At 43.5% G+C, this 71611-nt stretch overlaps 2 protein-coding genes across 7 annotated transcripts; both read right to left on the minus strand.

Annotated features, from left to right (window-relative positions):
• Positions 1 to 20018: 20018 nt before the first annotated feature.
• LOC129513991 (uncharacterized) lies at positions 20019 to 26345 on the minus strand. 4 transcript variants are annotated; one of them, XR_008665338.1, is made up of 2 exons: positions 21924 to 24191; positions 20019 to 21611 (listed from the first exon to the last, which is right to left on the minus strand). XR_008665338.1 is itself a non-coding variant. In XM_055332490.1 (2 exons), exon 2 carries the CDS (start codon positions 23050 to 23052, stop codon positions 22273 to 22275), a length of 780 nt encoding a protein of 259 aa, XP_055188465.1. In that variant the 5' UTR covers positions 23053 to 23798; positions 26290 to 26345; the 3' UTR covers positions 20019 to 22272. The 4 variants fall into 4 exon arrangements, 2 of the variants coding, with proteins under 2 accessions (XP_055188465.1, XP_055188466.1); XR_008665337.1 differs by having other exon boundaries at positions 20019 to 21107; positions 21254 to 24191; XM_055332490.1 differs by adding an exon at positions 26290 to 26345 and having other exon boundaries at positions 20019 to 23798.
• An 8025-nt stretch (positions 26346 to 34370) lies between these two features.
• Positions 34371 to 52604, minus strand: MSRB2 (methionine sulfoxide reductase B2). Of its 3 annotated transcripts, XM_055332634.1 has the most exons (5): positions 52421 to 52603; positions 45910 to 46010; positions 41961 to 42037; positions 36458 to 36605; positions 34371 to 35141 (listed from the first exon to the last, which is right to left on the minus strand). In XM_055332634.1, exons 1-5 carry the CDS (start codon positions 52530 to 52532, stop codon positions 35037 to 35039), a joined length of 543 nt encoding a protein of 180 aa, XP_055188609.1. In that variant the 5' UTR covers positions 52533 to 52603; the 3' UTR covers positions 34371 to 35036. The 3 variants fall into 3 exon arrangements, with proteins under 3 accessions (XP_055188609.1, XP_055188611.1, XP_055188610.1); XM_055332636.1 differs by lacking the exon at positions 41961 to 42037 and having other exon boundaries at positions 36458 to 36631; positions 52421 to 52604; XM_055332635.1 differs by lacking the exon at positions 41961 to 42037 and having other exon boundaries at positions 36458 to 36634; positions 52421 to 52604.
• Between the last annotated feature and the right edge of the window lie 19007 nt (positions 52605 to 71611).

Raw genomic sequence — 71611 nt, forward strand, 5'->3', positions numbered from 1 at the left:
TTTTCAATTGTGAGTTAATCAGGACCCTTAATGTGTGGGCAAGAAGCAGGTAAGGGTCTGCAGAGCCACACTCTCTCTAACTCCTGGCTGCAGGTCTTTAGGGCACTGGGGTTGAGCGTACTGGCACTGACATTGGCCTTCTGGGTTGAAACCACAGTTTATGCCACCTATGACTATGGGAAAACTACTTAATCCTCATCAATCACCTCAGTTTTTTCAATTTTAAAATGCAGGTAATAGTAGTGCCCATGACCTATTTCATAAGGCAGTTCTAGAGGTGAGATGAATTAACACATATCTAATGCCCAGAGAGCAAGGCTGGTGCATAGTAAATACATCCTGCTTAGTTATTGTTTTATACTCTGTTCATAAAGATATTATATATTTATATTCCACAAACACTGATTAACTCTTAGGATGTACCTTGCACTCTGCTGGGTTCTGGGGATACAGAGAAAATCAAGATCAAATTCTTACCTCAAAAAAAAAAAAAAAATTCGGGAAGCCTGAGTGGCTCAGCGGTTGGGCATCTGCCTCCAGCTCAGGTCGTGATCCTGGAGACCCAGGATCAAGTCCCACATCAGGCTCCCAGCATGGAGCCTGCTTCTCCCTCTGCCTGTGTCTCTGCCTTTCTTTCTCTGTGTCTTTCATGAATAAATAAGTAAAATTTAAAAAAAAAATTCTTTCCTCAAGGAACAGAGTCTGTGGGTTCTCAGAAGAAGAACCCAATGGCCCCAGGCTGTGGATAGAAAGGTGAGGGTGGGTATCAATAAGGAGAGAGGATATTTTAAAAGAATTTGGCTGAAATTCAGATACACCATTTCCCCAGCAGTTCCTGGCATACTGAGCACCCGGTCACAGGCGATGCCAATGGGAGAAGGCTGTTGAGCTCAATGGACAGTCTCCTAAGTCTAGACAGATGCATTTGTCTAGGTGGTTCCTAATGCAAAGCTAACCTTATCAGAGTAGAAGAAGAAAAATTCAGGGATGCCTGGGTGGCTCAGTGGTTGAGCATCTGCCTTTGGCTCAGGTCATGGTCCTGGGATAGAGTCTTGGATCCGGCTCCTAACATAACAGGGAGCTTGTTTCTCCCTCTGCCTATGTCTCTACCGCCTTCTCTGTGTCTCTTGTGAATAAATAAATAAAATCTTTTTTTAAAAAAGGGAAAATTCATTGTCAAATCCTTTTTAAAACAGATGCTTAGTCAATAATATTGTAATAACGTTGTATGGTGACGATGGTGACTCACTTACTGTGATGAGCATTAGTGTAATTAATATACAGAATCATCAGATGTCTATGGCGTACACCTGAAACCAATGCAACACTGTATTCCAACTCTACTTCAATAACAATAATTTAATAACAATAAAACAGATGCGTAAAATGCTGTTGAGAATATATGAAAAGTGATCAACTCACTTAGGTAGTTTATAATCATAAATCATTCTCCCATTCGCTCCCAGCCCCTAGTCCAGCAATATACTTGCCTGGATTTATTCCTCACTGTGCATCCACAATTTAATTTTCTTCCTAAGGCAAGATTTCTTGAATGATTCAACACCCTATCAGGAGGGAAGAGAACCTTCACACTGTTAAATGCCTTACCACAGCGGAATTATTTTTGTGTTTAAAGTGTGTGAGTTGTTAAGTAACAAAAAACAGAACATACATTTCTAGTGCTAGAATTACTTCTGATTTTCTAAATCTCTGGGAAGCAAAGGGGAGGAAGGAGGCTTGGTGGATGGATGTTACCAAAAAGCCCTTTCGCAAGAAGGAAGCCGGCGGGAAATGGTTCTAAAGCAGTCATCTGGCTCCCTCTAGTGGGCTTTTGCCGAATTACCGATTTCCTCGCGTGCAGCTGGTCACCGGGACTCGCACGCTCGTGTGCAAAATGGAAAGATCCAACGACCCCAGTCGGTTAACCTGAACTGTTGGCTCTGTGCCGGGGGCGGGGGGGAGGGTACTGGCTAAGGACTTTCGGTCAATCTAGGCACCCGAGGGATTAAGCGGAGAGAGAAAGTTGTTTAAACTCTGTTCCATGCAAAAGGGATTTGGCATTTTGGCAATATTCATTTGTTAATTCTTTTTAGCCGCCAGTTGCCACTCCCCCCACACACACCCAGTGCCTTAGTCCACAGCCAAACAAAACAAACATTAGATATAGCTCAGGATCTTGCCTACGCCCTCCAAAACAAAAACCAAAAACCAAAAATCCCAAACTGCTAGACGCTTGCAAAGGTAACGGACGCCCTCTATTGACACGGAGAAGTCCCACACGTGCGATTGTTCCCCCCTTTCCTTTGGAATTCTCAGTGTCTGCGCCTGCACCAGCCGATGTTTCTGAGCCTTTAAGAGTTGCAAGACTCAAAAAAAAAAAAAAAAAACCAAACAAACAAACAAAAAAAAAAGAGTTGCAAGACTCCCCTCCCCACGCACACACACACGATATTAGTTGCACATTTCTAATTGCACTTGCACGTTTTATAATTACTAATCTCTCATTTAATAAAAGATCCTACATTTGATCATTAAGATCAATAGCGCCAAGACACGATTTGCGTCCTATTAACCGTGTGCCTGCGTGTGTGTATATGTGTGTATGTGCATACGTGTGTATGTGTACACAGGCACTCTCTAAACCGCGCACAGTTTGGAAATTCCAGCTGTGATGTGGCTCACCGAGGGTTAATGCCCTTGCTGTAGAGGCCGACAGGTGAAGGGCTTCCCTGCTCAGCTCTGCCCAGACTCTCGGGCTCTCTGGGGTCCAGAACACCTGCCTCCGGAGCACAAAAGCAGGTCAAGTAAGATGTCATGCACCTACTGGGTATTTCCTTCTACCCGTGGGGTCAGCTGAACTCCCTCCTCAGCCTCCAGGACCCCGCTTTGCCCCGTAGGTCCCCTTGGCCCTTTATGATGCTGTGTTATTCTGTAGGCCCCTGGGCCTGGAGCTCAGCATGGCGGCAGAGTCCTGGGACCCTGGGGAAGGGGCCGCAGCCTTTGAATGCTGTCCACAGGCCTTGGCTTCTGTCCACCCGAGACCAGACTGGTGACTAGTTTCTTGCAAGCTCCCTGAGGGCACACGGAGGAGGGCTCACAGTGGCTCAGGGGGACCTCACGGGGGACCTCATACCCCCACCTAGCTCTGGTTTGCTTCCACTCTTCGGTTTAAAAAAAAAAAATGACTTGAAGCACCTGTTATGCAGCAGGCCCTGTGCTGGACACTGTGGGAAGTGAAAAGTCAGTAACATCCAGCCCTGGCCTCACGGAGTCCCCTCTCCAGCAGGGGTGTGGGCGATGGGTGGGGTTATCAGGTGAACTGTCGTGACCAGCGTGGAAGCGGTGTGCAACCCAGAATGCGGCGCCCACCAGCTGGGTGTGTTGTACCTATTTGTTTACATGCCTGTTTCTTAAATGAGAGAGACCTCTCTCCATCCTCCCCTTCCTTGTCCTACACACCCCCACCCCACTTCCTCTCTCTGTCCTTGTTTTCTTCTTTCCTATCGTTAGGCACAAGACCTGGCACCCTGCAAGTGTGCAATGATTGGAACACATACACAGAAGGAAAATGGGCTTGTTTCTGAGAAGGGCTGGCCGACACATGGTGATGTGGGGGGGTGTTCGGCTGGGACAGTGGGTGTCATACACAGCACTCCATGACCCCCTAACTGGGGATCCCTGGCCACCTCAGTTGGTAGGGTGTGCACCTCTTGATCTCCAGGTCATGAATTCAAGCCCCACTTTGGGTGTAGAGCTTACCTAAAAAAATAAAAATAAAATATGTATGATTAGGAGTTTTTACAGTTTTAAATATGTATGATTAGGAGTTTTTACAGTTATATCCCAACTGGGTGGTGGGCATTAAGGAGGGGACATGAAGGGATGAGCACTGGGTGTTGGATGCCACTGATGAATTCCTGAACTCTACATCTGAAGCTAATGATGTACTAGACATTGGCTAGGTGAATTTATTTATTTATTCATTTATTTTTAATAAATTAATTTTTATTGGTGTTCAACTTACCAACATACAGAATAACACCCAGTGCTCATCCCGTCAAGTGTGGCTAGGTGAATTTAAATAAATAAATATATAAAGCCCTCCAGTTGAGAGTTGGATCTCAAGCCACAGACTTGGGAAGATTGAGAACAGAGGCAGGAGGCTGTGGCGCTGGGCTAAGGCCCCGAGAGGCCAGAGCGGTGGTGGTCACATTACTCAGGTCACAGGCAGCCAATCCAGCAGGTGCATAATTCTCATCTTCCCTTTCTTGGGTTCTTTCTGGTTTGGGACTGTGTTGGGACTACTCTGTACTTCTCATATATGTGTTATTGGTGCAAATAAAGGTGAATTTGGTTGGATATGTATGTCGGAGAGGAGCTGGTAGGTCATAGGACGTGGTTTGTCCAGCTCCAGTGGGGATTACCTGTTCCGGTGGTCAGTGGCTGCTTGACAACGTTAGGCCAACTCCAGGGGCTTGCAAGCCCCGTATGTTATTGTTTCTATTTTGTGGGCCAGGCGTTTAGGCAGGCAGTTCTCTCCACGTGATGTTGACTGAAGTCATGTAGGTGCTCCCACCACCTGGTCTGGAGGGTCCCAGATGCCTTCACCCATGTATCTGGTGCCTTGATGGGGACGGCTGCCAGGCTGGGCTCGGTGGGGACTGTGAGGACCCTCAGTGGGGTCTCACCAGCATGGCAGGCCCAGGGGGTGGCAGGTCTTCTGTGGCAGCTGGCTCCCTGCCGAGCAAGTTTTCAAGACGACCGAGGCACACATCTTCTTTTTATTTACTTAATTTATTTATTTATTTTTATTTATTTTTATTTTTTTATTGGAGTTCAATTTGCCAACATATAGCATAACACCCAGTGCTCATCTCATCAAGTGCCCCCCTCAGGGCCTGTCACCCTGTCACACCCCCCCCCCGCCCTCCTCCCCTTCCACCACCCTTAGTTCGTTTCCCAGAGTTAGGAGTCTCTCGTGTTCTGTCTCCCTTTCTGATATTTTCACTCATTTTCTCTCCTTTCCCTTTATTCCCTTTCACTAATTTTTATATTCCCCAAATGAATGAGACCATATAATGTTTGTCCTTCTCCGATTGACTTACTTCACTCAGCATAATACCCTCCAGTTCCATCCATGTTGAAGCAAATTGTGGGTATTTGTCGTTTCTAATGGCTGAGTAATATTCCGTTGTACACATAGACCACAGCTTCTTTATCCATTCATCTTTCGATGGGCACCGAGGCTCCTTCCACAGTTTGGCTATTGTGGCCATTGCTGCTAGAAACATCGGGTGCAGGTGTCCCGGCGTTCCATTGCATCTGAATCTTTGGGGTAAATCCCCAGCAGGGCACAAATCTTTAACTGAGCCTCAGACGTATGTAGCATCGCCTCCGTCGCATTCACAGGTCACTGAGGCCAGCTCAGATTCACAGGAGGGAGAACTGCCATCTGTCTGCATCGGGAGAAGGAACAGAAGATTTTCCCCCACGCTGCCCAGTACTTCCTTCAAGCCTGTCACATGTGTCTGGAAGCTTCCTTCTTCTCCCCTCACCAGCAACAGGGCAGACTTGCTTTTACTGCATCCCCAGAACCTGGCTCAGGCTCCACAGGAAAAAATTTTGAGCTCGTTGACTTAGCTGCCTTAGCCTCCCACTCTGTGGAGACAACCTTCTCATCGGAGGGTCACCTGGCTCCCCGCTCCTCCTCACCGCAGCCAGCCTCTCCCCGCACCTGTGTCACCATCACGTCGCCGCCCTGGCTTCACCAAAGCGCCATGGCCTCCTGCTTCTGTTCTCGATCTTCCCAAGTCTGTGGCTTGAGATCCAACTCTCAACTGGACTATCTTTCTTTTTTAAATTAAATTCAACTAGCCAACGTCTAGTTCATCATTAGTTTCACACGGAGAGTTTGGTAATTCATCAGTTATGTCTAACACTCAGTGCTCATCATGTCTCATGTCCTCCTTAATGCCTGTCACCCAGTTACCCCCTCCTCCCACCCTCCTCCCCTCCAGCGACCCTCAGTTTGTTTCCCAGAGTTAAGAGTCTTTCATGGTTTCTCTTCCTCTGTGATGACTACTTTAGAAAGTATTGGACTATCTTAGAAAGTATTGCAAACTTAGAGTGAGCACGTTAAGCATTTTGGCTTTTTTAAAAGCTTTTATTTATTTTTTCATGAGAGACACAGAGAGCGAGAGAGAGGCAGAGACATAGGCAGAGGGAGAAGCAGGCTCCATGCAGGGAGCCCGATGCGGGACTCGATCCCGGGGCTCCAGGATCACAGCCTGGGCCAAAGATGGTGTTAAACTGCTGAGTCACCTGGGCTGCCCGCATTTTGGCTTTTTAACATATTTTTTAGTGGTCAACTATGAATTGTAAAGTTGATTTCAAATCCAGAGAGGGGGATCCCTGGGTGGCTCTGCAGTTGAGCATCTGCCTTCAGCCCAGGGCATGATCCCCGGATCCCCAGATGGAGTCCCACATCGGGCTCCCTGCAGGGAGCCTGCTTCTCCCTCTGCCTGTGTCTCTGCCTCTCTCTGTGTGTCTCTCATGAATAAATAAATAAAATCTTTAAAAAAAATCCAGAGAGGTTTTGAATTAAACAATTAAATAATCACATACATAAATATACACATATATACGTACATGTATAATAGAATCTATAAACAAAATAGATTTTATATATATATATATATAAATATATATATATTCTTTTTTTCTTCCAGAAGGGTCTTGAAAAGGAGAGACTTTTTCAACTGAATCAAAATAAGAGTTCCAGCACTTGTCGTTATTGTGACCACAGAGCAAGTACAGACAGTGATTAAAATGTCTAGTGGTTTAGATAGTTTTCCAACACTTTCCTAGATGTCCTAGCAAGGGGAACATAGGATTGAAAAGAATCTCCAGAAATCTTCTTGATACCCAAGTGATTTACCCTGAAAGGAAAACTATATCTACTGCCTTTTGGAAATGTCCCCATTGTGTTCTTCAGTGAAAAAAAGCCCAAGAATTATTCTGGGAGGGAGCAGAGAAAGGACAGGGGTGGGAGGGTAAAGATCTCCAGCAGCGGATCTTGGCGTCCAGGCTGTGTGGTGGTGTCCCCTCCGGTCCCCTGGCTGTCGCCCTTGCTGTAGGGCCTGGCCCAGGTGGGCCCCAGCCTCCAGGGGAGACAACAAATCACAGGAACAGTGGCAGGTGTTGGGGTCTCGAGGGGTTAGCGGCCCGGCCCCTTGCATTCTTAGGCCTGCCCACCCCCCCAGGGCTTCTCTGGTGGCCTCAGTCCCCCGTTTCCTGGCAGTGAGCAGAAGGCAGAGCTTTGTACCTACCAGGCTCCGCTCCGGGGAGGTGCTGGGAACTTCAGGCCCTCACCCGGCTGTGCCCCAGAGCAAACTGCAGCCCCAGGGTGCCCGAGAGCCGGCACAGGCTGCAGGGCCATCCCTTGGGGGAACCGTCTGGGAGGAGGAAGGAACGAGAATTTAGAGATTCTTGGCATTCCAGCTTTCCTCTCTGACTCAGTTGGAGGCCCCAGAGAAAGCACCCCGGGGCTGCACTACCCTTTGGTTCCCACAGATTGACCTGTGCAACCTCTCGGGCCAAGCTCTAATTCCTCCGAGCCTGGCTTCCTTGTCTGGGCAAATCAGACGTGACCCGGATGCCCCCCCCCCCCTTTTAAAATATTTTATTCATTTATTCATGAGAGACACGCAGAGAGGCAGAGATACAGGCAGAGGTAGAAGCAGGCTTCCTGCGGGGACCCCCGTGGGGGACTCAATCCCAAGACCCCAGGATCACGCCCTGAGCCGAAGGCAGATGCTCAACCACTGAACCCCCCAGGTGCCCCTAGGAGGTTCCTTTTCTGGCGCCCATTCTGTGTTATTCCAACTTGATTGAAGAGTGGGCACATAAATAGTGCTAGATATTCCTATGTGCCGGCCTGGGCTTAAGCCATCCATTCTGTTCTATCCTCATTCTCACGGCCCTCTGCGCTAGGTCCAATTATTATCGTGTCCAGTTTTACACATGGGAAACTGAGGCACAGAAGAGTCAGGGAACTTCCCTGGGGCCACACAGCTCGTAAGTGGTAGACTCAGGATTGCAACAGCAGCTGGCTTCAGGGGCCCTGTGCACCGTGAGCCTGCAGAGGGGGGTGCCAGTCTGGTTTGCTCCCAGGGGGGCCGCTCAGGGCTGCAGGACTGGCCAGTGGTGGGTCCTGGAGAGCAACGCCAGGTTGTGTCTGAATCTGAAGTCCGTGCTCTTGGCTACAGGGCTGTCAAAGCTCCCGGCTGCCGTTTCTCATGGCAGACTCCTGGGAGGGCGAGTGGAAACGTCCACGGTGGGCCACTTGCTACATAAACAGTGGCGCTGGCATGCAAAATAATCATGCTTTGAAATTAGGTGTGACGGTATTTATTTATGCGAGGAGGTGTTCAAGGTACGTTAAGTGCAGAAAGCAGTTACAAAACAGTGTGTGGCTTAGATTCACAGGCGATCCCGGGAAGAAGGGTAATGCAAAAAGAGTGAAAACCAGTCTCTAGGCCATTAGATTGGCAACCGTGTAAGCAACCTGACAACCCCAGGCACTGATGAAGAAATGTGGCAGCGGGAACGTTTATCTGCTGCTGGAGGGAGTATAGTCGCCACGACAGCCTTGGAAGTCACCTTGAGGGCAGCCCTGGTGGCCCAGCGGTTTAGCGCCGCCTTCAGCCCAGGGTGTGATCCTGGGGACCCGGAATCAAGTCCCACGTCAGGCTCCCCTCATGGAGCCTGCTTCTCCCTCTGCCTGTGTCTCTGCCTCTCTCTCTGTGTGTGTGTCTCTCATGAATAAATAAATAAAATCTTTAAAAAAAAAAAAAAGGAAGTCACCTTGAAATATTGATACCCTTCCCCCAGCAATTCTAGCTCTGCATACACGTCTTAAGAAGCCCTTGAAGGAGAGCACCCAGTAACTTGCAGGGGGATTTCCTTGCAGCCATGGTCATGATAGCAAAATAGTGGCTACCCCCTAAAATTTAACAACAGAGGCATAAGTGAAATGTGATGTATACGCACAACAGAATGTTCTACAGCTGCGTAAGCAAGCCAGCTAGGGCTGCGTGTATCAACATGGAGTCTAAACACTGTGGACTGGAAGTAGTGGGTTTCAGATCAATCTGCACACTTATTACCTTTTATTTAAATAATGTAAACACATACACTACATGCACGCATGCACACACACACACACATACAAAACAACTTACATTATTACCAGATGTTCGCAAACATCCAGGCTGCTGGTGAACAGCGCAGATATGTTTGATTGCACTATACTTCCTGTGTTAAATTGTTATCCAACGCTCCCTAGGCGTGCTTTTGTTTTCTAAAATTAAAAAGTATATATTTTCATGGGAGAAAAAGGATCTCAACATGTTCAGAGTGGGCTACCTCTGGGCATGGGGTCACGGTGATTTCGATTTTCTTTATTTCTAAATTTTCCAGATGGAACATTTGTTACTCTCGTAGAAGGGGGAAAAAGTGATTTGCATGTGAATTCTTTTTTTAAAAAAAAAGATTATTTATTTATTATTAGAGAGACAGACAGAGAGAGAGAGGCAGAGACACAGGCAGAGAGGAAAAGCAGGCTCCATGCAGGGAGCTTGATGTGGGACTTGATCCCAGGTCCCCAGGATCACACCCTGGGCTGAAGGTGGCGCTAAACCGCTGAGCCACCGGGGCTGCCCTGCATGTGAATTCTTGAATCTAGAATTGATGTGAGAAAGGAGTTTACAGTCCTGAGTGAGCTGTTTTCACCCCTGCCTGCATGATGGCTGATGTTTCCACCCAGGACGTGAGTGTTAGCTGCTTGAAAAAAATGGAATTATGATTGACTCTCCCGTTCCTCTTCAGAAAGAAGAATCTGGGTTGGTATTGGGTTCTTTATAGAACACATCAGGGGGGCACCTGGGTGGCTCAGTGGTTGAGCGTCTGCTTGGGTCAGGGCATGATCCCAGGGTCCTGGGATCAAGTCCTGCATCAGGCTCCCTGCATGGAACCTACTTCTCCCTCCACCTGTGTCTGCCTCTCTCTCTGTGTCTCTTATGAATAAAATTTAAAAAAAAACACATGGGGCAGGAGTGGGCTAGTAGCTGACCACTTTCTGCAGAGAAGAGAAAAACAAAGTCTGTCATTGTCTCTAGGTCAGAATATGTTGAAAAGAGCTTTGGTTAAACCCTGTAAAAGTTGGTTCAAAAACAGGTATACCGGGGATCTCTGGGTGGCGCAGTGGTTTGGCGCCTGCCTTTGGCCCAGGGCGCGATCCTGGAGACCCGGGATCGGATCCCACGTCGGGCTCCCGGTGCATGGAGCCTGCTTCTCCCTCTGCCTGTGTCTCTGCCTCTCTCTCTCATTCTGTGTGACTATCATAAATAAATAAAAATTTAAACAAACAAACAACAACAACAACAACAAAAAACAGGAATACCTTGACATGATTTCGTTTTACTGAGATGTATTTATTTAATGGAAAGAATTTGGACTAGCTCTTTCACTAGGGCTTCCAAATACGTGGTGCTCCAAACTAGGACATTCTGGGGAAGGAAAGGACACAGACAGGACAATGTGGGCGCAGGGCACCCTAACAGAGGGCCAGCCTAACCACGCACATCAGAAACTCTTGGCACGGCCTGTGACCCGGCTACCAGGCATCCGACACCGGTCAGCGATCCAGTGGAGTATTTGGCGAGCACCTACTGTGACCCAGGTACCCTGCAGGTCCTGCAAAAATAGCAGTGACCATGAGAGACTTGGGGAGTCCCCCGCCGAGCCCGTCACCTCCACCAAGAGGACTGCTTGCCTTTGGAGAGGTCTCCGGGCCCGTTGCTCCACGGCAAGGCGCCGTCAGGCCCTGGCTTCTGAAGCCACACGGAGACTCGCCATCTCAACCCGCAGCCAGTTCTTCCCGGCAGCGGTGGGGGCTGTGGGGGGGCCGAAGCTGGGAAACCACTCCAGTCACTTGCAGCTCATCACCAAGACAGGAAGAAAGTAAATAATTACATAGTTCAAGAATTGCAGGTGCAATGGGTAATCTGTGAACGTCGGGGATGTGCGACGGCAGGATGGGACCTGGGAACCCACTGGCTTTTCCCAAGGAACTGACAGTGAGCTGAGCCCAAGGCATTAGGTGGCCAAGAGGGGAAGGAAGGGGGTCCATGCGGAGCCCCGCCCTCTCAAAGGGAGAAGGAGCACAGCCAGGAATGGGTCAGAACAAGGCCAACGTCTGGAGCCGAAGAAGAGAAGTTCCATGCTTGCTTTATCTCTTTATTTTACAGCATTTGACACAGTGATAAAAGGCTTTGTGGAGGTTTGGAGTAAAGCTGTCTACACACGCAGCGTTTCCTGGGAAGGGCACCGAAGTGCCAGGGAAGCAAGGGAGCAGGAGGGCCAGCCCTTCCGCTGCCTGTAGGGGGGGCGTGGGGAGAACCGACTTGTGCCCCGTGCTCGTGTGGCTGCCGGTTCCACGTGGGCTGGGACAGCAGCTGTGTTCTCTCAGGGCCCCCTCCTGCACATTTTTACGAGCTGGCTGGTTTTCATGTCCCAAACTCCTCTTGCTGCTTCCTGTGGTTGGGTTTTATCTTTCAAGTGGCCTAGAAATGCGGTGTCCAGGCGCATCCGGTGATGGGGCCCGGCCCAGCAGATGACCCGGCCATGGGCAAACCTGGCACTGACTAAAAGTGGCTTCTTGCCTCTGCAGGGTGGTTTGGCCATTTCTCCTGGGGCAGCAGTTTTGCTGCTAGGATCTGCAGTGGAAGATGGGCCTGGGATGTTAGATCCATGACACATAACTTGATGAAGGCAGAGGGTCCACGTTCTATATAAAGTTGTGCCAAAAACACAGATTTGGGAACCAGAAAGACCAATCTGGTCTTTGAATCTCAACTTGGCTATTTTTACTCGACTGTGAAATGGGAATATCAATACCTATCCCTATGGGTTGTTGTAGACATTAAATGAGATGATATAGATCAAATATTCAGCGCTTTGCCCAACAGATGGTGAATTCTCAGTAACCATCTGAAAGAGAGAGGAATAATTTTTTTTCCTCCTCCCTTCTCATCCTCAGGAAAGCTACACTGGAGCTCATCTTCTCTGGAGACGGGCCCAGGGACACTAGGGGGTATAAAGAGTCAGCTGTCAGAGTGTCATCAGATTCAGTGTGGAATTCTGGGGTAAGATTACTTCAAATAACTGCTTCTCTTTTTTTTGATGATGATGATTACCTGGATCCATCCTTTCATTAGGGACTGCAAAACAGTGGTGCAGAATGATATATCTATTTATCATCTGGATTACTTCTCTCAAGAGAAACCTCTCCAAAATCAAAGATTTGACGACCCCCGAATACAGTCCCTATAGGAAAGGCAGGATCAGTGCTTGAGTCCTTCCTTTTATTTGCCACTCTCTTAATCCATGTGGACTGCTACAACAGAATACAGTAGACTGGGTGGTTTATAAACAACAGAAATTTATTTCTCACAGCACTGGAGACCAGGAAGTCCAAGAAGGGGATGCTGGCAGATTCCATGTCTGGAAGGCCCATCCCTGGATGGCAGACCGCCATCTTGCAGAAACAGGAAGGGAGCTCCCCGGAATCTCTTAGAAGGCCACCAGTCTCAGTCAGGACACAATTACCCCACCCTCATGACATAAGTATTGCCCAGGCCCCACCTCCAAATACCATCACATCGAGCACCAGGTTTCAACACATGAATTTTGGGGTGACAAAGGTACTTTTCAAAATAAGTACTTGGTTACCTAATACCCTCAGAAGTGGATCAATGGATGCTTTATTTTTATCATTAGGAACTCAAGATTTACACACACTTGAACTGTTTTACTCTCGTGTAGACACTAATCATATAATCCTCAGATTGTCCCATCATGAAAACATGTGGGCCCTCTCAAGTTGGACCTCAAGTATTTTTGTCACGATCCTGGTTAAGTGTTTGATAGCCTCTTGCCATCTGGTTGTGATGGAATGCTCCAGGTTCCTCTTATACTTTCCTGTCCTACCCCTGGATTCATCTGTTTCTTCAAGGAGCCAGCTGGTTCTTTCAGTGGGAAATATTTAGAGACCACGAACTGCTTACCGACATGGGAATGCTGCTCGTCTTTAGGCCTCTTCATGGATAGAGTTAGGAAATTATCTTTTTAAGATAAAAACATAATGAGTTTAATATGATTATATACTGGTATTTCCAACTCAAATTGAAAACCACAGGGTCTTTACCTAACCTTATCGATCTTATATGGGTTTCTCTTTTCTTCCATACTGAAGATCCCAATTCCCAATGACACCAACAGAATTACTCATATGCCCAAAACATAATACTGAAAGTAGTTTAATTTTTTCTTTTGCAGAGTTCTTAGTCCTAGGGAGTAATAGCCTGTTATGGATATACGAATTATGTTTTAGAATCACTTAAAATTGTGCCTCTCTGTGTAGCTATGCCACTAACATGATGCACAGTTAGATGCATGGTTTCACTTTGGTCTTATTTGGGGATTGCTTTTTTATTTTATTTTTTTTTGAAAGAGAGAGAGAGAATGCATGCTTGCACTCAAGTGGGGATGTAGGGGGTGGTGGGGAAGGGGGCAGGAGAGAATCTTTTTAAAGATTGTATATATTTATTTGAGAGAGAAATAGCAAGAGAGAGCACAAGCAGGGAAGGGGCAGAGGGAGAGGAAGAAGCAGACTCCCCACTGAGCAGGGAGCCCCTGTAGGGCTCGATCCCAGGACCCTGAAATCACGATCTGAGCCAAAGGAAGCTGCTTAACCGACTGAGCACCCCAGGTGCCTGGGAGAGAGAGAATCTTAGGCAGGCTCCATATCCAGTACAAAGCCCCACATGGAGCTCGATCCCACAATCCTGAGATCTTGACCTGAGCCAAAATCAAGAGTCAGATCCTTCACTGACTGAACCACCTAGGAGTCCCTGGGGATTACTTTTTTAAATTTAAATTTTTTTTAGAATTATGTGAAATAGTTTATCATAGTTTCCAATGCAAATCTACAAAGGAAGGCTTCTTTGAATAAATCTCCCTCTTAATTAGATGAATAGTAGGATACTACCCAGATTTTTCTCTACTACGCTTTTTTTTAAAATTTTTATTTATGATAGTCACAGAGAGAGAAAGAGAGAGAGGCAGAGACATAGGCAGAGGGAGAAGCAGGCTCCATGCACCGGGAGCCCAACGTGGGATTCGATCCCGGGTCTCCAGGATCGTGCCCTGGGCCAAAAGCAGGCGCCAAACCGCTGCGCCACCCAGGGGTCCCTACTATGCTTTTTTTCACTTAGCAATATATCCTAAAGATCTCTCCAGAATAGCATATAGAGATAGTCTTCATTTCTTTTATAACTGGACAATACTCCACTTTGGGCACTATGTGCCCAAGTATAGTTTATTCAACCATCACCCTACGGAAGAATATTTGGATCATTTCCAGTCTTGCTTCCATTGACGGTACTGCAGTGATTACCCTTGGGCAGCCTTGCCAATGTATCTTTGGGATCAATTCCTAGGAGTGACATTGCTGGGTTAAAGGGTAGGTGAAGGTTTTCTGGTAGATACTGTCAAGCTGCCCTTAAACTGGTTGTGCCATTTTGTATTGTGAGACCTGTTTCTCCACAGTCTCGCCAACAGAGTATGTTAGCAAATTTTTGGGCTTTTGCTGATTTCATAGGTAGGAAATAGCTCAGTGAGGTTTTAATTGAATTAATTTTTAATGTCAGTTTTTTACTATAAAAATTAGAATAAAGAGAGAAGAAAAGTTTTGTCTGGATAATCTCTTTAATTTAGCATTACAATCATTATAGGTACATTGGGTATATCCAGGTTTCACTAGCCTGTGGTGACAACATGAAGTCCTATTCATTTTTTTAAGGGGGGGGCACAGAGGGTGAGGGGCCTCTATCTCATGACCCTAAGATCATGACCTTAGTTGAAACCAAGAGTAGGACCCTTAATCACCCGGGTGCCCCCCATTCATTTTTAATGCCCAGATTACAATAACTTAAGGTTCCCTAAACATAGCAATCCTTATGTCTCCCGTTATTTGGAGGAGTCTCCAAAGGGGCCCTTGAAGGCAACACTAACCAGTCTGTTAGCTTCAGTCACCAGAGCTGGTTGCTGGCCCCTCTCTGCCCAGCTGTGCAACTCCTGCTGGTGTGAGGGTCCCTGGTGACAACCTTGATGCATCCCTGCTGGGTAGACGCTGGCTGCTCCGAGAACATCAGTACTGACCACACCAGGCCACTGTCCCTGGAGGTAGCAGGACAGGGCTAGGACATCCGTAGAGGCTGGGAACACGGCTGCGCCAGCACCATGCTATCCCATCTCCCTCCCTCTGCCCCTGTCCTCGTGCCACTCTCCCTAAGTATCTCCTGAAGAGCTCAGTTGGCTTCTGGCTTTAGATCCTTGTTTGGAGTGTATAGAGATGTTCACGAAAAGGGCTCCTTCCTTGGATGGTTGACACCCCATCCAGGGGCCAGAAGGAGAGCTGAGGCAGCCTGAGGGTCCTCTGCTTATAAAGCAAATACTCTGGTGTGCATCAAAGAACAATGAAGGCAGGTACAAGAACAGGAGTTACACCACCAGCGTTGGCTGAGCCCAAGACATCTCCTCCCGTGGGCTTGACCTCTCTTCTCGCTGGCAGGCACAGCACACAATTAGCTGTCTCTTCTTTATAACAGTAAAGCAGGAATTCCTCACTGAAAATTAACATGTATCAATCTAAAAAAGCAAAGTAACGGAGACAGTGGACAATATTACTTGAAGAAGATACATTTCAACACAAACAGTCCTGGAGTGTACACACAATGATAAAAATACTAGTGATATGAAAGATTAATTTTTGATCAACATTCTTTCAGAGATTTACTTAGCACCAAAGAGGAAATTTTAAATTCACAGAAAGCATTGTTAAGCAAGCAGAGGAAGCATACTGATTGCAATGAAAAAATGCCCCACTTTGGAAACAATTTTCTAAAAAATTACATGAATTCATGAAATAGTCCTAGGACTCATAAATATTACAATTCTCATGCAAGCACTCCTACATTTTAAAAACATCATAGAAGTGAAAAGGGCTTATAAAAGGTGGATTTTTTTTTACTGTTTAGTGCTTTTTTTACTATCATTTTCATCAATTTGGTTATTCTGCCTCATAAACTATCAGCCTGTTTGTTTTATTTAGAATGAGCCTGAGCCACTTTTGTTAAGTGCATACTGATCGGTGATGGCTGGGGGGGGGGGGCGTCCCTGAGCTCTGGGGGCTTGCTGTTCATGGCAAAGCACTGCGATGCTTAGCTCAGACATTCTGGAAGTGTCGCTGAACTTCGTTTAGTCTAGGCTTCACCCACCCACTGAAGACATTTTGTAGAGGGTTATGGTATAACCATATCCCGACATGTCCTGGCACTTGGGGACTCTCAGGCTGTCCAGTCCTGCCTGCTTCTAGATGGCTCAAGGGTCCTTGACCCCAGGGAAGAGGCTCCAGGGAGTGGTTCTGCCCTTGCAGTCATTGTTCTGACCCTGAAAAGACAGCTTGGCCTAGGCTCTAGGGATGGTGAACGTCTTAGGCACGGTGGAAATGGTCACCCAAGTGGCTCTACAAGGGGACCCTCCCTTTCATTCCTGACTCAGACTCGGGCCCAGGTGCAATGGCTGGGTTCCTGTTGGGGATGTTCCTTCTCTGCTGCACCTTGTCTTGCGGACTCTTCTCAATATCAATCTCTGCCTCTTGCCATTTTCGTCCCCTGTTCCTACCCCTGTTGGAGTACTTGCGGGGACAAGGGCGAGGCAACAGAGGCACTTGGGCTGCAGAATCTCAGCCTCAGCTGCTGGTAGAGGTGTCAGCATGGGTGCCTCCTGAGCAGTGAGGTGGTGCCTTTCCCACCTCATACAAGTTCTGGCCCAGCTCCTGTAAGCTTCCGTGTCCGGTCTCCGGGCAGGTTGTGGAGGGCGGGGAATGAGGCAGTGCGGGATGGCCACCCACTTGTATGGACCCTGCCCCATTTTCTGGAGTTCTCAGACTCTTGGGCCAGACTGTGGCCTTGAGGAGTCCTCAAGTCTATTCCTCCGCCTGAAATCAGGATCACGCCCGAACTGCTGTGCAAAGTTAACACCTTGCTTTTCCAAGACAGAAACCGCCTAACCCAATTCCCACCCATAAAGACCACCCAGGGGAGGAGAGAGAAACTGGTATGAGGTTCGGGAACCTTGCATGCCAGGGCGGTCACCAACTAGTTCAGTCTTTCTGGGATTCAGTTTAGTCTCTCTGCTGTTGGACCCAGTAACTTTTCATTCTCTTTTATCTGTAGAAAAGCACTTTTCATGGTGCTGGGCATCTCTTGCTCTGGAAATAATCCCAGCAGAGTAGCATCTTTAGGCAAAGCGCAGGCCGTGCCTGGGGGGGAAGGGGGGTAGGGGAGGGCACAGGTGCAGCAGGTCTTCTGGTGGCTTCTGCCCTGGCCAGGTGTCTTCTTTAGTCCCTCGCAGTGGAGATTTGAGGGGAGTACTGGTGACCCCTGGAAGCATATTCTCTGGAAAAGGCATCAAGTTCGATTCCAAAATTAATGACTCATTTATAAATTTGGGAACACTTAAGGCACTTCCAGTGATTCCAGCAGCTCGGAATTGGGGAGGATGAGGCTCCAGAGCAAAGCTGTACCTGAGACGCTGACTTCAATCAAGCGGCCTGTTGATACAGAAGTGTAGAAAATAGATTATTTTAATTGCTAATTGTTCCTGAGACCCCTACCAAGGTATTTTTTTTAAATGTGGTCTAAATGTTCTCCTCAACAGACATGAAGGAATTATAGTTTATTCAGAGGCTGACATGCTGCTGATTGAAATACAATGAAGAGTAATCAAGGTTGTTTTTTTTTTTCCATATGGCTTTTAACATTTACAAAGAAAATGATTTCAAGGGGTATGCACTAGAAAGAAACAAGCTGTAAACAGTTACCAATCAGCCAAATACTCAGATTACCAAGAATGTTCCCTCCACCCTCATCTCTTACTGCCCCCTCCCTGACCTGAATCAGGGCATCTGAATGAAACAGGAATTATTCTTTTGTTCAGAACTCTCTGGGAGGAGGATCAAGAGTCAGACTTCAGCATATCCTGTTCCAACACCCCAGGACCTTGTCTTGAATAACTTCACAGTTACAAACTTTCCTCCCTCACACAGGCCGGGACGCAGCCCCGAGGGATGCCCCCCCCCCCCACTTTTCAGAGCAAGTGAGCAGAAGCTGGCCACTCCCCCCCCTTGCTCCCTAGAGCTAGATTCGGGGGAACTCTTCATTTAGCGGGTTCTAAGATGGGAGGAAGTTTGGAAAGTATGAGGAGAGGAGGTTGGACATATGTAGAAAGCAAGCCTGTGGACGACTGAGTCTTTGAAGAATTCCTCACCTGACGGTGTCTTGAGAAAATGGCCTTTTTGTGGAGTCGTCAAGCTCAGTGGCATCTCGCAGGCCACCTTACAATGCCAGGGGGTCGGTAGACTGGGACTCAGAAGGTCACTGGTAATGTGATGTGTTCAAATCACTCATGCATCAGGGAGGATGGATAATGCTGTTTACAGCTTATGTCAGGGCAGGATCAAGCCATGACTAATAACTTTTGAGAAACGTCCTTGTGCTTTTTTTCTTTTTTTAATCTCAGTATGGTTAATATATAGTGTTAGATGAATTTCAGATGTCCAATATAGTTCAACAAATCTATAAGGAACAGGTCTCTAAAACCCCTGAGACTAATGGTGTCTCCAACATACCTGTAAGTACACCAAGAATATCTTTGGAGTCATCAACCAGCCTTCAGACGGAGGTTTCCACCTTTGTACGTGTGTGAGTGCCTACCTGGGCATGTTTTTCAACTCGGTTTTTAAGCTTCATGATTCAGGACAGGATGTATGTGCTGGTGGTGATGTGACATTTGCTCCATTCCTTCCCTTTTTTTCCAATTCTATCTTTACTTGAGAGAGAATGAGAGAGAGAGCACAAACGGGAAGGGGAAGAGGTCGAAGCAGGCTCCCTACTGAGCAGGGAGCCCAACGTGGGGCTGGATCCCAAGACCCTGAAATCATGACCTGAGCCAAAGGCAGATGCTTCACACTGAGCCCCCCCAGGTGCCCCTTTCCTTTCCTTTTTTTTTTTTTTTTTACGATAGTCACAGAGAGACAGAGAGAGAGAGAGAGAGAGAGGTAGAGACATAGGCAGAGGGAGAAGCAGGCTCCATGCACCAGGAGCCCGATGTGGGATTCGATCCTGGGTCTCCAGGATCGCGCCCTGGGCCAAAGGCAGGCACTAAACCGCTGTGCCACCCAGGGATCCCCTTTCCTTTCCTAAATGCAATTACAGCCAACCCAACCACTCAGACTTTTGATCAGCCTGAAGGAAGACGTGCTTCAGAGGGACTACACGCAAACTAAGGAGAAAATTGGAGAAGAGCAAGGAGCTCTCCCTACAATAAGTAGCCCTGTTTCCTTGGCTTCATTGCAATTTCTAATTCTAATTATTATTCTCATTTTCATTCTATGATTCTAATTATTATTTTTCCAAATTTTGGTGTCCTCAATATATCTCCATTTAATTCATCATATTGGAAAAAGCAGAGAGGTCATTGTATATTATTATTTTTCTCACTCCTCTTCAGCCATACTGGTCTCACTGTTCATAAAGAACACTCCTTCCACATAAACTTTATAGTGTGTGTTTCTAGAAAAGAGCCCAGCAAACAGTAAGTACCCCTTAAATATTTCTTAAATAAATACTTGAATGGACAAGTGATGTTGGCTTAACCATTCCCTGCACCTGTGAATGCTTAGGGCCCTCACTTCCTGTTAGAGTCCTGCCCTCACCACCTCCAACATGTCTTGGAGATTTCTATTATGTCTTGTACGTTAGCAATCAGTATATTTCAGGTGTTGTGCTCAAGATTGCGAATCCGAGAAACCACCAAGGAGCCCAACACCGATGCAAGCACACGAGGGTTTATTTACAAGCTCGAGCTTGGGTCCAAGTATACCCTACACAGCGGAGCAAGGACTTGGACCCTGAGATGGGTTTCAGCTTAGTTTTTTATAGGCTGGTCTAGGGGACCTCCAGAAGGGGTGGAGGAATTTCTCAAGTTCTGTTTACATTTTGATATGGGGCTTTCAAGGGCATTGAGCTCTGTTATTCTAATAGGGGCTTCTTGCCCTTGGCTTGGGCTCTGTTCTTGTTCTAATATGGGGCTTTCTAGGTTGTTAAGCTGTAAGCTGTTTTCTTCCTGTATGTGAAGTAAGGTAAAGTTCAGCTCTTATTCCCAGGGGCCTGGGATGGCTGTACTTGTGTTAACGCTAAACTTGAGGTGGAATGGCCTGGATTTTTCTTGGCCTCCACATTTCCCCCTCTCAGAGGAACCTAAGGAAGGACCCAATCATGGGTCCAGGCTGGTCTCAGAGTGAGCCAGTGGGAATGATTAAATCATGATTCAAACCAACCTTGTTGCTGTTCTCGCTCCTGTTTACGTCTAGCCAAACCTTTTCTGACTTTTGCCATAGATTCCCAGACTATTCCTGAGTTGTCAGTAAAGAAGCAACACTCCTCATTTGGGGCAACACATAACCGCACCCCGCACCCCCCGCCCCCCCGCCTGCAAAAGCCTCTCTACAGTTAAGATGCTCCCATTTTTTTAACCCTTAAAAGACTTTAAAAGCAAGGCTGAATTGGGTGCACATTTTTAAATGGCTAACGGGGAAGCAACATTAGTGGGGTAAGTGAGAACAGCACAGTCTTAGCTTTAGGGGATTGTCCTTGTCTGGTTGGCTTTTCCATTCTGGAACAAAGTCCTTGAGAACAGCCTGTGGATCAGCTGGCCGGATGTGGGTGTAGTGGACCCAGGGAGTAATCCCGGCAACCTTGAGAGTGGTGGGAGTGGTCAGGATCACGATGTAGGGTCCCTTCCAGTGAGGTTGAAGTGTCTGGTGTTGGTATCTCCGCGCGTACACCCAGTCACCTGGCCGGTATCAATGGGGATCTGGGGGGTGGCCCAGTCTCGTAGAGGGCCCTCAGTTTAGGCCACACCTGCTCATGGGTTCATTGTGACATTTGGAGGGAGAAAAGAAGTTGGTAATCAAACTCAGCAAGCACCTCAGGTTTGGATATGGGTACCGCCCGGCGCGAGATTTACACCCCCTCCCCCGGATTCTCAAGGGCCAGCGAGAGCTCACCGGATGCCGCCGGAACCGTGAGGCTTCCAAGGCACGGGCCCTCTCTCGGGCAAGCCCATTCCAGGGCGCCCTGCCCTTCACAAAGGAAAGAGAACTCTCCCTGGGGCTCCTGCCAGCTTCTCCAGGATCGGTTGCATTACCGCACTGGACGCCTAGGCGCCCATCTCCACCACTCCAGATTCGGGGATCTGAACCCGACTCCCTTCCGATTGGCTGAGGGCAACGGAGGCCATCCCCCGTCCCTTCAGAATGGCGCTCGCCCATCTCTCAGGACCAACTGACCCATGTTCAACTGCTGTTCACATGGAACCCTTCTTCACATTCCAACATGCCAGAGGCTGTTCACCTTGGAGACCTGCTGCTAAATTGGGGATAATAGGTGGAGGAATACCGAACATGGCCTTGTAGGGAGTCAGTCCCATCTTATATGGGGAGTTCCTCACCCTATATAGGGCAAAGGGGAGGAGAGTCAACCAGTCCCCGCCAGTCTTCAGGGCTAATTTAGTTAAGTCTCCTTTAATGTTCTGTTCATCCTCTCTACCTGTCCTGAGCTTTGGGATATGAACAATGTAATTTCCAATCTGCCCCAAGTACTAGTGCCACTCCCCGTGTTACCTTAGAGACGAATCCTGGGCCGTTGTCTGATCCAGTCTTAACAGGAAAGCCATACCTCGGTAAGATGTCTTTCAGCAGTTTCTTGGTCACGGTCTGTGCTGCATGTTTGGTGGGAAAGGCCTCTGTCCATCCCGGGGGACAGTTTGTGGCTGTGGGATCCTTACGACGGTTTCCTTCCGTGCATCCATCAACCATCTTTGTCCATCCTTTAATTTGTACCCAAGGTTGCTCACCTCTGCTCTGCAGATCTGGGCTTTTATAGCTGAGGCCCAGTATCCTAGAGCCACTATGGTTTGTATCAAGTCCCTGGTGCTTTGCAAGCATGCGTCCTGGTCCTCCGCCACCAACAGGATATCAAATGAGGGTGCTCGGAATGGAACTCACCCAAGTCTTCATGTAAGGCCTCATCGAAGATGGTCAGTGAATTTTTGAATCCTTGTGGTAGTCAAGTCCAGGTGAGCTGGCCATTGATGCTTCTCAGGGTCCATCCATTCAAAGGTGAAGAGGTCTTGGCTCTTGGGTGCTAAAGGCAGGCTGAAAAAGGCATCTTTTAAATAGAAGAGGGTGTATGGGTTTAGGACCGTAGGGTGTATATCCTCTACTCGCTGGTTGACTTCCCTTAAGTCCTGGACTGTCCTGTAATCGTTAGAGTGTGGTTTCCGAACCGGCAGCAAGGTAGTGTTCCGTGCCGATTGGCAAGGCCTCAATATGCCCGAGTCCAGTAGTAGCCGTATGTGGGGTGTGATTCCCCTATGCACTACGAGAGGCATGGGGTATTGGCGGACCCTGACAGCATCTGCCCCCGGCTTTAGTTCTATGTATATGGCCAGTCGGTGCCGGCCCAGTTTCTGCCCATGCTTGGGGAATTCCTGCAGCCAACGGTCAATGTCAGTCATTGGGGCTGAGGACGTTTGGTGGAGACGATAGAGACGATATTCGTCTTCTAAACTCAGGACAAGCACCTGAATAGGATTGTTTAGGATTTTTGCCCCTTCGGGGTGGAAACAAATTTGTGCCCCCATCTTGGTGAGCAAATCCCAACCTAACAACGGGTAGGGACACTCAGGGATGACCATGAAGGAGTGGGATACTCGGCCCATGCTGAGATCCACAGTTCCTCGGGTAGTCCATGAGTACTGTTTGGTACCCATGGCCCCTTGCACCCATGAAGTCTTGTTTGCCATTTTCCCTTGGGGTTGTAATAAAAAACGAATGTTGTGCCCCAGTGTCCACTAGGAATTCAACAGGTTGCCCCTCCACTCTGAGACTTACCCTGGGCTCGGGGAGGGGTGCCGAACCCTGACTCCCCTAGTCGTCCAGGTCCTCCATCTCCAAGATCTTGGCAGGGGCCTTAGGTCTTTTGTTAAGACAGTCTTTCACCCAATGGCCCTCTTCTTTGCAATAAGCACATTGGGTTTTGTTCAGCTTAGGGCACTCCCGACAAGGACCAGGGTCATCCTCCTTACCTGTCCCTGAAGCCAGCTTCTTGAGGTGCCTCGGTCTTTCCTGTGGGTCGTCCATGGTTGTGGCCAGCAGGATCCTGGCCAGGTTTCGGGTCTGCCAGTCACTTACTTTGCTTTGTTGCTCTTCTGGACTTTATTATTATTGACTCTTTCTGCTACTATAAGTCCTGCAAGCTCTTCTCTCCTAGTATTCTCTCTAAGAAGGCTGCTGGACTCTCGTCCTTACCCTGTCTTACATAACCATACCTTGGCCAGATTGGTAGGCTTGCGCGCGGCAGCCTAGAGACCTGCCCCTAGGGTCTGGCGGTGGACCCAGTCTCTCCTTACCTTTAGCCATTGTGCGCTTTGGGGAGCAAAAATGGTTTTACCCAAGGAGGGGAATTCTCAATCATGTCCTGCCAGACCAGGATGTAGGGCACCTGGTCACGGTGGCCGTCCGGTTTGTTTCTGAAGATCACAGCCTTAACCTGTAAGATTATAGGTAGGTAAAAAGTTCCTTCTCAGGGCCATCCCACGTCAAGGGTTGGCCATTCTGATATGCAATAAATTTGGAGTCTCTCTCTCCGTATGTCTATGCTCAGAATACGAGCTCTTTCCCTAACATCCGAGAAGTGGGAGAGCATAAGAGACAAGGGTGTGGTTTGCATTTGCCCCATTATGTCCCCCGTCCACACCAAGGCACAGTTATGACAGTTAACAACACAAACACACAGTTAACAAGAACACAGTAACAGACAAACATTCCAGTGTGGCCACGGAGACAAAACAAAAAGCAACCCGGAGGGCTGGCAGCCAGCCCTCCTTACATAAGGACCTCCGTCCTCCTTACAGATGAGGACCCTGTCCTCCCAGTGGGGGCAAGGGACGTCTCCTCAAGACCCCCAGTCGACGGCAGCCCCAGTGGCGCAGCGGTTTAACGCCGCCTGCAGCCCAGGGCGTGATCCTGGAGACCCTGGATCAAGTCCCACATCAGGCTCTCTGTATGGTGCCTATTTCTCCCTCTGCCTGTGTCTCTGCCTCTCTCTCTCTCTCTGAATAAATAAATAAAATAAAATAAAATGAAATAAAAATCTAAAAAAAAAAAAAAAAAAAAAGACCTCCAGTCGATGGCCCGCCAGCACGTCCACCTAAGCCAATGCGGACCCAATACAGATTGGAATTCCTACAGGTAGAGCTCGCAGAGAATATGAGCGCAAAAGGTGGAAAAAATTGAGTGCACTCACCACGCGTGAAACCCTCCGGATGGGGTTCTGGAGGGCTCTCGGATCCCAGACGAGCCCCCAAATGTTGTGCCCAAGATTGCGAATCCGAGAAACCACCGAGGAGCCAAACCGATGCAAGCACACGAGGGTTTATTTACAAGCTGGAGCTTGGGTCCAAGTACACCCGACACTTGGACTCCGAGGTGGGTTTCAGCTTAGTTTTTTATAGGCTGGTCTAGGGGACCTCCAGAAGGGGTGGAGGAATTTCTCAAGTTCTGTTTACATTTTGATATGGGGCTTTCAAGGGCATTGAGCTCTGTTCTTATTCTAATAGAATAGTAATAATAATAATTCTAATAATAGAAGGGGCTTCTTGCCCTTGGCTTGGGCTCTGTTCTTGTTCTAATATGGGGCTTTCTAGGACGTTAAGCTGTAAGCTGTTTTCTTCCTGTAAGTGAAGTAAGGTAAAGTTCAGCTCTTACTCCCAGGGGCCTGGGATGGCTGTACTTGTGCTAACGCTGAACTTGGGGTGGAATGGCCTTGATTTTTCTCGGCCTCCACACAGACAGGTTCTGTTGTTGTGGATTGGAGGGACCTTCAAAGAATCTAGTTTTTCATACTGATCAAACTGAAAGCTAAATTTTATTCTTTTAATATCCTATTAAATTCATTTTGTTAGTAACTTGTTTAATGTTCCCACATCTATTTTCTTAGGTAAAATTGGTTTAGAGGGACACCTGGGTGGCTCAGCGGTTGGGCATCTGCCTTAGGCTCAGGGCATTATCCCGGCATCCGGGATCGAGTCCCACATCGGGCTCCTTGCATGGGGCCTGCTTCTCCCTCTGCCTGTGTCTCTGTCTCTCTCTCATTGTTTCTCATGAATAAATAAATAAAATCTTTAAAAACAATTGGTTTATATATCTCATTCCTTTATGTTATCCTCTACCTTTGACAGGATTTAATGTCACTGTTGTTAGTCTTGCAAATATTAAATCTACTATGTATATGGCATATGAATTATTGGAGGTTTGAGGGAATTCACTCATGAAACTCTCCAGGTCCAGAGTTATTTTTGAGAGGCAACTCTGAATAATTTCTAAAGCTTTCTCTATGCATATTAGTCTACTCAGATATTAGCATCTTCTCGGGGTGCCTGGCTGGCTCAGTCAGTAGAGCATGCAACTCTTTTTTTAAAAAGATTATATTTATTTATTCATGAGAGAGACAGAGAGAGAGGCAGAGACATAGGCAGAGGGAGAAGCAGGCTCCTCACAGGGGGCCTGATGCGGGACTCAATCCCGGACTGGGATCATGCCCTGAGCCAAAGGCAGATGCTCAAGCCACCCAGGCATCCCAGCATGCAACTCTTGATCTAAGAGTTGTAAGTTTGAGCCCCATGTTGGGTGTGGAGATTACTTTTAAAAAATAAACTTTTTTAAAAAAAGATCTTCTTATAGCAATTTTTGATAATTTAATATTTTCTACAGAAATCATACATTTCAACAAAAGCCTATTGAATGGGAGAAGATATTTGCAAATTATATCCAACAAAGGGTTAATATCCAAAATACATAAAGAACTCACACAACTCAACACCAAAAAATAAATAATTCAATTTAAAATGGGCAGAGTACCTAAATAGACCTTTTTCCAAATAAGACACACAGATGGCCAAAAGACACATGAAAAGATACTCAACATCACTTAATCATCAGGGAAATGCAAATCAAAACCAAAATGATATATCACCTCATACCAGTCAGAATAGCTGGTATCAAAAAAACAAGTGTTGGGAAGGATGAAGAGAAAAAGGAACGCTTGTGCACTGTGGATGGAATGTAAATTGGTACAGCCACTATGAAAAAACAGTATGGAAGTTCCTTGAAAGTTAAAAATGGAAGTATCATACAATTCAGTAATTCCACTTCTGGGTATTTACCTGGAGTAAAAGAAAACAATTTAAAAAGATATATGGGATGAGCATTGGGTGTTATACTACATGTTGGCAAATCGAACTCCAATAAAAAAAGACAAAAAAAAAAAAGATATATGCACCCCTGTGTTTATTGCAGCATTATTTATAATCAAGATATGGAAGCAACTCGTGTCCATTGATAAATAAATGAATAAAGATGTGGTGTGTACAAACATCTTAGCCATAGGTCATGCATGGAACTAGAGAGTATTATGCTAAGTGAAATAAGTCAGATAAAGACAAACATCATATAATCTCACTTATCTGTGGAATCTAAAATACAAAACACAAGCAAAAAACAGACTCATAAAAACAGAGAACAAATAGGTGGCTGCCAGAGCAGAGGGGAGGGAGGATGAATTAAAAGAGGTAAAGGGGATTAAGAACTGTGCATTTCTAGTTATAAAATAACTCACAGGGAAGAAAAGTCCAGCATGGGGAATAAAGTCAATAATACTGTATTAATTTTGTATCATAACAGATAGGAACTACACTTAATCTTGGTATTTTGTAATGTATGTAATTGTCAAATCACTATGTTTTATACCTGAAACTAATGTTAATATTGTATCACTATACTTTAATGAAAAAAAAATCCACACATCTGTGTATTTTTCAGTTGAGCTCTACAGAGCATGTGTTAACAATTTTAAAATTTCCTGTATCTGTTTTTATACCCCACGTTTTATTTCTATTTCAGTTCGGATGGATATTCTTTCTTCTTGATTAAAACTACTGGAGGGATGCCTCAGTGACTCAGCGGTTGGGCAGTTGCCTTCCGCTCAGGTCATGATCCCGGGATCCAGGATCAAGTCCCACATCCAGCTCCCTTCGAGGAGCCTGCTTCTCCTCTATGTCTCTGCCTCTCTCTCACTGTATCTCTCATGAATAAAAAACAAAACAAAACTACTGGAAGTTTGTTCTGCATTGTTGCTGTTTTTCAGACTCATTTGTTTGATGTTTTACTCTGTTAAAATTTTCTACTTATCTCCTCTTGTCATTTCTTTATCCTGTTATTTACTAAGATTACCTTATTTTTTCTAAGTTCTTTAAATAAGTTTTTTATTTCATTTCTTAAAGATTTTGTTCATTTATTTGACACAGAGAGACAACACAAGCAGTGGGAGCAACAGGCAGAGGAAGAGGGAGAAGCAGGCTCCCTGCTCAGCGGGAGCAGGATGTGGGGCTTCATGTGGGGCTAAATCCTGGGATCCGTGACCTGAGGTGAAGGCAGACATTTAACCAACTGAGCCACCCAGGCATCCTTCATTTACTTTTATAAAAAAGAAAAGCATTTAAGGCTTTGAATACAGCGTTAACAATATCCTACAAAATTTGATATGTAATGTTATCTCTTAAATATCATGTAATAGAGTATTTGTCTCATCCTTGTTCTGGGTTCCTGAGATAGAGCTTTCAAACCACTGGAAATTCCTGAATGGTAAGAGTAAATGTCTTTCTTATTCATGAGGGACCATTGGACCTTACCTGAGTTTATGCTAAGGAGATGACCTGGTTGGGGATTGGTCATGATGGCAAGACCAACCATGTGTTTAGAGGATTGTGGCTTTGAGCCACGTGAAATCAGCCTGACTCCCTACCTCTGGGTAGGGAAGAGGGAATGGAGATTGAGTTCATTCACATGGTTCAATGAATCATACCTATGTAATGAGATCCCAGTGAAAACTCAACACTGAACCTCTGGTGAGCATCCTGGTTGCTGAGCATATCCATGTGCTGTGGGGATGACCCAACCTGATTCCACAGGGAGAAGGCACAGAATCTCTGTGTTGGAACTTCACATCATGTGTCTCCTCACTTACCGTCTTGATTTGCATCCTTTAGAATACAATTGTAATAATGAGTATAGCACTTTCCTGAGTTTTGTGAGTCATTCTAGTAAATTATTGAACCTGAAGGAGGTCACAGGAGTACCTTTGAATCTGTAGCCAGTTGGTCAGAAGTGCAAGTAACCTAGAGGCCCCTAAACTTGCAGCTGCCACTGGACATGAGAGCAGTGTTGTTGGGATTCTGCGTCACACCCATGGGGTGGGCTCTGACTCTGGGTGGTTAGTGTCAGCATTGCATTGTGGCACTGTAGTCGATACATTACTTAATATTTTATTTTTTTAACACAGACTATAATCATCTTTCTCTAGTAATTTGATACTCTTCCCATCTTAAGATGTAAATCAAGCCAGTCACATTCCAATTATGGAATGTTTGGGGCTTTTTGTTGTTGCTGCTAAGATACAGAAACAGAGGTATAACCAATCCACCAACACATAATCCATTTCTTTTTTAAAAAATATTTTATTTATTCATGAGAGACACACAGAGAGGCAGAGACATAGGCCCAGGGAGAAGCAGGCTCCATACAGGGATCCCAATGTGGGACTCGATCCTGGGACTCCAGGATCACGCCCTGGGCCAAAGGCAGATGCTCAACCACTGAGCCACCCAGGCATCCCTCCAATGACCATTTCATCTGTCATGACTCTACTCAAACAAATCACTGGTTTCAACACCTGACTATAGCTTTTTTTTTTTTTTTAACCTTGTGTTTATGGGGGCTAATTTAATGGTGAGAGGTAGAAACACAGTTACTGCATATGAGGTTGATCTATAAAGTTGCTAATCCAATAACGAATTATTAATATTCCCTTCTGTGGCCAAAGCAAGCCATGTCTGAAAAGTAGACGAAAACAATATTCTATTAAATTGCTATTATTCCTCCACATGCATTATCCAGTGCTTCAGTGTGAGTGCTTATCCAGTGGGTACTTGGTTGGAATGGCAGAAGCCTCCAGAAAGGTGGGTAGGCTACAGTGTTTCTATTTTTAGGGGAGGTCTTTCTTAGCGAAAATATGGTCAGAGTGAAAACTTAACAGATACTCTGGCAAACACTTCTGCCATCAGGCATATCACCATGGCAAAAAGTGCTACAGGATAGTCACTAAGCAGGGCAAAGGAACCTTTCTGATTAGTCAATGTTTCTGAACGGCCCTTTTCTCCACCCTCTTAGTCTGGAGGATTGTATCTGAGGTGTATGAGAGCCCACTGCTAGACATTACAAAAAGCAAGAACATATGAATAAATATCAAATACACACACACCCATGGGTGATCCAGATAGTGAAGCTAACAAGGGCTTTTAAAATTATGCTTAATATGTTCAAGAGCGGAGAGGGAGGGGCAAGATGGCGGAAGAGCAGGGTCCCCAAATCACCTGTCCCCACCAAATTACCTAGATAACCTTCAAATCATCCTGAAAATCTACGAATTCGGCCTGCGATTTAAAGAGAGACCAGCTGGAATGCTACAGTGAGAAGAGTTCACGCTTCTATCAAGGTAGGAAGACGGGGAAAAAGAAATAAAGGAACAAAAGGCCTCCGAGGGGGAGGGGCCCCGCGAGGAGCCGGGCTGAGGCCGGGGCGAGTGTCCCCAGGACGGGAGAGCCCCGTCCCGGAGGAGCAGGAGCTGCACCAACCTTCCCGGGCGGGCGGAAAGGGGCTCGCAGGGAGTTGGAGCAGGACCCAGGAGGGCGGGGATGCTCTCGGGCTCCCGGGGACACTAACAGACACCTGCGAGCGCAGGAGAGTGCTCCGAGCTCCCTAAGGGCTGCAGCGCGCACGGCGGGACCGACCGGAGCAGCTCGGAGGGGCTCGGGCGGCGGCTCCGCGGAGGGGGCTGCGGGGCGGGAGCGAGAATCCCACAGCGCAGGCCCCGGAGCACAGGGCGCCGGGACACAGCCCAGGATCCGGCCTCCCCCGGGACAGGCAGAGGCCGGGAGGGCCCGAGACAGCGAGGACGCTCCTGCCCCGAGCTGAGCAGATCAGCGGCCCCGCCCCGGAGCCTCCAGGCCCTGCGGACGGAGAGCCGAGAGCCCCGAGCCCCGTAGTTCCTGCGGAGGCTGAATCCAGGCTTCCAGAGTTGCCATAGCAACTGCTGCTGTTCCTCCTGGGGCCTGGCGGGGTAAACAACCCCCGCTGAGCCCTGCAGCAGGCAGGGGCAGAGCAGCTCCCCCAAGTGCTAACACCTGAAAATCAACGCAACAGGCCCCTCCCCCAGAAGACCAGCTAGAGGGGCCAGTGATACTCCCCCGTGTTCCAATACAACTTGTTTCTGGCCACTCTGCACTGAGCAAAATGACTAGAAGGAAAACCTCAACTCAAAAGAAAGAATCAGAAACAGCCCTCTCTCCCACAGAGTTACAAAATCTGGATTACACTTCAATGTCAGAAAGCCAATTCAGAAGCACTATTCTACAGCTACTGGTGGCTCTAGAAAAAAGCATTAAGGCCTCACGAGACTTCATGACTGCAGAATTTAGATCCAATCAGGCAGAAATTAAAAATCAATTGAATGAGATGCAATCCAAACTAGAAGTCCTAACGACGAGGGTTAACCAGGTGGAAGAACGAGTGAGTGACATAGAAGACAAGTTAATGGCAAAGAGGGAAACTGAGGAAAAAAGAGATAAACAATTGAAGGACCATGAAGACAGATTAAGGCAAATAAACGACAGCCTGAGGCAGAAAAACCTACGTTTAATTGGGGTTCCCGAGGGCGCCGAAAGGGACAGAGGGCCAGAATATGTATTTGAACAAATCCTAGCTGAAAACTTTCCCAATCTGGGAAGGGAAACAGGCATTCAGATCCAGGAAATAGAGAGATCCCCCCCTAAAATCAATAAAAACCGTTCAACACCTCGACATCTAATAGTGAAGCTTGCAAATTCCAAAGATAAAGAGAAGATCCTTAAAGCAGCAAGAGACAAGAAGTCCCTGACTTTCATGGGGAGGAATATTAGGGTAACAGCAGACCTCTCCACAGAGACGTGGCAGGCCAGAAAGGGCTGGCAGGATATATTCAGGGTCCTAAATGAGAAGAACATGCAACCAAGAATACTTTATCCAGCAAGGCTCTCATTCAAAATGGAAGGAGAGATAAAGAGCTTCCAAGACAGGCAGGAACTGAAAGAATATGTGACCTCCAAACCAGCTCTGCAAGAAATTTTAAGGGGGACTCTTAAAACTCCCCTTTAAGAAGAAGTTCAAGTAACTCTGAACGTGAATGGGCTTAATGACCCCATCAAAAGGCGCAGAGTTTCAGACTGGATAAAAAAACAGGACCCATCTATTTGCTGTCTACAAGAGACTCATTTTAGACAGAAGGACACCTACAACCTGAAAATAAAAGGTTGGAGAACCATTTACCATTCAAATGGTTCTCAAAATATACCCTAAAAACTACAGAACACTTCTGAAAGAAATTGAGGAAGACACAAAGAGATGGAAAAATATTCCATGCTCATGGATTGGCAGAATTAATATTGTGAAAATGTCAATGTTACCCAGGGCAATTTACACGTTTAATGCAATCCCTATCAAAATACCATGGACTTTCTTCAGAGACTTAGAACAAATTATTTTAAGATTTGTGTGGAATCAGAAAAGACCCCAAACAGCCAGGGGAATTTTAAAAAAAGAAAACCATATCTGGGGGCATCGCAATGCCAGATTTCAGGTTGTACTACAAAGCTGTGTTCATCAAGGCAGTGTGGTACTGGCACAAAAACAGACACATAGACCAATGGAACAGAATAGAGAACCCAGAAATGGACCCTGAACTTTATGGTCAACTAATATTCGACAAAGGAGGAAAGACGATCCACTGGAAGAAAGACAGTCTCTTCAATAAATGGTGCTGGGAAAATTGGACATCCACATGCAGAAGAATGAAACTGGACCACTCTCTTGCACCATACACAAAGATAAACTCAAAATAGATGAAAGATCTAAATGTGAGACAAGATTCCATCAAAATCCCAGAGGAGAACTCAGGCAACACCCTTTTTGAACTTGGCCACAGTAACCGGAGAAGGACAAACGGTGTATGTTCTCATTCATTTGGGGAATATGAATAATAGCGAAAGGGAATATAAGGGAAGGGAGAAGAAATGTGTGAGAAATATCAGAAAGGGAGACAGAACATAAAGACTTCTAACTCTGGGAAATGAACTAGGGGTGGTGGAGGGGGAGGAGGGTGGGGGGTGGGGGTGAATGGGTGACGGGCACTGGGGGGTACACTTGACGGGATGAGCACTGGGTGTTATTCTGTATGTTGGTAAATTGAACACCAATAAAAATTAATTTATAAAAAAAAAAAAAAAAAAAAAAAAAAAAAAAAAAAAAAAAAAATATGTTCAAGAGCAAAAATTAAAAACATGAGGGGGAATACACCTAATTTTCTCTCTTGAAGATGGAGAACTTCAATAGAGAATTGGAATGCATAAACAAGAAATTTGTTATTTTATGACTAAAAAAGATGCAACACTTAAAATTAAGACCTTGTAAATGTGCTTAAAAGCAGACAGGGCCCTAGTGGCTCACTCAGTTAAGTGTCTGACTCTTGATTTTTGGCTCAGGTCATGATCTTGGGGTCCTAGAATAAAGCCCCATGTCAGGCTCCACACTCAATGGGGAGTCTGCTTGGGATTCTTTCTCTCCCTCTGTCCCTCACTCCCCCCGCCCCCTGCCGCCCCAGCTCACAGGCTCTCTCACACAAATAAACAAATAAAAATAAATAAACTAATAAATAAAAGCAGAGTAGAAAGCAAAAGGATAAGACTGGTAAGAGAGCACATTGACAAAAAATATCCAAACTGAAGTACAGAAATTTAAAAGAATGGGAAAATCCAGAAAAGAACCTTAGAGATATGTGGGATGCATTAAATGGTCTAAAATTTGTATGATTCAAGTTCCAGAAGAACAGGAGTGAGGTCAGGGAAAAAGCAACAGTGAAGAGAGAAAAATTGAATTTTCCAAAACTGATGAAAGTATCAAGCTAAGATTCAAAGAACTCAATGAACCCCAAGCACAAAAAATACAAAGAAAACCACCCCAGGGCACAACATAAACTGCGGAAAATCAAAGAAAAGGAGAAATTCATAAAAACAGCTAGGGTTGGGGAGGAGAACACACTGTTTTCAAAGGAACAACAATAGCACTAACAACTGATTTCTCAGAGAAAACAATGGATGCCATAAGACAATGGAACAAAACTTTAAAAATGCTGAATTATCTTAAAATTAGAACTCTATACACAAGGAAAAGAATATTTCCAAAATGAAAGGAGACAAAACTCATCAAAATTTATAGATTAAAGATGTGTAATAGTTTTGTATGTCAACTTCTCCTCAGTAAAGTTTTAAATATTTTAAAGGAGAATAAATACATGTCTCAGTCAACAAAAAATAGAAGGTCCACCACTAGGAATCATGAACTAAAACGAAAAGGAATTCTTTAAGCAGAAAAAAATAATCCCACAAGGAAATATGGGATTTCGGTAAGAAATAAGGGAGAACAGAAAGGACAAATATGTAGGTAAATATAAATAAATATGGATAAATAAATTAATAATGACTTGTGGGGGTTAAAATGTTTGTAAAATTACATACACAGGATAGTAACACAAAATATGGAAGGGTGTTAATGGGGTTAAAGTGTTCTAAGGTTAGCATTCTTGAAGAAGTAACAAAAAGTAATTTTTATATGACTGTGACAAATTAAGGATACATATTGTGATTTCCAAGGTAACCACTAAAAGAAGAGCTGGATAATGCATTACAAGCTAATAAGGAGAAAAAATGAAATAACTTTTTCTGCCTGTAATGTCTCAAATAATTTAAACACTTTCAATAGCAAATTATTCAAAACTCTCAATCTGTAAAACAATTGAGTTCCTATTACTGTTGGTGTAACCAAATGCCTTCTACCATGTAATCAAAAATTTTCTGGTATCTGATTTAGAGTTGTTTTCCAAAAGAGCAAACTCATAGGCTTAGACAAAAAACAAATATAAAATTTTGGTAAATATTTTATTTGAACATGTTAAAGCTTAACTTTGTAACCACTTTTTATTCTTTTGTCATTGAAATCTAGCAAACTCTTATTGGAACTTATTTGCCGGTAGAAAGGATGAAACCAGAATGTTCAAGACATTCTAAAATTCTGAAAAAGATTCATGCATCCCATCAATCACCACGTGTGCCTCCCAAACACTGTTCTTCCACAATCTCCGTCCTCGGTACTTCTTTCAATGCTGGGATGGTTGATTAATCTGCATTTCCTTCATCTTTTCACTTGATCCCTCACCTACATATGTCCACAAAGGACTTACCTGCAGTGGAAAATTCAGGGTACTTTTGTAGAAATTTTTTGGATTGTAGTCCATCAGTTTCTTAATGTCCTCAAAGAATCTTGCCCTCCCATCCCAGGCAAAGCCTACAGAAGTCAACCAGATGGAAAAGGCTGCCCCTCTGACATTCTGTGAAATTTCACCATCCAAGCTAGAGTCAGGGTTGGGTTGATTCCAGGTAAATCAGTTATAGAAGTTGGAACTTGCTTGATGCCAGAAGCAAACTTTGCTTGGTTTGGTAGTAAATAAAATAAGGCATTAACATAAACTGTGAAAATTGAGGGTATAAATGGAGCAGCGGCAGGGGAAGGGGTCCCTTGGAGATAGTCAGTGTTTCCTTGGTTTGAACTTCAGTGCCACACTGTTAATGCAAAACCTCTGACCACTAGGCCCAGGTCCATCAGGAAACACATGGCCAAGGTGGGCTTCACACTGCAAAGGAGAGAAACCCCTGTCATTTCTTCACTAAGACAAAGTTCTTTATGTAAAACTAGACAGGTGAACCCCACATGGCCACCCCATTCCAGTGTTAGACACCTGTGTGGGAAAAAAGTCCATCGCATCAGAATGCACATAGGAAATGAAAGAATATAGGGGTGTCCGGGTGGCTCAATCAATCGAGTGTCCAACTCTTGGTTTTGGCTCAGGTCATGATCTCATGGGTCACGAGATGAAGCTCCAGGTCAGGCTCTATGCTCAGTGGGGAGTCTGCTTGGGAATCTTTCCCTCTGCCCCTCTCCTCACTCCCACAGTCATGAACGTGTGAACTCTCTCTCTTTCAAATAAATAAATAAATCTTTTAAAAAAAGGAAATCAAAGAATGCAGAGTGCAGTAGTGGTAAACAGCTATCAGCGAGAAGATGAAGTTAACTCAGGCCTTGATTTACTCATCTATAAAATGGGGACTAATAATTATACCTACTTAATAAAGCTGTTGTGATGATTAATTGATACAGTACATGTAAAACATTAATACAATTCCTAGGGGACGCCTGGGTGGCTCAGCGGTTGAGTGTCTGCCTTTGGCTCAGGGTGTGATCCCAGAGTCTGGGGATCGAGTCCCACATCGTGCTTCTGGCATGGAGCCTGCTTTTCTCTCTGCCTGTGTCTCTATCTCTCTCCCTCTGTCTTTCTCATGAATAAATAAATAAAATCTTAAAAATATATATTTAATTCCTAGGTAAGCACTCAATAATGTTGCAGCCAGTGTACTATTTTTGCTGATGATAAGACTTTGCTATACTTATCTGCTGCCTCTGATGTTTTCAAAAACTAAAAAAGTGAGTACCCAAGAATATAAAAGTGAACCTGTTGTCTGGATTTAAAGCACTATCTCCTACCAGAGCCACAGCAGGAACAGCGTGATGTCGCCTGCAGTATCACTCTGCTAGTGACACACTGCAGAGTGGGAAGGACGTGGAGAGAAGCCAAGCACACGGGGCCATCCTGCAGCCTCTCCCTGTTCAAAAGAATGTGAAGGGCCAACTCCTTTCAGACCCTCACTCTGCCCCATCTCTGGAAGGCTAGAATGAGGAAAGGCTACTTCAGAGTGGCTCAGGAAGGTTCTTTCTCTTCCCTGCACGGCCCAGAACCATGGGAGAGGGGATCAGAAGCAGAAAGCATAGAAACTCAATGTGTTTCAGTGACAAAAGTACACCCATGTTGTACTACCACGTATGCTCTCTGTGGTACCCAGGCTGGGCAGCATCGGGGAAAACCAAACAGACAAAATAAAACAAAACCCCCACCTGCTTGCAGACAACCTCGGTGCGAGTTAATCCTAATGAGGTGTCCACACGTCTCAGGATCCCTGTGTCCCTTTCATCAGAGCCAGATGTCCCGTGTGCCTCCGAAAATGCAGGCCATCCAGTGCCGGAGCAGTACTTTTTCTCGGAACTGTGAAGACATTCACCATCCTGCAGCTGCTAAGATGTTATTAACAGACAAAGAGCATTTTATGCCCCAACTCATTTTTCTACTGAGCAGGGTCTGAGCTCCTCTCTCCCCTGCCAGATCCCAAGGCCAGTTACATAAGCAATCAGTTCCACGGGAACTCAGCCCACTGCACTTTCACTATTAAACACGTCTCATCATCGTCAAAGGATCTCTTGTTCCTTTGATGCTGAAGGGTTCTCTCTCGATGTCCAACAGGGACCAAAAAACACTAGGGGCTTTGTGACCTGTGATGCATATTAGGAAACGCAGATCAAATCCAAGGGCTCTAAATGTAGAAAAGGAGGAAGCGGAAATGAGACACTCATGGTCACAGAGGGCATGAGGGTCTGGGACCAGCAGCATGAGGCCTGATGAAATGCCCACTGTCAGCAGTGGGATCTTCGGGTTACCTGCCTGCCTGCAGATTCCAAAGCTGCCTCTGCCATTTCTTAGCTGGGTGACACTGGGCAGGTTACATACCTGCTCCAGGCCTCACCTGTAGCATAGGGATAACATTACTTATGTTAGAGATATCTTGAGGATTTACAGAGATATTCTGTGGGGCACAAGTAAGTGCTTATGAATGTACACTGTAATAATTAGTAAGGAAGCCTGGACACCTGAGCCAGTCACTGCAGTGAAGTGACCCTCCTGGGCGAGGCCCATAAGAACTAGTAATGCTGATGTGGGAGAGGGCCAGAGGGCCTGACCAGAGGAGTGAGAGGGCAACAAGCAAGTCCACTCACCACAGACCCACTCTTCAAGTGCTTTGAAAGGTGAGCCCCCTTTAATGGCACTAGGAAAATAGAGTGAAAGTTTTTTAATAGCAGGGAGATGGCTCTCTTCTAAGGAAGAAGAGATGACTCTTCTCTAAGGGAGAAGAATGTATTATAAACTCTGAAAAAAAAAAAAAAAACCAAATAACCAAAACCAAAACCCCAAACAAAAAAAACCCCAAATACCAAAAAGCTAAGTGAAGAGCAGGACAAATGGCAAATAAATCTCTAGACTGTGAACACAGAAGGAAGCTCAGTTTAAAGCACAGACTCCAGCAGAAATAGTCTTGTGTGAATGCAAGTCATTCTCAAACATTTTCATCTCAGGGCTGCTTTATACTAAAAAATTCCTGAGGATCTCTTTTCTTTACATGAATTACATGTATCCCTGTTTAACAAATTAGAAACTATAATAATTTTAAAATATTTATATGTAAGTTATTTTTAAAAATAATAAATTAATTACCTGGTAACATAAATAGTCTATTTTTTCTGACAGATAATTGTATATTCTATAATGAAACATCTACTGACAAGAGTTATAGTGTCTTACAATTCTGCAAATCTCTTTAGTATGTAGCTTAAAAAAGACCATTGACTCTTCATATGTGTTTCTGTATTCAATTTGGTACAATGTTATTTTGATTGACATATAGGAAGAGGATGTGGCCTCATGGATATGCAGTTAGAAAAGACAGGACCTTGTAGATTCCCTAAAAAGGAACTCCTGGAGCGCTCCTGGAGTATTCAGATTCACCAGGATTTTAGAACTTTGAGGAGTAAAGGCCCTGACTTCTGAAAGATTTAGGCATGAATCCAGGCTCTGTTACATCTGTGTGATCTTGGCAAGTTAGTTCATCTTTTAAAGCTTCAGTGCCCTACTGGATAGAACAGTAATGGTCTTATTACCTCATAAGGTTGCTGAGAGGATTACCTGACATGCTTTCAAAGTATAGTGTATTTAGCAGAGTGTTAGACACATGGTATGTAAGTCAGTAGCTACGATTTTTAAAAATCATTACTATCAATAACAGATATCCATGAAATTTGAGCAGCTGTGTGTCCAATTTTTTTGCAAGCCTTTTTTGAAGGGTTCAAAACTATACACCCGAGCCACCCTGGCCCAGGGAAAAACATTTTAAGTATCTTTTAATCACAGCCTTTCCACTCTTAACATTACATGTAAACCAGAGATCATTAAAGGCATTTTGGTGGAGAATTACGAACATAATACATTTTTTAATGAATGAATCTAAGACTAAAAAAGTCATTTAAAATGTTTATGGGAAACAATAAATCTTTACTGATAGAATATACAGAATCTGGAAATTTTACCAGGTAATACGAGAGGCCCATCATATATAATTTAAGAGTGGAAATCTAACTTTAAGGCCAATTTGAAGTTCCAATATACATATTTAAAATGATGGGCAGATTGTAAGGCTCTCCCTTGAAAAACTAAAACCATACTAGATCATCTCTTTTCATATACACTTAGAGGTGTTTTTTTAGTTTTCTTTTTTTGTTATGTGTTTGTGTATTATATGTTTACATGTTTGTTTTATGTTTATTTGCTTTGGTTTTCCTTCATTTTTGGAAATTCCATAGTCCTCAAACCAACAGCAGAGCCACTTGATGAGAACTGACAACTCTAACATCCTAGGAGAATTTCCATTCATTTGGAGGAATGGGAACACACAAAACAGTTTTAACCAGTGTTACTTACTTAGTTACTTATTACATGTGGGACATCCAGATGTAATGTAAAAAGGCAAATAATATCAGCTTCTGAGATTCCCTCTATTCTAAGGAAATGTAGGAGCATGAAGTATGTGGCCCCATGGCAGATTTTATTAAACACTTCCAGAATTGGTATATGTGGGCAAGGAGAAAAAAGGGAAACACAAGAAGTAGGGGAGGGGAGGGAAGCAGGGGCAAAGTCACATGATTCCAAGGTTAATAAAGCAACAGTCTTGCATCCCCAGGGGAGTGATAACATTCTAAGAGTGTTCTTGACCCGGAGACCTTGGATCAGAGGCATCTGATTTGAAGAGGAGGCAGGTCTCCTGGAACATGCACCATATTGGTGGTCTGTGAAGGCAGTATTACAGGCAGCAGTGAGTCCAACTGCCCAGAGACACTGGTCCCACATCTACCTGACTCTTGGTTGACCAACTTTTCCCCTCATTTTGACTCTATCTATAAAAGCATTTGAAGGAATGTTTGCTTTTTCTCCACCCCTGCCTTGCTATTATTAAGGCTGGAGACTAGGGACAGCCAGAGAGAGGGGGAGAATGAGAGGCAAAACAAGAATATATTCCTAAGACTATCCTTTTGAATGGGAAGCATGCTTAGGAATATAATTTCCACTTACAGATTCTCATTAATTAGAACATACTCATAAGAATTCCTCATTAACAAAAATTTATCCATATATATAGCCCAAAGAAGGATTTATCTCTAAGAATAATCATTGCTAACATGTACTGAATGCTTGGCATGTGCCAGGCATTGCACTGGTGCTTTTACATGCATACCTCTTAACTCAGTTAATCCTCTCAACAACTTTCTGAAGTCGGTATTACTCTCATGCTACCACATTACAGGTGAGGAAATCAAAGCATGAACTGGTTAAGAGATTTGCCCAAGGTCACACAGCAATGGAGCCACTCTACTATACTACTACTCCTATAAACAAATACATCTCTAATAAGAGTATATTCTGGGACATAAAAGATTCTTATAAATAGTCTTCTCCTAGTGTCAGTTATAGCAGCAACAGCCAGAAAATGAAACAGAAACTTACTCCAAAGTCCCTAAGAAAAGAGAAACTTTTGATTAAAACTAAAACTAAATGATTAAAGAAGAAACAGATAAGGTTGGTGAACTGGCAGCTCAGCATACCAGCCTTTGGTAATTGGGCTTTTGGAGAATTGGCTGGTTCTCCTGTTAGTCTTGGCTGCTTCACTATCTCAGTGACCTGAGATTGATCACTCAATTTTCTTAATTTGGACTAGCACTGTGCTAATATGGTAGCCACTGGTCACACTTGGGCTTTTAGGTTTAAATTAATTAAAATTAAATAAAATTTAAAACTTATCTTCAAGCAACGTTTTGAATGCTCAAGAGCCACATGTGGCTACCATATTGAAAGAGCAGATATAGAACATTACCATGATGGTAGAAATTCCTACCAAAGTTCCAACATTCTGTGATTAAATGATACGCTGCTGTGGTAAGGGGATGGTGGGCACTGGGCAAGAAAAGATCTCAACTTTGCTAGTGCAGAAATAACAACACCAATGAAGTAAAACGATGAAGAATGTAAAGTAGACAACGCTCTTACAAGGATGACTTTTTATCCTCAGCCTTCACAGTCCAAAGATAGAAACAGACCCACAGTTTAACAAGGCAGTCCTTTACATCTTCACACCATACACCTTTTTTGACTAAAAACAGGTTGGCTATCTTGAGGTCCAATTTCTCCTCCTTAATAGAACCAAATGTCAAGGAACCAAATGTCTCAGAAGTATGTGTCCCACATTTTACTGTGTTAAAATTAACCTCTTTCTCTCAGTTTTCTCCAGGACATCCTAGGCCGACTGCTATCTTAGATGTCTCTTCCTCAGCCATTGACAAAGTGAATGAATCTGGGCAAAGGCCTGCCCTTTCATAAGCATGAAGGGAAATCAATCCTAATTGTTCCTCATCCTTGCAGGCGGGGTCTGGCTTTCCAAATTCAGCCCACATTAGCAGCCAGCAGCCCAAGAAAGCCCAGTCTGCTCAAAGCCCAGAGGACATAATGAAGCACTGCCTAATGGAAGATTCACAGAGCTGGCTTGATTTATATTTTATTCTAAACCAATTTAGGGTTGATGCAGAAGAAAGGAAAATATCTTTGAAGTTCTGAAAACAGGACTTCAAAGATGTTTTCCTTTCTTCTTCATCGAATCTACTTTTTTTAGACTGTTTCCTGCATGTCTAAACAAAAAAGCCTTTGTTGAGAGATTTCAGATCCTGATTGACTTAAAAGAGGCTTTGAAATCAAGAGACAATTAAATTTACTTTTAGCTATATAGAAGAGGGCATGGTATTCACTACTGTCAAGCACTGGGGAATCTATCCTCATAAAATTCTACATTTGCCAAATTAAATTATAAACCCATTTTCCCTGGGAGAGATATAGTTTTAATCACATGGCCAACTAAATACTATTATGGTTTAGATTTCTTTAAATACTTTCCAGGAAAATATTCTAATAGCATTATCTTAAGGTGCCTACAAAGTTTTATTTGTTTGCTATTTCTCGGGGATACAGAAAGAAAGAATATAGGCTCAGAAGTCTCATTAACTGTTCTAAATGCTAGAAATAATCAAGACAGGCAAGTATTTTATATAAATAGCTCTTCTTATAGCAACTATGCCAAATGAGGAGGGCAATTAAAAACAACATGGGTATGTATTTATGCAAGGCTTCAAACGAGACAGAGCTGTAAGAAATCTGGAGGTCTGTTCTCCCTCGGTACCTCCCGATCCTTACCTGAAGAGTGGGCTGTCACAGCACACACAGTGATACATTCCTGATTCCTTGTTATTCAGATAGACCCCACTGAAAGGCTGAAAGTGAATCAGATAGATTACGTGTAGGGTTCTCATAAGACCAGCAGGAGATGATACAACAAATTTAAGTCCAAGATTCAGTCCTCAAATAAAGGAATTTTTGTACTAATTTGACAAAGTGCAAATATCACCGGAAAGATTATAACCTGCCCAATGAAGCAGCCTGTAGGCTTATCACAACTGGCCTGTATTGTGCCAAATATTCAAATTATGACATTAATAATGCTTTGTATTTATATAGCACCTTTCATCCAAGAACATCAAAGTCTGTGAAAAAGTGAGAGAACAGTCTTCTGGATTGTGTAAAATTTCAGACTTCCTTTCAAAAGAGTTAATACAATACAAATCCAGTCCACTGTCTAAAACACTGTGAAATCTTCAATTAAAGACAGAATATAAATACAGGAAAAGCATAGCTCTGTGGGCTCTTGGTTGTGCCTTTAATATGCCTCACGTGGTGCTTAGGACATGGCATACTTAATAAATGTTTAAATAATGAGTTAGATTATCCCAGTACTAAGTTACTACTTAGATGAAATTACTTCATTAACTGTGGCTTAAAGAGTTTGCAGGCTTTCAAAGGTCTCCCAAGAAGAACACAGGGGACGTGAGACAATGAGTCAGCCAAGTCAGTATTTTTCAAAATGTTATTTTGAAAACTGGATCTCATTGTTAGAAAAAGAAACAACGACCTTTTTACCCAGTTCCTTTTGTTAAAGTAAATTAAAAGAAAAACAATCAGCCCTCTCACACAGGCCAACCACTGAAGAACCATAACCAGAGTCTGGTGGCAAGCGCTACCCCATCTTATGGGTCAAAGGGAAGCCACGGCACAGAATGGGTGACCCAGAACTGACTTAGGAAATAAGCTGGACTCTTCTGCCCTTTCTAGATTTCTCAAATCAACAAATTCACAGGTCAAACATTCAGATTCCCTGTGGTAGTATTAACAGCACATTTTCAGTGAGCCGCATAATGGACAATTTCAAAATAACCCACTGAGCCTACCATCTGGGCACACTTGGACATTTTCCCTCTTTAAAGACTCTAAACTTAGCTGCAGAAATCTGAAGAGTGGTAAGCTGGTCTTTTTATGGCCTGTGCTCCTGGATGCCAGCTCCCAACCTTGGCATAAACCAGCATCTGCAATGAAGTTTCACATCCCTCCCACCTGAGCTGACAGGACACACATGCCAAAGGACTACCAGTCCTTCAGCTGATCTGGAAAGCTGACTCACAGCATCCAGACAGTCTGATAAAATTCAAAATGTCATTTTGTCATTGCAGGGGACAGGTGAACAGAGGAAGTGACAGGCAACAGGTATCACAGTAAAAAAAAAAAGTAAATTAAAAGGAATCCTTAACTGACACATTTTATGAAGTGACGCCTATCCACTGCTTCCCAGACTGACTTCCTGATGTCTCCCTCCTCCTGCCTCAATTCTGTAGAAGTCTTAGCATTAATTTAAAGCCAAACTCAGCTCCTACCTCAATCATTCATTCTGATATGCCCTTGAAAACCTAGTATGTACTCAGTGCAGGGCTGGGTGCTAAGGTTACAGAGACTACAGGAAAAACCAGGGACTGAACTGGCAGGCACCTGAATCTGGGACTTCCCAGCCTCCAGAACTGTGAGAAATCAATGTGGTGTAAGGCCCTCAGGATGTGGTATTCTGCTACAGACAGACTGCCTGGACCAATGGAATGTCTCCCTTCCTTGATCCTGTCCATACAACATACCTGTTGGAAACAGATGGCACACTCAAAAGGATACTGCAGATAATTTCATACAGAATAATTTACAAAGGGGGGGCCAGGCCCAGTCTTCAGGGAAGGTGAAGCACTGAGAGGGTGAGCGGCTCTGTGATCACGCCACCCCTACCAGGCCTGTGGGGCAAAGGAAGGGACAGTCACCAGAGCCTGTGGGTGAGAGCAGCCTGCAGGAGCTAAGGCCTGTACTAGAGAACCCTGGATCCTGACTTCTCTGTTGTGTCCTCTGACCTTGCAGGCATCATCTGCTGGCTAAACCTGAGCAGTAGTCAAAAGTGAAGGGAGTATATTATTCTCCCCAGAGCTCAGAACAGAGTGAAGCACATGGAGAGTGGATCTGTAGGGCATACAGAGGAAGAGACGTGCAGACAACTCGCCTTCTATTGATATTTAACTTTTAGTCGTTGCACAACTAGGCTTTAAACTCCTTTATTGTGTCTCGTGGAGTGCATGTTTTTATTGCTGCCTGATAAAAACACATGCAACTGAATTTTTAAGTTGGAGTTACCAAATTGAAACCTGAGACGCGTTACTTCTCTTTCCTTAGCAAGGCTTATAGTTAGTTCTGCAATATTCTAAAAAGTTACACGTGGAAACAGATCAACTGAAAGGGATTTATAACATTACTTAAAATAATGGATGATACTCATTTTGTAAAATGGCCAAATGCACAGAGTATACCACACCATCTGTTTGAGAATCCCACAGATTTATTCTCCTCAACATCTGTCAGCTCATCTCCAGGCAATGTATGTATACCAAACACTGCCTGGCTCTGTCCCTGAGAAAGGGCTGGCTTAGAATATTCTGGGATACACCCAATTGCACAGAGAGCATCACATGTGGCTCCCCCAAACTATCTGCAATAATGACTGTGTCTCTTTCCTCATAAAAGATTATTAAAATCCCATCCACAGGAAGTTTTAAAAAAATACCAGTACTGTATAAGAATCGACTGGGATCTGCTTGCCTGACAATTTTAGCATCAGAGAAGTTGAGGGCACACCATGATTATACAAGGCCATGTGCACGTAGACAGCTGTCTCAACTTCACAGGGGCTGCTAAAGAAAAGAGAGAAATACTCTCAACTTTGCAAAACCACCACGGTCCATTCTATAGGGTCCAGTTTGCCAAAGAAAATGTCTAATAACCATATTCAACAGCTCTATTTCAGGGGTTATATTTGGGTCTAAGACAAATATTTGTTAAGAAATGCTGTGCTGGGGAAACAGTACTATCCTGAGGACAATTCTCTCAGCAAATGAACAAATGCTGAGCTTAGTGAATCCTGTTCAAATAATGTTTGCACCTCTTACCCTGCTCTCTTGTTCAGTATTTTCTCCCTGAGTGTGGACTTTAGTCAGGCACCATGTTCCGGGCCAGGGCTATCTCAACCACAGCAACTGGTCAGAAGGGAAAGCACTCGGGAGAGCAACCTGCTTTGGGGCCTGAGCACATGGATAGGGGTTGAGAGGTGGGTCTGAATGAACAGGATGAGGGGAGAGGGGAGAAGAAGGACATGGGTGGGGGCCTCAGGGAGAAGGGAGGCCAGGTGGTCTGAGAGCTAAAGGAAGGACAGTGTGGTCCAAGTGCAGAGATGAAGAGGAAAAACAGCCAGAATGAGGGCAGGGGCAGGAGGCAGGGGGCAGAGCCTGTAGGGCCTAATTAACCGTTTGTCAACTTTCCTCTTTACCTTGGAAGCAGCGGGAAGCCACTGAAGGATTGTTAGCAGGGGAGGGATGCTGGTGGATTTGTGCTTTAAGATCTCTCTGGCAGCCTTGTGGAGAAAGGCAGCCAGAAGAGCCAGAGGCTGCTGCCCACCACTGTGCACCCACAAGAGGCGGGGGTCATTGGGGCACCAGGAGGCGAGGGCGGAGACAGAAGGAGAGCACCTGCAGTTACGGTACACAGAAGAGGTGGGCAAGGCGACAGAGGGGATGGATGCATCCAGGTCATCCTACAGATGGATGGACAGCGATGCCCAGGAGGGAGAAGCACAAGGAGGACCAGACTGGCAGAGCAGGATGTGGGTGAGTTGGGCTCAGTAGTATTTATCCCAACCCATGCAATCAACCAAATTATCATCAGTGCAGCTTACTGGTTCTGTTCCTTTTTCTCTTGTAACATAGAATTGCTCTGGAGTCAGCTTCTTTTGCCATTCACTCTTGGTAAGAGGCAGCTGATGCTTTGTGAGAGACCCTGTGTTGTTAAATAGAAAATTTTAAAAATTAAAACAAAAAAAATTTCTCCCTTATCCTTTCTCCTACAGTGCCTGGCCACCCAGCAGAACAAGGCCACCCCTTCCCTCTCCCATGCCTTCCTTCCTTCTTCACAGGAACCAGAAAGCTCCTGTACAAAATGCTTCAATTGACTCACTAGTTTAACAAGAAAGGGGTAGCAAGCCGACAGCCAGTATTCCAGTCCCACTGGGGCACAGAAGCTAAAGAGGCAGCTGAAGAATGAAATAATGCAGAATAAATTCTTCTCAGGTACCCGGGGGGAGAAATTGATCCTCCTTCTATTACTATGTTGAGAGGAATATTTCCTATCAGCTGGGAGTAGCCGAGTGATTGGAGAGGAAAGAACCTTGAGCTAGTGGGTTATTAAACTCTTCTCCTTCGCTGGTTTATAAAAATCTCTCTGATTTTGTTTGTCAATGGAAGTCTTTATTACAAAATCTTCTTGTGTGGAAAAAAGGAGAGAGTCCTATAGCATATGCTCCTGAAAGGAAACGGAGACCTACCAGAGCCTACTCTTGTGCTTCAATCTTACCACTTTTACTCTAGGGAGTATAAACAAAGTAATGAGGATGACTCTTTTTAGCCAAAGGGGAGAAGGAAGCTTGATGTATATAATCAATGTTTCAATAATCCTACACTAATAATTTGAAAGGATTTTATAAGCTGTTCACCGCAACTTACAAAAGAGAAGATAGGGGCCCAGGGCCTTATGTCACCTGACCACAGCAACAAAGATGAAAGGTCAGACACCCGTGGTGTCACCACCATATAGGAAACTGTCACCACCATAAAGGAAACATGCCTGAATATCATATTATCATTCATTTTTGGTTACCATAGAAGATCCTAAATAATCTTTCAGATAAGAAAAGGCTTGTATCTTCATTGCTAGCTCATAATACTATACAATATAGATTTCAGTATTGTATATTGTTGAATGCTATGGTTGTTTACATTTTATTAAAAGGTTCTTTTTTATTAAAAGGTTCTTAATCTGTTAAATATATTAAAGATTGTTCTCTCTAAAATACTTTTTATAAGGTTATGGGGATTTCTTTTTTACTCTGGAAATACACCTCTGAAATTTTCCTATGAAAATATAGCCCAGGTATACACAATTTTTCTGGATCTCATTTCTTGGGGAGTTAAGCAAAATGTATTTATGTGACAATTATTACTGCTCAGTAGCTTTCAGAGTTATCATGCAGAATGTCAAGTAATAAGTGGATAAGAAATGATAAACTTTTAAAAATATCACCATTTTTACAATCACTAAAATAATAACCAACTCAAGCAAGAATCATCAGGGGATTCTAAAATCCTGGGTGAGAGACTGTTGAAGAATGGAAAGGTCACACATTTTCAAAATATTATTAATTACAAAGGAAGAAAATGTACCTTTACAATGGAAAAATGTACAAGTCACCATGTTAACCAAGTAAGCCAAGTCAGCATCACCAACAGCGGGGCAAGCCGACATCACGTGCCTCGGTGTGAAATACCAAAGACACATCACCTCCCTGCCCACTGCACTGCATCCATTCTCAGAGAGCCCACTGAGGACTTCTCAGTAAAATCTAGAACACTTCACCCTTCTCTGGCACTTCTCCGTACTACTGATACTTGACATTCTCCTATGGTGTCTTTTATTTCCTTTGGCTTCCGTGGCACCCAATACTCTCATCTCTCCTGTTATTCCCTTTCAATATCTTTCCTCAGCCCTGCCTATTCATTCCCTCTAGCCATCCCTGGAATACTAGTATCCTTCAGATGAATCTATCCATCCTAGGCTCACTTCTCTCACCACATCACACTTGCCCCATGGGTGATTTTATCCAGTGAGTAGCTTACAGTACCATCCACGTGGTGAGACTCCCAATCTATTTTACTCTCCACCCTAGATCTCTACTGAATTCCAGATCCACAGATAACTACACCTGGATATCTCCCAAGGATGTCACGTTTCAAACACCATACACAAAAGGACTTCATGTATCTCCCCTCCCCCAACTCAACTATGCTCTTCCTCTCATGTGTTCTAGCTTATTGACCCCATGCTTCAAACCAGAATGCCAGGCCACTAGGCGGGACTCTTCCCTTTTCCCTGCACCAAGCCCTGTTGGTTCTACTTCCTAAATAACTCTAGGATCTGCTCATTCTCTAGGATCTGCTAAGAGTAGAAAGCTAATGGGAGGGAGGGCAGAAGGGGAAGGCAGATCAATGAAAGTCTTTAAATCTATCATAAGGATGATGGCTTTTATTCTCAGTGAGTATGGAAGTCATTAGAAGGTAAGCAGAGGCATGACATGACCTAATATTTAAAAGGCTTACTGGCTGATACGCTAAAAGATTTGATTACAGGGGATACTTTAACAACCTGGCTAAGAAAAGGAAGAGACCTGGGTTTAGGGTGGTGGCAGTGGTCCAGCTCAGGGCAGTCACATACCAGATGTATTCTGATAGCAGAGCCAGAGGATTTGCTGATGTGAAGTAGGAGAAAGAATACGGTCAAAGGGCACTACTCTAAGTGTCTTGGTCTGAGCAGAAGATGCGGAAGCCTATACGAAGAACAGGTTTGGAGGCTTGTTAATAAAAATGCCAGTTCAATATTCAAATGGAGATGTCAAGTAGGCAGTTGGATATATGGATTTAGAAACTGCGGAGAAGTCCAAGGTGGAAATGTATATTTGGGATTTCTTGGCGTTAAGATGTTATTTAAAGCCAAAAGCCTGGAAGATCCCCAAGTCAGTGACTGTTGAAAGAACAGAGAGGCCCAAGGGCTGGATTTGGAGGCATTCCAAGATACACAGGTTGAAGAGACAGAGAAGTCGGAAGGAAACTCCAGAATGTGGTGTGCTAGACAGAGATGACTGATAATTAATAATCATAGGGCTCAAAAAAAAAATAATAATCATAGGGTTCAGCAATGTGGCAGTCACTGGTGCCCTGAAAAAGCAGTTTAGGTGGAGGAATGTGTATGTGAATCTGACTGGAAGGTATTTGATACAGAATAGGAGGAAGGAAAGGAAGCCAGTGCGAATACGTAAGTTCTTTCAGGAGTTCTGGAGGTAGGTGGAAGGGAAGTGAGGCCAGGAGCATTCTTTAGGATGGGAAAGATCACAGTGTTCTAGTATGCTGCTGGGAATGATCCAGTGAAGAGGATAAACTGGTGATTTAGAAGAGAAAGGAGAGAGATGTGCAGCTGTTCTTGACCTTGGGTAGAGGAAATATGGAAGACCAATTAAATTATGAAAATTTTATTGACTATACACACTTTAGATAACTATTCAAGGTAATAATGAAAGAGTTTTACAAAGCAATGCCAGCTTAACCACCAATTGAGTGGTGGAAACATTGTGAAATCTTTTCAGGCTGGGTTAGGGAAAGCTGCTTTTTTTTTGTTTTAAGAGCAAATGGGAGGGCGCCTAGGTGGCTCAGTCCATCAGACTCTTTGTCTCAGCTCAGGTCTCAATCTCAGGGTCATGAGTTCAAGCCCTGAGTTCGGCTCCATGCCCAGTGTGGAGCTTACTTTAAAAAAAAAAAAAAAAAAAAGCAGTGGAATTAGAACTAGTTTCAATGGGTGTGAACCATAAGGGAAATGGAAGGCATTCCATTTTAGGCAGTTTGAAAGACCAAAATAGACAAATAGATGTGTCTATTTTGCAAGCCTTCAACAAAGGGCAAGATCCAAAATTTGGATAGTGCCATGTTAGCATGACCCAAGGTGAGACTGGTCACACAGAGGCCACTTCAAATATCCACTAAGGCAAGAGCAAGATTTACTAGTAGGATTTGATTCCTCCTCCCAGAATCTAAACTGGTCTTGAGGGGAATGTGTATATCTGAACCCCGGCTAATCACTAACATCTGTTAAGGAAAGGAGTAACAGAGCGTCATGACAAAATACCTTCCCTATCCTTCAAGTCCCTGTCCTGTCATGTCACTCTGCCTGTGTTCTTGGCTTTGGCAAAGATCTTGTATTATTTCTATGGATTTCCAAGAGGAAAACTGATTCTTGGTACTAAGATTGGCATATATAATCTGGAAAGCTGCATCATCTGCACCTTGAGTTGTCTCTCAGATTCCCTCTGCATTCTCTTACTATCTTCACTATCAAAAGACTTGGTTGTTCTTGCTCTTGTACTAGATAGCTACACAGCTTTACTTTGAACTATGCTTTGATAAACTCATTTTCCTTTGGGTTCATTTTTCTCCATGTGCTGTGATTTGCAGAGGCTGTCTTTCTTGTTGGTCATGTTTCATGAGGTGGGCTTACATCTTCTCATCTTTAAAGGACAGCCTCTCTTGGTCATATGGTCACCTACTGGTTACCTCCTTCTGGTTTTGCTAACATTTCTGGCCACAGCTACTATACTGCCAAGTGTCACACATAAGCGAGCCTCGTTTCAATAGATACTTGAGACTAAGGGAATCTTTTACAAACTGGCCCAGAAAGAATCCCCAGGCCCACTCTAATTTGCAGACTAGCTTTCTTTCCCACTCCAATGACTGGACTGGTTTAAACAATGCTCAAGATGGTTTCCTAGCAGAGGATTTCCAGAATGTTTTCCCGCAACAAGTTTTCTCCAGATACTTCTTACTTTCCTCTTTTGGTTTGCTCTTGTCAATCTTGACAACAAAATCATAGGGGCTGTGCCTCTTGCGTATCAGAAATCTCAGTGTTGTGGAACTGTCCCCCATCACTATCAACATCTTCTCATTTTTCTCTCAATCTTCCCGAAGACTATAACATAGGTTAAACGTAGCTACTGTTTTGTCCTTTCCATTTATTTATGTAATTATAATTAACATTTACTGTGTGCTTACTAAGTGCCAATCATTGTGATAAAGCATTTTAACTTTTTTTCATTTATTCTGTACAACCCTACTATTATCATTATCTTTATTCTATAGAAGAAAAAAACAGATTTAAGCTTACGAAGTTCAGGATGTGCCCAAAGACACAGAGCCAGTATGTGACACTGTCAACACCAAAGCCCTTCACCACCAAGCTATTACCTGCCTATAAAATTTTATTTTACTTTCTGCCTATAAAATTTTAATGGGTGCCTAATAGTTTGCTGAATTGAACTTTACTGGTTTATTTAAGCATTCCTTAACTGATGGACATTTGGGTTATAGCCAGTTTCTGGTTCTTAGGAGTAGTGCTGTCAAAAACATCTTTGTACACATAGCTTCGTTCTTTTGAATTACTTTCTTAGAATAATTTCCCGGGAGGGGGTGTCTGATAAGTTACACAGCTCCTGTTATGTATCGGGAGTCTGACCAAATATTAAATGCTTCTGGAAACTTCAGATCCTAAGGGAATTCATTAGGCTATTTCTGACAACACCAGTACACACATAAAGGACAAGTTTCCATTGAAACCACTATCCTATTAAGGGGAATGAGGAGACCTCCAGCCCAAAAGTAGGATGTTTTCACCCCCTGTGGTTCTCAGAAAACCAATGCTTGGCACACAGTAGGTAGGCAACAAATATCATCAGACTGGCTAAGACACCAAGAGGTGCTGAAGGCCATGACTGGACGTCATGTTGGATCAGCCATTACTCCACATTGCCTGTGCTTTTATTTAAAACTACATCTTGAAACTTCAAGGGATAAAAAAAAAAAAAAATTCCAAGTGACCGGATACATTTTCAGAGAAGACAGGTGTTTTTAAATTTCTTCACTGGACACCTAACACAATCAGAGTCAGAGATGGGACAGCTGGGCAGTTGCCCACGAAGCCAAAGCACAGGGAGCACTAAATTACTACCTGAAATATATCTGAAATACAGTGCCACTGACACAGGTCTCCACAGGTGACTCCATACTAAAAGGTGAAGCGAATGTGCCCCAATCCAACAGAGGAGCCAAAGGTATTTCGAGAAGACACATACACACGCTCTTTTCACTGGGGTGTCCGGGAGCCACCGAGGAACAATGACTACCGGTCTGAAGGGGAACGAGTTACTAGCCCACGCGTCTCCCTGGGTCCGCGTGCTTCTCACCTGGGAAAAGCAGCACTTAGACTCTTAGAAGGAAGGGGACGGCGGCACAGACCACCGGCCGGTCCAGGGCCGAGCGCACCACGTCGGGTCGCCGACCCCACCGCCGCGACTGCTGACCGGGGGCGGGGAGAAGCTTCAGGGGCTCCTGGGCCGACACTTGACGGCGGAAAACAAAAATCAGTGACGCCCACCCCTACCCCGCCAAATGTACAAGGGTCCAGGACGGCAAGGAGCGGCGGACACGGGCGCGTCTAGGAAGCTTCTCGAGAAGGAAGCGCCAGGTCGCCCTCGTCCGCGCAGGTGAAATGAAACCGAAAGCCAGGGGGCGGCGGGCCTTGAGCCGCCCGCATCCTACCTGCGTCCCCGGGACCGGCCGCTGAGCCGCCGCCACCAGCGCGGCTCCCCACCGCCCGCAGGAGCGCCTCGCCAAGGGGCAATCCCCGGAGGGCGCGGAGCAGGCGCGCCATGACGCCGCGCGCCTGGGCCCCGCAGAGCCGACGCACGGCGTCCCTCGCGCGCCGCGCCCCGCCTCCTCCTTCACGCCCCGCCTCCGCCCTGCACCTCGCCTCGTCGTGGGCCTGCCCTCTCTCACGCCCCGCCCCTCCCTTACGCCCCGCCTCCTCCTTCACGCCGCGCCTCCACCCGTGCACCTCGTCTCCTCATGGGCCCGCCCTCTCCCTCAGGCCCCGCCCTCTCCCTCAGGCCCCGCCCCTCCCTCACGCCCCGCCTCCGCCCGTGCACCTCGCCTCCTCATGGGCCCGCCCTCTCCCTCAGGCCCCGCCCTCTCCCTCAGGCCCCGCCCCTCCCTCACGCCCCGCCTCCGCCCGTGCACCTCGCCTCCTCATGGGCCCGCCCTCTCCCTCAGGCCCCGCCCCTCCCTTACGCCCCGCCTCCGCCCGTGCACCTCGCCTCCTCATGGGCCCGCCCTCTCCCTCACGCCCCGCCCTCTCCCTCACGCCCCACCCCCTCCCTCGCGCGCCCTGCCTCCTCTCATGCTCCCCACCTCCTCCCTCTCGCGCTCCGCCTCCCCCTGCCTCTCCTTCCTCTGCTTTTCTCTTCCCTCTTCTCGCACTCCTGCCTCCACCCTCCAAAGTCCTGCCACCATTCAGCTCCTCCCCCTCTGGAGTACCTCCTCCTACCCGTCTCCCGCTCCTACTCCTAATTGGCCTCCCCTGGCCCTTCCCTTCTCCACCCTTCCCCACTACACTTCCCACACCCCAGCCCAAACACTGATCTGTTTTATACTTTGTTTGCATTTGCTAGAATTGTATATATTGTGTAACTATAGATGATGAATCTGCATTTTCTTGAGTTGTTTGTAAATGGAATCCTTGTTCGTGCTGAGTAGTATTCCATTTATGGATATACCACAATGTATTTATCACATTTTTTTAAAGATTTTATTTATTTATGAGAGACAGAGAGAGAGGCAGAGACACAGGCAGAGGGAGAAGCAGGCTCCATGCAGGGAGCCGGACGTGGAACTGGATCCCGTGGCTCCAGGATCCTGCGCTGGGCTGAAGGCTGTGCTAAACCGCTGAGCCACCTGGGCTGCCCTATTTCTAATATTTGCTTATTAGAAATAAAGCTGCTAGGAACATTCCTGTACAAATCATTGCATGTATGTGCTTCCTTTTCTCTTGAGTAAATAATATTATCAAAGATGTTATAGCACTGCAATGTTAAGTGATCAACTTCTTTTTGGATTCCAGTGATGCAATTTTTTCCAGTGTTCTGCATGCCATGTTATAAGGTTGTAGGTATAGAATTCTTTTTTTTTTTTTTTTTTTTTTTTTTTTTTTTTTAAATTTTTTTTTGAATTTTTATTTACTTATGATAGTCACAGAGAGAGAGAGGCAGAGACACAGGCAGAGGGAGAAGCAGGCTCCATGCACTGGGAGCCTGATGTGGGATTCGATCCCGGGTCTCCAGGATCGCGCCCTGGGCCAAAGGCAGGCGCCAAACCGCTGCGCCACCCAGGGATCCCTAGAATTCTTATTAAAATAACATGAACATAATAGCATGCAGTGTGCTTGGGATCCAAGTGGCAGAGATCACTTACTTAGGCCACCCATTTTGTTTAGAGCTGGAAGGTGCCTACAAGATCGCCTGGCCACTTACCTTATATTGTTCATGGGGAAAGTGGGGCCAGTGTAGCTAGTGGTTTATCAACATCACACAACCAACCAGAATGTAGGAATCAGGATCAGAAGTGCGGTTTCCCAAAGCCAGGGAAACACTGTTTTGGGTTTTGTTGTTGTTGTTGTTGTTTTGTTTTTGCAGAGTTAAATGGAAGTGTCACCAAGCAGAAAACAAGAAGAGAAGTCAGAAGGATGTTCTTGAGATTTTCTTAATATAGACATAGATAGATACACACATGTAGTCCTCTCCCAGTGCCAAAATTCCTAATTCTTACACTTTCCACTTGAAAGATGATATATAACATATCATCTGGAAGGTACATTTAGTACCAAGCATCTCCTCTCCTCCAATCTATTCCTGCAGAACTTGGATGTTCTATTTCGAGTATGCTTTACTCTAAATGCATCAGCATTTAGAAGCTTTTGTTCTAAAAAGAACAATAGCATTTGAAGCTTTTTGTTTTTTTAAATCTCCCCTAGCCCAATACTGTAAGATTCAGCCTTGCTCATTCACTTTTAACATTGTCTAGTGTTTATTTTAGCTCACTGTTGGGAACCTGCTAGGTAGATCTTCAAAAATTACAATAAATAAATAAAAGAATGAATCTGGGATTTATGGATAAAGATTCAGATAGACATCTACTCACACATACATATGCTGGATCAGAAAATATAGTTTGTGTTTTTAAAATTTTTATTCATCTAATTTTATTAAAAATTTTGTTTAGAGCTTTTGCATCCATGTTCATGAGGAATAGCAGTCTGTGTAGTGTTCTTTTCTTGTAATGTCCGACTATTTTAGTATTTGATTCAGATCCAGGGAGGTTCAGTAGCTTGTCAGTGGTCACACTGCTAGTTAGTTGAAAAGCATATAAAGTCCTCCTAAAGTTTAAGTTTTAGAAACTATCAAGAAATGGTAGAAGTGTATCTCGCTCATCTTCATCCCTCCCAATCTCAATAAGTAAATTTATTCCCCAGAAATAAATTTAACATTGTGACATTGTGAAAAAGCATGGAGTCTGGCTTATGACCCAATTCGGGATATCTTATATTATAAAATGCATGGCCTTGGTCAAATACTCAGTTTACTTATCCTTAAACTGGGGTTATGGCCTACCACCATTTGTCTAAGTCCAGCTTAACCATGAAGACCATGTGCCAATCTCCAATTAGCCAAATGGTCTTAGTCTAAAGAAAACCCCTGTTTATGTTTTACCACATATGCTGAGTGGTAGAGACTACAAGCTGCCTGCTCAATGTCCATTCTTTTTTAGATTTTATTTTTTAAGATTTTATTTTAAGATTTTATTTATGTATTCATGAGAGACACAGAGGGAGAGGCAGAGACACAGGCAGAGGGAGAAGCAGGCTCCCCGCAGGGAGCCCAATGTGGGATTCCATTGGATCCCTGGACGAGTATCACGCCCTGAGTCAAAGGCAGACGCTGAACTGCTGAGCAACCCAGGTGTCCTGCCATTCTCTATTTACAGACACATCTTTGATTTTATTGAGGGTAGCAGTATGCCTAGCTAAAATGTTTCACTCACCAGTTCCCTTGCTGGGCAATGACAAAAGCAGACATCACTGGGGGGCTTCCTGGAAAACCAGTTAAGGAAGATCTGACTTGGTTAGCATTGGCCTATTGTTCTTCCTTTGCCCCCAAAATTACTCATGATGGCTAGAGCACTAGCAATATTTCAATATACATGATCATGAGATCCACAGCTGGGGTCAGGAAGTTGGCCTGAGTCTCTGATGATACTGTGTAACCAATATAATGGACTGCCTACCTTCAGATTTCTCATTACATGGACAAGTCCATATTTTCTTTAAACTGTTGTTATTTGTGATTTTCTGTTGTATGAAACTGGTACTCTATATGTAGTGTTTGGAATTTGATTGTGAGAATCTCTTGAAAAGGCAAGATTCTGTAACTTTATCTCTTTGTGTATCTAACATACTTCCCCGCAGACACAAGAAACTATCATTCAGAATAAAATACTTAAAAAGATAAGAGTGATCCAGAAAATGGGAGGTCAGCTCAAAAGCCAGTTTGCTTTTCCCTACCAAAAAAAAAAACCCTAAACAAACAAAAAACACCTCCAAAACATTTAGGAAGTATAATGGAAATGTAATAAACTGTGTGCCTTTTCTCCCCACTGAAGAAACCATATGCCTAAAGTTCAGTTATCAATGTCCATTTTTTTCTATGGCAATCTAGAAAAGTCCTAGAAATTAGCTAACTGGGATATACCTAACTAACATCTGTAAACATTTTATTTTTTTTAAGATTTTTTTATATATTAAAGAAAGAGTGTGCGTGGGGGAAAGGGCAGAGGGAAAGAATCTCAAACAGACTCCCCACTGACCTTGTAGCCTAACTGGGGCCTATCATGGGGCCTATCGTGAGCCTGTTGTGGGCCTGTCATGGGTCTGTCCCAGGGCTTGATCCCATGATCCTTAGATCACTACCTGAGCTGAAATGAAGAGTTGGGTGCTCAACCAAACCACAGAGACACGCCAACATCTGTAAATGTTTTAAATCATTAAAAGAAGTGAATGAAGACTTTACTAAATGGTGTGATAGAAAAAGTGCCAAATGAGATAGGTCTTATTTTCAGTTATTCCCTACCAGATATAGGTTTGGGGTCCTTGGTTTGGTTATCTGTAACATTTTACATAAGTGCAGAACAGGGTGGCCTATAACGAGAAACTGAATGATATCTGAACTCTCAAGTCTGTAATCATATGACTTTGGGTGAAAAATGGGAAGTTATATTCTCCTGCAGACAGCTGAAATGGTGAAGATTAAAATAATATTCAAGTCAATTTATGGATTTAAGCAGTATCATTTATAATTCCAATGGGTTACTTTATCAAAATTGACAAAATAACTAAAATAAGTGTGGAAAAAAGAATACGTTTGTAATAAAAGTAACCCTGGTTATACCATATTAAATTTCCTTATTAGGAAACAGTACATATCAAAATGGGCTAACCAAAAATTAGGCCTAGGAGGCAAATAGAGGTTCAATATCAATATATGTGTAATCAATATATCTGTAATCTATTATATGTGTAGTCTATTATAAACAAGGGAATATAAAATCATTTAATGTATGTTTTGGGGGAAGGTAATGATCAAGATAGGTAATGATCAAGCCTTAGAGTCTAAGGCTTAGAATGATAACCTACTTCAATCCAAAGAAATAATTTTTGAGTTAAATTTAGTGTCATATCCATGTGTTTATACATATATACCTGTGAACTAAAACAAGGCTACACATATCTATTTGAGAAGGAAAAGGATTTTCAGGGAACAGAAGCAATGAAAGGAATTACTAATGAACCAATGCAAAGATGAAAAGGTTCAGGTGCAGGAAAATTAAATGTATACACAGTAACCACAAAATACAGAACAGAAGTGATTAGACTCTGTATTAGAGTTATCTGGAGTCACAGAATCAATGGGAGAAGTATATAACATAGAGAAATTTGCTGTAAGGAGTTGCCACACATGATTATGGAGATTGAGAAGTCTACAAGCTGGAGACCTAGGAAGCCAGTCTGTAGTTCAAGTCATGAGAGGTGGAATGTTAAGCAGGTGTGCTGAGGTCCAGGGGAGACCAATGATCCAGCTGAAACAATCAGGCAGAAAGCATTTCAACCTTCCTCCACCTTTGGTGATTGGATGCTGGCCCATGCTGGGGAGCACCACTGGCTCTACTCAGTCTACCAATTCAAACATGACTCTCTTCTAGAATCACCCTCTTTAGACTCTCCAGAAATAATATTTAACTAGTTATCTGGGTATCCCATGGCCCAGTCAAACTGACTCATAAAATGAACCATTATAGTCCCAAATTGGAAAAATAAAAAGGGAAACAATAGGGGAGCATTGTAGCAGCCTATAAACATTTACTATTATAATATAAGGGAAATTAATATTATCTATATGGGTAAACTCAGATCTGACTGGACAGATGGTAAAAGGGTATGAGCAGATGGTTTGCACAAGGGAAAATACAAATAGTGAACCAACACTGGGAAAAATGTTTAGCTTTCCTAATAATTAAAGAATTGCAAATTAAAATAGCCAATAATACTGTTTTATATATAATAAATTATTGATAATATTTTTAAACCAGAGTTAATAGTGCTTTGGGGACTTGGGTATTATACTCATATATTGATTATAGAAATAGTGGCATCAAAAAAAAAAAGAAAAGAAAAGAAATAGTGGCATCATTTTTCTGGAAAGAAATCCACCAACACGTACCAAAGGATCACTGAACTCATCATATCCTTCAGTTTGGCAAATCTACATTGGAGAGTAAATTCCACGGAAAGAACTCAAAAAGGGGAAATACCCAATTTTTGCAAAGATGTTTATAGCTGTGCTTTTCATAATGGTAGAAAATCTAAAATCGTTAACAGCCAGGAAATAGCTAAGTAAGTCTTGACATAGTGATACAGTGAGACATTATATAGCTTATATAACTACTAAAACCTTAAATATGAAGATTATCTGGATTTATGGAATGATCTATATGCAATAATGTCAAAGGGAAAGGTAGAAAACAAAATAGGTAATACCCAAGATAATAACCTGTAAACGTGTGCACGATGAAACTGATCTATTCCTGAAGCATAAAATTTTTGGAGAAAATATTTTTTGGTGAAAAGATACATTTTTTCATACTTTCAAATGATTTTCTTTTTAATTTCACAAATGCTCATATTCCTTTTGGATAAATTAGAAAATAGAAGTATGCCAAAAAAATTCTTGAGCACTGTCTCAGAAATATTTACTGATTATATTTTGGTATACAGTCTTTCAATCTTTTTCATATATCCTGTGGTTGATATATTTTAAATATTTGCCCTTCTCCTTGGCCTATACTTGGAGTTTTCTTTAAAGAATAAACTCCTCCCCAACCCGGGTGACTGCATGCTCCCCCCCCATTCTCAGTTATGTGATTTGAATAGGATGGATCTAGAGCCAGGTTTCTCAACCTCAGAAGTTTAGATATTTGGGGACAAATAATTCTTTGATGTGTCTTGGAGGGAGGGAGGGAGGGAGAGAGGGAAACCATTGTACAATGAATGCATTGTAGACTATTTAGCAGCATTCCTGGGCTCTACCCGCTAGATGCCAGTAGCATCCTTCTCCAGTTGTGACATGTCTCCCAGAGGCAAATTCACCCTTGACTGGGAACCATTCATTGGATACAAATAACTATATCCTAAAACACTTCAAACTATTGTTTAGGGTGTTTTGAATTTCACCTAAGAGATATCATACTGTTGGTATGCTTTTACAACTTGATTTTATCATTCAGTATTTTATATATAGATATATGTAGGTTTAGTTCATTCATTTAACTGCTATATGGAATATGCTGTATCGATAAACCAGAAGATATTCATTATTCTACTTAGAGACAGTAGGATGTTTTCATTCTTCAGGTCTTACAAACCATGCTACCGTGCTATGAATACAAAACTTTATACAAACTTTGTTCATGCCGGATTTCTCTAGAGTAGACCTCTAGAAGTGGAACAGCTCCATCAAAGAATAATGCATCTTCGGCTTTCCCAGGCCTTTCCTATTGTTCTTTTAAGTGGTAGTATTAACATGTGTGAATCCCTCTTTCCCCACATCTTCGTCAATATTTCATGTTATTGGATTTACTAATTTTTACCAACAGGATGGGTACCAAATGGGGTTTCATGGGTTTTTAATTTTCATTTCTGTAATTGTTAATGGGGATGAGAATCTTTTCATTTACTACCCACTAAGGTTTTCCATCTGTGAATTGTGAGCATTCTTGTCTCTTTTTCTTTTAGATTTTCTCTTTTTATTGCAGCCTGTTAGAATTTTTTATTATTATGCATACTAAGTTTTTGTGATGATACAGGTTTCAATTGTTTTCTCCTATAATACGAATTGGATTTTTACTTTGCTCATTCTATCTTTTGTATAGAAGTATTAACTTTTAAGGGCAGCCCTGGTGGCTCAGCGGTTTAGTGCCGCCTTCTGTCCAGGGCATGATCCTGGAGACCCAGGATCGAGTCCCACACGGGGCTCCCTGCATGGAGTCTGTTTCTCCCTCTGCCTCTCTCTCTCTCTTTCTCTCTGTGTCTCTAATAAATAAATAAAATCTTAAAAAAAAAGAAGTTTTAACTTTTAAGTAGTCAAATCTATCTACCTTTACCTTTATAGTTTGTTTATACTCTTTTATTGTACTTATCCCCATATGTGTATGGGTATAATATTCCACAAACAGTACATACTGTTGTCATCATACTGTGTGTATATCCTTCTCCAACTTGTTTTTCTTAATGTTTTGTTTTATTTTTAAATTTTTAAAAAAAGATTTTATTTATTCATGAGAAACACAGAGAGAAAGAGAGGCAGAGACACAGGCAGAGGGAGAAGCAGGCTCCATGCAGGGAGCCCAACGTGGGACTCAATTCCAGGACTCCAGGATCACACCCGCAGCTGAAGGCAGTGCTAAACCACTGAGCCATCAGGGCTGCCCTGGAACTTACTTTTTGTTTGAGGTTCAGTTCTCCCTCCAGAGGACTGACTACTGCTCCTATCTGCTGACATCATTTCAGATGACCTGAATTGGCCCAGGAACTTTGAGTTGGCCTTTGATTTCTTGCACCATCTTGCCTCTATCCCTGGACTATGCTGATTTGTTTTTTTTTGTTTTTGTTTTTGTTTGTTTGTTTGTTTTTCATTAGAATGTGAAGGCTTTCTTTGCCTTCCATGCTCCTTGGAGTCCTCTGTTTTCTGAGCTTAATCTAAATTTGTTTCTATGCTCTTGAAGGAAGTCAGCCATTATCTGACACTCTAGAATGATCCAGAGAGCTGAATTCTGACTCAGAGTGATTTCTCCCTTAGTCCCTTTCCTTTTCATGAGCCTTTCTGTTTCCCTATACATATTACAGTTTCAGGACAGTTTCCACTGTTTTCTTTTGTCATAGATTTACAAGTACTCGAGCAAGTCCTTAAAACCCAAATATCACCCTCCTGGGGCAGAGGAATATTTCAGCAAGGGGGGAGGTCTAGATTTTCCTCCTGTTCATTTTAATTTCACTGGGGCAACTGAACATAGCTTTCATGGGAAACATCACTATGCCTTTGAGCATCTTCAGCAACTCCTTCAAAATCATGGTGGCAAATCTCTGAACATATTTCCCAGTGATGGTGAATCTCCTCTCTCCAGATGGCTCACCACAACAAGCTAATCCCACTTCATGTTACTGGTAATTGAATTCTCCCCAGAGAAGGAAATTGTATGAGATCCATGAACATTTGATGTATGGATATTTCTAACCAGCTTGACTTGGAAAAGATTAAAACAGCCTTGTATTCCCAATCCCTCAGACCTCCTCACCGGCAGGACCCAGATTTTAATCTGCTCCAGGTGGTGAAATTCAGGAAGGCTTATAGCTCTCGGCATCTTCAATTAATGCCAAGTGTAATCATAGCTGGCAGAGTGCAGGGTGTTCTGGCACATTTAAAGGATGGGCATAGAACCTCTCTGCCAAGTCCTCAGAGTACTATCTTTTGGATTGCACTTTTCATAATCAAAAGCTCCTGTGATTAATGAGCTACAGGCAATGGGTAATCCCCTACACTTAAAAAATCAGAACCAGGGCAAAGAAAAAACCAAACTAAGAACAAATTACTCCACAAAGCCCTGGGTTTCTCAACCTCAGAAGCTTTGTGCGAAGCTTTTCTTTTAGGACCTTTGCCATGCAGACAGCTGAGTCTGATTGAGTTGTGTTATGTCTGAGTGTGAGAGAGATTGTCTGCTGCTCCGCATCAGTGTGTTTATCTCTTTTAATTTTGCTCATGAGCTCAGAGACATCTGGATTTGGCCATATTTAAAAGTAAAACAAAAGCATCAAAACATTGGATTTGGGGAAATAATCAGATAACTGGACTTGCCTTTGCCTGTTGATTGGCTTCTGGTCTGGAGCAATCTGAGTCAAGATGTCTCCAGAGCTCGTTATAGGGGCAACTCTACAATGGAAATCACAACCCGTTTGACACCACCGTCGGCAGGCCATAAAAGTCCAATTTATACTCCAGGACGAAAGTTCCACCTCAGGAAAAATTAGGAGTTGAGTCAATGTTTTTCCTTAATTTGATGGCCATTACAATGTTTAAAAAGTGAAACTTTCTGAATTCCACTAGAAAAGCAAGGAAATCTGTCACCAAGTGGATAAAAGAGAACCTAGTCTTTGTGCTTAATGACGCTTTAGAAATACTACCAAGATCATGGGGTAAAAACCACCCTCAGAAATTGTAATAGACCTACAACATTTTTGATGTGGGTAATATCTTGGTTTTTATGACTACCAAGAGGTCACGAAAGAACCAGAAAATAGTGTTCATATGTTTCGAGTAAACTAAAAAAATAAATAAATAAATAAAACGACAGAAAACTCAGTAAGTCATTGGCATTTCTTTCAATTTTATAAATTACTAAAGTTTGTATTTAAATTAGATTTTATTAGTCATTGTAAAATGGTGCATTGACTTCATTACACATTGCTTTTAAAAGCAGGAGAAATGGAATCCTAATTCTGTTTTATCACACATGACATAAAAGTCTTTGTAATGACTTTGTCTCAGGAGACTCCCCACCAGTTGGGTGCATTGTAAATCTCCCGTTCCACGGTTTATAGATGGAGATAACAGAGTACATGGAGGTTAAGTTGCTTGTGTTCACATTACAACGGCAGTGGTGGAATTAAATCTGAGACATTATCTGTAAAGGAAGAACTTGCCTGAATACATGAAACCCGGAGCCCTCCATTGTGTTGGCAGAGAAGAGCTGTAAAAGGGATATCTGCCCAACTGGAGAGAGAGAGGCCACACGTGGGTGTCAGTCCTCTCCTGTTGGACATTGCCTGCCCCTTCAGAGCTACCAGCGTCCAGTGTCCTATGCTGCTGTCAACAACAATGGAAGAATATACTGGATTACCCCTTAGCACAGCCCGGGCAGAGTGGCAATTTCTAAAGAACACATGAATCAATGCAAAAGGAAAATTAAAGGACACAAACACAATTAAGCCTCTTCCGTTCGCTTATTGTCTCCCCTAAGCTGATTTCACTGTGCCTAAACTCTTTCTCCCCCAGCCTCCCTTCCAGTATGACTTCTGTAACTCCTTCTACCATAAACAAACTCCTGCTTTGAGGCTCGGGTTACTTATGTCTACAATATCCATGACCTGTTCTTCAGTCCCACCAGCTGTCAACCTTCAGGTCACTCTCCCCCATTCACTGAGGACATTTGCACCTGGCTCTTTGTCTTTCTCTGTGACCCAACTCTTGGGTGATCTCAGCAGAGTTCATGTAGAGGTCTACTTGACACCCTACCTGTAGGTCTGTATGGCTCCAAGTGTAATATTTTCCACTGTGTCCTAGACACAGAATCAGAAATAATACCTCACTCACTAGGGAAATAGTCCTAAGATGTATTTTATATCTGAGGCAAGGCAGATTCCCAAGCTTCTTGTTGAAATTTCAAGGAAAGAAAGTCCTATAATTTTTTTTGGCTTATGAGGGAATCAGTGGGAATTATTAAAAGCTCATTCATACTGATTTAATATTAAAATCAATAAGAATTAATATGGGCATGTAAAATCTTAGGTATTATTATTGATTTTGAGTGCTGCTATGCTTATATGATTTTGTGAATATAACAATATTTGTAAGGGCTTTTCTCACAGGAACTGAGCTACCATTACACTTGGTTGAGGGGTATAGTTATTTGTTATTTGTTTTCCAATTGTCCAATTATGGTTTTTACTTCTTTTTCTCATTCTGGTTTTTTTTCTTAGATTTTATTTATTTATTTGAGACACACAGAGAGAGAAAGCGCTCAAGCACAAGTGGGAGGGAGGAGCAGAGTGAGAGGGAGAAGCAGACTCCCTGCTGAGCAGGGAGATTGATGTGGGGCTGGACATTATCTGTAAAGGAAGGACCCTGAGATCATGACTGGAACTGAAGGCAGATACTTTGTCGACTGAGCCACCCAGGTGCCCCAATTTTTTAATTCAGTTTTGTTTTGTTTTTTTGATATCTCTGTTTTATTTAAAAAAAAAACTTGTTTATCTGTTTTATTTTTAAAAAATATTTATTTAAGGAATTCCTACATCCAAAGTGGGGCTCAAACTCATGACCCTGAGATTGAGTCACATACTCCTCTGACTAAGTCAGCCAGGCACCGCCTCTCTATTTTATTCTTTAATGGTTGCCCTAAGAGATTACCATAAACATCCTTACCTTATCACAGCATATTATACGCACCAGCTGATTTTAAGGTTTACTTTTCAGCATTTTGACTACGATGTGCCTGGATGTTTTTATCAAGTTAAAGTTAACTAAAAAAGTCTTTTTTTCTCCCTGTGCTTCTGCTTTGAAAGTTTCTATTATCCTGTGTTCAAGGTCAGGGGCCTTTTCTTGTAAAGTGTCTAATCTGCTATTAAACCAATATAGTAAAGTTTACATTACAAATTATATTATTATATATTATTATATTGTATTTATTATTATTACATTATATTTAGATTAAAACGTTTTATTTTTCAGATCTATAATTTCTATTTGGTTTCTTCTTATTATAGCTTTCATTTCTAGGCTGAGAGTCCATATCTGCATCACATATTCATCTTTTCCTTTAAATCCTTGAACAGATTTATAATATCTATTCTAATAATTCCAGTATGTGTTATCTTTGGATCTATTCCTAATAACTTTTCGTTCTTCCCAGTTATGGGTCACATTTCTCTGCTTCATCACATCTAGTAATTTTTTATTATATTATACTCTGAAAATGCTACTTCGTGCTGAATTTTGATGTCTATCTTTAAAAAGTGTTGGGTTTACTTCTGGCATTCAGTTGATTTACGGAGAGATTGGGTTGCTGCTCCTGAGACTTATTTTATTAAGGTTTTGTTAGGGCAGGTGTTTGCTGTCCTTGCTCTGGATGTGGTCTAAGCTCTCAGCTCAATCCCTGAGGTGTTGGGCAGGTACTTGTCCCTCTGGGTGGTTGGAATTCCAACATCTTCCAGCCCTGTAGTTGCCAGTGGTGACCTCTGTCCTATTCAGACAGTCTCTCTCCCACCAGGTCTCACCTTACAGGGGCATAGCTTACATCATCACCAAAGACTCAAGAGGATCCTTTAAAACTCCAAAGTTTCTGGAGTTCCTTTCCTCTCCAGCATTTTATCCTCCTGTCTCCACTTTAACATCCTTGAACCTGACCTCTGCTTCCTTAGTGCAGTGAGACCACTCCTGTCTGTTTGGGCTCCATTTCCCGTGACACAGTGTGGACAGTGCCAGCAGGCAGATTGCAGGGTGAATGCCCTGTTTCCTGCCTTTCAAAGATCGCAACCTTGTCATGTCCGTTGTCCACTGCCTGAAACAGCTGCCTCACATATTTTGTTCAGGTTTCTAGTTTTTATGTTAGGAAGGTGACTCTGATACTTGTTACACTATCGTGACCAGAACCAAAAATCAGCTCAGGGGTTTTAGGAAATATAAACCTTCATGTTTGGGGGGAAGGAATGCTATATTTTCATTTGCTCATTCATTTTCCTAAGGTGGTGCTAAAAAGATTTCTTTTTCTCCTCTTTCCTATATCCAGTTCTTTCTTTTTCAAATCATCTTCAATAGGAGTGACTTGAGGTTTGCTTGTATGTAAACTGGAATTTTGGCAGCTACAGAAAAGTTTTCTACAGTGGTAAATCTGCATCTACTAGAATTTTGCTTAAATCAGAGAGAGATTCATGTATATGAAGCATGTAAACATCTAGGTTTACAAAGCCCAGGGAAACAGAGCTGGCAGGAAGCTTGTTTGACTTATTTCCCTCCTAGCTCCATGCTCATGTCCATATGAACACACTCCAGTTTCTCACCATTCAGGTCACAAAGCCCTGACAAGGCCAAGAGATACCAGTTCATGCTTCCTGACTTCCTTCAGCCTTCCAATTCATTTTCTAGTCTAGGAATGCACCTTGATCCCAAGTGAGTAGCAAGGCTTTTATGGTCTATACTCTGAATTTAATCATGGTCAAAGTGAAACCCCACTCTCAAACCTATCAACTCCACCGCCCAGCGAGAGGATAGTCAGCCCATTACAGTTCATGAAGTAATGTTTTAAAGATGCAATAATCTCAACATTCAGAAGAACTTGAACACATAGTATAATCCCAACCTTGTGCAAGATTCGTGTTTGAATGTTAGAGTAGAAGAGTCTTTAGAAGTCACCAGATTCAGCTTCTTCATTCGTTTCCATTTCAGCCAAACAAGGTCCAGAGAGGCTGATGTGGTCCCCGATTTCACACATCTAAAGGATCAGAAGCAGATGTTTTCTAACCATTAGTGGAGATACTTTATGCTTCACAATGCAAATGCAAGAGTCCTCTATTCTGATTCCCTTGTCTTATTATATCTGTTTTTCAATAAGTTCTGTTCTCTGGAGAATTCTGTAGGAGGGCCAGGGTGAAACAAATACCAAAAACCATCCTATCGATTTTATCTTGAGGATATTGGTGCATTTTAACTTTCTCAATTCTGGGTTCATTGCCCCTTTAGAACCCATGTTCTAATTGAACATATTCATTTTTGTTATAACGAATGCATACATTTTATTTAAAAGCATCCATTTGCCTGCATATCTTAACAGCTGAGTAAGCAGTCCATTGCAGCCTGTTTTGATTACATTTTAGCTCATTTCTCTTCACCTACACAGATCTGCCTGGGCTTTTCGATGGCTGGACTGCAAAATAACAAGCTGAATGTCACACACAATCTCTGAAAGCCAAGTTCACATAAATCTAGTTCTCTCCACAGGGTATCTTCTATTTGTGTGCTTTTGTAAATAAATAATATTCCCTTGAATAAAAATCATTTGCTTCTTGATTACCTATTATTAGTAATTTTATAGAACTTTAATAGGTTCAAATTATGATTTAAAGAGACTTCATCTCTAAACTGTCAGCCCTGTAGCTGCAACCTCATGTAAGGGCTTAATTCAATGAGTATTTAGTAAGTGCTCGTAAAAAGTCATCATATAAAGGACGTGCTATTTATTGCTGTCTTCATGATGCCTCTCACCAAGCTGGGCAGTCAAGAAATTGACCCCCAGGAATGGATGAGCTGGGTACGCTATGGTAGTTTTATAAAAATAAGAGTGAACATATGTATGGAAAGAGAATTTGGGAACCTGGAAAAAATAAAAGCACTCAAATGAGGGTAACCCAGTGAACAAAAAAGAGAGCCAGCAGGCTATTTGTGGGGACCTCAGTAGTTAAGAAAGTAAATAAGAACCAATAGTGTCTAACATTCCTCAAAATCCAGGAACCCCACCTTCCCCTATGCATGCTTAATCTTATCTAGCACCCCCAACAAGAGGCTTTGATTGTTACCTGACCTTGGTAAGAAATAGATATATTTCACAGAGGAAGAAATTGAAGTTCATGGAGGGAAGTGAACGTATCGTAGCTTCCATAGCCCATAGTGATGGGGAAGGGGTGGCACAATTTGAAACCCAAATGCCTGGCTCCACAGCATGGGCACTAACCACTCAACTCTGGTAGGCCTTCTACAAGGGGGTCTGAGATGACCGGAACCAAATGTTTTTATCCATTCTTATTGACTGTGTGAGACTGCAGGACTGGTTCCAATTTAGTGTTTTTTAAAGAGCGCTAAGCTTGCTGCCTCCCCCTGCCCTGCACGCCAGAAGACCATGAAGACTTATGCCCACTTAATACTATATTTCAGTTTCCACTCAAAGTGGACTTCCCTGGATCAGCCTCCCTTTAGGTTTTAGCCTCAGGTCTGCTCTGTGGCCTACATTAATTTTAGATTGCTAGTTAGGTGTAGATCAATTCTTGTCATAGCCATGATTATTAGAGCTTCTAATTTTGATTTTTTCTAAAGATTTTATTTTCCTGAGAGAGAGGGAGAGAGAAAGAGAGAGGGAGAGAGAGAGAGAAAGAGCGATGGGGAGGGATGGAGGGGGAGAGAGAGAGAAGCAGACTCCCTGCTGAGCAGGAAGCTGATGCATGTGGGGCTCGATCCCAGGACCCCGAGATCATAGCCTGAGCCGAAGGCAGCCACCTGACTGAGCCACTCAGGTGCTCCTGATTTTGAATTTCTGACTACCATTGCAGAGAGAAAACAGGTTTTCAAGGAGTCAAGTAGAAGAAGAGATGGACATGGTAAGCTAGAAGGAAACCCTCCACCAAATCCTGAGGTTGCACCTGCTGTGTGAAAAATACTTTTGCTGGCATTAAATTTCTAGTGTAACATACAGATTTACATCTCGGTTGATATGTACTAAAAATCATTTCTGTTGAAATGTCAGAACACCTTACAGCCTGAGTCTGACATGCCTTTAGCAGGACTCTGCTGTTCTGCTTTGTCCTGTGACAGTAAAGAATGAACCCTGAGATGTGATCATATCTGAATCTCTACCTATGTTTTACAGATGTGTCATGTGTGTGTCTGTGTGTGTGTAAACACTGAACATTCAGAGGGATATCTGAGGATAATGAGATTCTCAACACATAATATCACCATAGTAACCAGTATTTAATTAGTCTCCAAATGACAATAGATTGGTTAATGCTTTAATCCACCAAAATTGTGGATATTTACTCATAGAACTAAAATATTCCTAGTACTTATTATATGCAAGAGAAAGGAGACTTCTTCTTTGGGAAAGCATAAGATAAGAGTACCGCGAGACTAACAATAAGTCAACAACATTTTTTGGGTGCCACACATGCTGAGACCTATATTCACATTTAATAGCTTATATAAAATGTTTGTATTAACTCTGATGTGTCAGGCTATCTCTCCAATGGAAAGTTCTGTTATTTAATTTTCTAACTAGACTTGAGTCATTGACCAAACTATGTGAGTCAAAGTTTTTAACACATCACAGAGTGAGAAAGAGAGACAGAGACAGAGACAGAGAAAGGGAGAGAGCACTAATGAAAAGCTTTAGTCATGCATGCATATTCATTAATTTCTCCCTGAGGAACACTCCATCAATCTAAACATACTAATGCCTGACAAGTCAAGCTGGTTGAAAATTCTCTTTGAGCCATGAAGTAATATTTTCCTGTGTTGTAAGACATGATGCATAAGGAACTCTCTTTTGTGAGGCTAAGAGATAGTGTGGCTCCCAAATAATGAAAGAGAAAACCACAGCACTTACACACTCATAAACAATGGAAATCTGGAAGGTTACATCTACCAGTGTGTTTCCTTCTTCTGAGTGAACTTTTTAGGAGTTACTCTGTCTGAGAGAAGTGAAACAACGCTCTAGTTCTTTCCCTAAGGACTTTTATTCTACTCTACTTGCTCAGGTTCCAGAATTGGACATAAGCAAATTTTGTGGGTTTTTTTTTCTTTTCTTTACCTTAATTCTCTCGTTTTTTTCTAAGACAATCACTTAGAAAAATTGCAGTGCCTGAAGACTTGCCTCTGATCCCCTCGTGGTTGCCTTAACAAATAGGAACACAGAGCCATGAGAGAATTCTTAGCAACCCTTGACATGGATCCTCTGCAGTTGGGGGCATGCAGGCACCTGGGAGGCTATTGCCAATTTTTGGCCTAGTGTCCAGTGGAGTGCTCTCTATACCAGCAAGCCTTGAACCATGAACGTGGCCTGGGAAGACATGGGGTACAGTTGCACCCCAACCAAATTCTCTGTGCTCCTTGAGAGATGGGAAAAGTAGTCTGATCATTCCCATGGCTCCATAGGAAGGAGTATGGGACCTAGAGAAAGGGGAAGAGCTGTGGAGCTTCCTGGGAGGCCACCATATCAAATGATGGAGGGGGGGGGCTTCATCCTGAGAGAAGGTTGGAAGTAGACTGCTGGAAAGGACAAATTAGATTATTGCTCTGAGGGGCCTTCAGTGACAGATGAGGCTGGGATGAAGTCAAACACATCCAACCAAAGGAAATAAAGCCCCTATGTGGAGTCTACTGCCTTCGTCTAAGTCACCAACTATTAGACCACACCAAAGCAAGCCAGAGAGCTGTCATTCTGAGCCCTATAAAACAGCATGTCAAATCTATCCATTCACTTGCTCTTGAACATCCAGCTATATATAGTGTTATTGCAAGACATTCACATCGGTTCCTGAAAAGCATTTCATTATCCTAACGACTGCTACTAGGAAATACTGTGAGCCTGGTGCTGCAATGGTGCTTGTCCTATCCTTTCCCTCCCTTCTCACTAGAGAGCAGAGCTCGATCTGGACTGGGGCCCACAGCTCCCTCCAGCCCCCAGCCCAACCCAACATGCTGGGTGAGAGAAAGAATGAACATGCAAACCATGACCCAGACCCCACTCCAAGCCCTTGGCCCTCAAACCCAGCCTAAATGGAACTTTGAATTAATTGACTATGTGTTAAAAACTGAAAGGAACCAGAAATTACAGATTCTACTAATTCTTTCATTAGGAAAAGGGAAAAACTTATCTGACAGAGCACCACTTAAAACTGTGGTTGGGAGAAAATAAATATCTATATCCTCTAAGAATTGAAATTCCTCAGGAAAGCCTTTACCTGTATAATTCATTTTGAAAAGATTGCCATGCAAGTTGGCTGGTTTTTGGGGGGTGTTTATCTAAGTTTGAGACTTTAAAGGAGCAAGCTAACTCTTTCTAGAAAATTTACAAGTTGCTAGATTTTTTCAGATTATATATAAAGTGTTAGCATACTTCCTGTTTCATCCCTTGTTTTCAAAAAACAGAGGGAACTTATTGTAATAGGGGATGGATATTATCATAAGTGGAAGAAATTCTTTAAATAGAAGACATCTCTTCTCTTTAAGTAAGAAGTATGAAGAAAGTATCACCTATCCGTGGAAGAGCAGTTTTTCCAGATGGCGACCTCATGATAAAAATGCACTCATGTATCTTACAAACTGGAGCCACTGAGGACCTCTCACCTGGGGGACCTGTCCCTGTGTGTCATGAGAGTAGGAAGCAGAGCTAATGAAAAATTATAGAACACGAGGAGTGATCTAATTCAGGGGTTAAGCATCCAACTCCTGATCTCAGTTCAGGTCTTGATCTCAGGGTCATGAGTTCATGACAGGCTCATGTGGAAGGATGAAGTTGATCCCTGTATTGCAGAGCCTACTTAAAAAAAAAAAAAAAAGAAAGAAAAAGAACAAGAGAGGGTTGTTTTGTATGAGTTCCTTTGTTTTCATAGGGATTTACATAAGCATCCAGGTCACTACCACCAAGACCAGAGTGAAAATTGACAAATTCCAGTCATGTTAGCCTCTGAGTTCTAGTCTGAGCTTCTGTTTTTGATGGTCATCTGGTAAAATTTTCACCTTGGCTTTGTGA

Source organism: Nyctereutes procyonoides, unplaced genomic scaffold (assembly GCF_905146905.1).
Source record: "Nyctereutes procyonoides isolate TBG_1078 unplaced genomic scaffold, NYPRO_anot_genome, whole genome shotgun sequence".
In the NCBI taxonomy this organism is placed as follows: domain Eukaryota; kingdom Metazoa; phylum Chordata; class Mammalia; order Carnivora; family Canidae; genus Nyctereutes; species Nyctereutes procyonoides.

What these genes read in the sequence shown, in the direction of transcription:
- LOC129513991 (XM_055332490.1), bottom strand. Translation starts at nt 23,052, where the DNA reads ATGGCAAACAAGACTTCATGGGTGCAAGGGGCCATGGGTACCAAACAG.
- MSRB2 (XM_055332634.1), bottom strand. Translation starts at nt 52,532, where the DNA reads ATGGCGCGCCTGCTCCGCGCCCTCCGGGGATTGCCCCTTGGCGAGGCG. An exon ending in GGCCGGTCCCGGGGACGCAG is followed by an intron (nt 46,011 to 52,420) that starts GTAGGATGCGGG and finishes TTAACAACACAG; the next exon opens with GGTCTCTCACAAAGCATCAG. An exon ending in CCGAGGTTGTCTGCAAGCAG is followed by an intron (nt 35,142 to 36,457) that starts GTGGGGGTTTTG and finishes TCTCCTTTGCAG; the next exon opens with TGTGAAGCCCACCTTGGCCA.